Source organism: Pinus tabuliformis, chromosome 2_1 (assembly GCF_031772625.1).
Source record: "Pinus tabuliformis cultivar Carrire ecotype Pingquan chromosome 2_1, CPIR1, whole genome shotgun sequence".
NCBI classification, from domain to species: domain Eukaryota; kingdom Viridiplantae; phylum Streptophyta; class Pinopsida; order Pinales; family Pinaceae; genus Pinus; species Pinus tabuliformis.
In genome coordinates this window covers 813182905-813254993 of record NC_142299.1, presented here as the reverse complement: position 1 = coordinate 813254993, position 72089 = coordinate 813182905, and the positions used below count along the sequence as shown (strand labels likewise).

At 35.8% G+C, this 72089-nt stretch overlaps 1 protein-coding gene across 2 annotated transcripts; it reads right to left on the bottom strand.

Annotated features, from left to right (window-relative positions):
- Window positions 1-20399: 20399 nt before the first annotated feature.
- On the bottom strand, window positions 20400-70608 carry LOC149203084 (protein TIFY 9-like). 2 transcript variants are annotated; one of them, XM_089400103.1, is made up of 6 exons: window positions 70354-70608; window positions 70003-70198; window positions 69788-69887; window positions 69497-69653; window positions 69318-69375; window positions 20400-20661 (listed from the first exon to the last, which is right to left on the bottom strand). In XM_089400103.1, exons 1-6 carry the CDS (start codon window positions 70484-70486, stop codon window positions 20556-20558), a joined length of 750 nt encoding a protein of 249 aa, XP_089256229.1. In that variant the 5' UTR covers window positions 70487-70608; the 3' UTR covers window positions 20400-20555. The 2 variants fall into 2 exon arrangements, with proteins under 2 accessions (XP_089256229.1, XP_089256228.1); XM_089400102.1 differs by lacking the exon at window positions 20400-20661 and adding an exon at window positions 68758-69151.
- Between the last annotated feature and the right edge of the window lie 1481 nt (window positions 70609-72089).

Below are 72089 nucleotides of genomic sequence, written 5' to 3'. Positions count from 1 at the left end.
ATTAATTATGATGATAGGGATGATGAAAATTATAATTACGATGATAATGGTAGTGATGATGATGATCATCTCTAAAAAATAAAGTTGTTATTTCTCTTGCATATATCATGTGTCCCAAAAACCCTTTTCGGGCACTCGTAATTTTTTTTGGGTTGATGATATTTCTTATGACACCTATAATTATGAATAATTGACAACAATGTCCATAATCATGATGATGATGATGAGAACATGAATGGCGATTACAATGACAATGCAATGATGACAATAATGATGGCGATGATGGTGGTGATGATGATGATAATGAAGATGATGACACTCCTTGTAAACTAGGGAGGTACTCATAATGAGGCAAAAAAGTACTCTCAAGTTGAAATATTCATATAAGAAGGGATCTAGATTGATAAGCATCAATGACTATTTACATCATCATAGGCAACATTGTCAAAATAGTAGGGCCTTGACTAACAAGTTCTATCTCTCCATTAGATCAGAGCACAATGTTGGGAGGCATAAATTTGGACACCACTACCTTTCTAGGCACTTACCCCACTAAGATGTTCACCAGGTATGTCCTCACATGATCATTTCCTAATCCACTATCATAATATTTGACATTAGGAAATGTCTATCCTCATGACTATTCTTATATTGGATTAATGTACTTGACTTATGGTGGTTATTCCTAATCAAAGTACGAATTCTCAAAGAATATTGGTCCCATATGTTTATCCAATCCACCATTCTCCCTAATGGTGTCTTTACTAGGCTTATGACTATTAGTCCTAGCCATAGTACATGACATGTGGATAATATGGTGTCCACCCTCACTTCCTCTCAACCAGGGAGGAGACATCCACAAGCATAAAATTTCTCAAGAATACCCATCATTTTCATAGAGAATAACATTATTATTTTTTTTTTTCATCATATGACGCCTTTATGATTAAGAATTCATAGATTTGTGGCAAAATATATCCCCCTTTTCCATTTGTGATGAAAGTAAATAAAAAAGTGAAAGACAAAATCATTAAAGATACACTATAATCATTTATCTAAGTCTAAACTCTAAGGTTGAAGTGAAAATTCATGTAAATGTTACATATATGAGTTGTGCCAAACTTATGAAAACCTTATTCCCTAAGTCCTATATATAAGAAAAATAAATATAAGGCCTAATGAATGGTAGCTAATGTATTCACTCCCTCTTTGGAAAACATATGAATATATACACTCCTAGTCACACTTGATCACATGTTTGTGATGGTAAAATCATGAAGTCCTTTTTCCCCTTGCATTTTCACTTCATCATTTAAGCACCTAATTGAGGATCTAGGGAATGTTTGATGCCTAAGGGTTTCGTGTATAGTCTTAGTTTACTTATGTCACACTATAGTCAATTTACGTGACGGAGTGAAATACTTAAGTTTGTGGAGTTATTAAAACAATGTATTATGTTAGTCACCACACACACATGTATTATATCTCATTTATCCACATGTGTGGGTTGGATACTCATTGCTTGAGAACTTTAATGGAGACTACTTTAGGGCTTTGATGGTATAGCTTACAAAATCTCTTGGTAAACATTGTGATTCATCCTTTCTTTTCCTCAAGAGACTTGATAATATTGAAGTCACTCCCAATAATCCATGGAGATGAGGAGTATAAATTACTTGTGCTGGAAATAGAATTTAGAAATAGAGGTTTTCCATTTGCAATATTGGATTCATAGACATTGGATACATGGTAGTAGTCCTCGATGTCAATTAACTAATATTGTATTATCATAATGTGAAAAGAGGTAAAAATATTGGTAACCTTGATGTCTCGATCATTCCAAATAATAGACATTCCTCCCAAGTATCTCTAAGCATCAATCACTACTACATGGAAATTCCTCCCCCATTTGCTAATTATATGAGGTAGAACCTCACTTGATATTTTTGTTTCTTATATCAACATTATTGGTGGGTGCTTTGCGTGCCATTTTTGTTTTAGTCTTTGTTTTCCATTACTATTGAGGCCCCTCATGTTCCATGAGACTATTTTCATGGATAATTTACACGGAAAGGAAGTATAATGTGACTAAAAAAAACATGTTTCAAGATTTAAGTGCTTGGACAATGACATTTCATGACTCCTATATTTCCTTAACCTGGGACAGAATCGTGAACTTGATGGCCTTAAGGGAAATTGACCAATGAAAATCTCAAAAAGAGGTGACTTTTGAATTTATCACATACAAGTTAATATACTAAAAAAAATATCCATAACAATTTCATCAATCAATGAATCATTAAAAAAAACAAGCCAAAACAATTTCGTCAAGTGATGAATCATTACATTATAAAATACAATCTATAAACCTTTTGGGAATTTTTTGCTAAACCATGCTCAAAACCAACATATTTGATATTAATATTTAACAATAATATGGACAATAACACATTTTAATAAGTTAGATAACATGTTATCAAGCTAAGAAATGTCACTAACAGAAAACTAAAAAGCATGCAACTAATGGGAGTGACCACTCAAGGCCACCATAAGAGAATTAATCTATTAAGACCAAGATAAATGGGGATAAAGATCTACAAAGGGCAAAGGAAAACCTATTTTAACTTTATTGTTTTATTAGGTGCAAGTTGAACATCTCAAGATATAATGAAGAGCAGAATTAATTTTATTGCATTAAGAAAACCCAAGCACATTCTATAACTTAGCAAGGAAGATATGTATAATACCCATCTAAGCGACACAACACATGGTATTAAGTTACATTTTTATATATAATTTAAACTTCTATCATAAAATCACAAATTTAGCATGAATGAAATGTTTAAAATTCATTTTGATAAAAACAAAATATAATTTTTTATATTAAAAAATGCCAAAAATAAATATATTTTTTTAGAAAAAATAAATAAATATATATATATATATATATATATATATATATATAAACTAAAACATAAGCAAATAACTTGTTTTTAATTTAAAATCATTTTTAGAATTTTCTTAAACACTTCCCTCCTTTCTAAGAAGCAAAAATAATAATAGAAATAAGGATGAACAAAAAATATTCCTTTCCCTCATAAATGTTTCCCACCATTCATTCCACTCATTCAAGTTATTTCATAAAATAGAGATAAGTGTTATTTCACACTCTTTTGGCAAACCCTATTGAGCTTTGTCTGTGATATATATATTCCTTGATGGAATCCTTGATATGTTGATCAAGTTTTGATTCCTTGGGATTAATTAGAGCAAAGAAAACATGAGTACTCTTAATTCCAAGTTCAATGCCTTTGATGGTCAACACGAGGCAAGGGAGGGTTTTCTATCATGGTCATAACTCCAAGTTCATTGTCTGTGATGGTGGAAGAGGCAAGGGAGGGGGTTGTAGTTGTGGTTGTGGTCGTGGAGTTTTCTCTTTTACATTATATTTAGCGAGTTCAAAGCAATTTGAATGGAACCATTGTTGTCACTAGGTATAATTGATTAAGTGTGATAATAGATAAAATGAAGTAATTATTTGTGAGAATTTGTTCTTGAACAAATGTTAGGATCCATTTTATCATAGAGAAAAGTACACACATTAAAATCAACTCAATATTTGATGTGAGATTCATATTGTATGCAACTTATTTTTCATTAAAAACAATTTACTTTTTCACGCGACATTATTTTTTTGTTAAAATTTCTCCTATTTCTAATCTAAATTATAATTGTAATTTGAAATAAAGCTTCCAGTAACTCTTAATTTACTAGTCGTGCATGACATCATAAAAAACATTCACAATATAATATGAAGAACAAATGGGTACCTACTTCATATGCATTAAAAAATGCTTCTACTACTTAATGTGAATTACAAGTGTAATCTTACTTGGATCTCCAATATATCTTAAACCATATTTTCGTTGATTTTTTAGTACTATTAACGTTATTATGTCCTACATCATTTTATGGTTAGCATTGTAATAAAAATATGCATTGTGCTATAGAATTAGTACTAACATGTAATATTGATTTTTTTTTCCAGAACGCTACAGGTAATGACCATGAAGATGATGATACAAACTATGTTTAGATTACATCATATATCAGAGACGATGATGATGAGGATGGCGATGACATTGGTGATGATTATGTGGATGATATTATAAGGATGGTGAGGATGATGATCATGGAAATGATCACGAGGATGATCTAGACTATGATTTTCGTGGTGCTAGCTAGCCATGCATTATTTTTTATATTTAGTTGGGATGTCTTAATATGGTAATCATACATTTGAATTTTAGTTGATTCAAATAATGATGATGATACTATCGGTACTATTTTTTTACCTTATGAATATGTTGAAAATTGTTTACATTTTTTTTATGAAGAATTATTGTGTATGATGAGATTCCTATTTTTTTATGGATGTTGTGAATTTACCTTAGAATAATGATATCTATGAAACATTTTTATTTGGTAATCATACATTGACTTTTAGTTGATTTGATTAATAATAATGATGATATTATCATTTTTATCTTGTTATTTTATGTATATATTGAAAATAATCAACATTATTTTGATGGAGAATTATAATGTGTGATGATATTACAATCTTTTGACGGATGTTGTGAATTTACCTCTAATGGTGTTCAGGTAAGATTTTGATTTGATAATCACACATTTGAATCTTAGTTGATTTGATTAAAGATGATGAGGATATTATTATTAGTATCTTGTTACTTTATATATGTGTTGAAAATTGTCAATGTTTTTTGATGGAGAATCATTATGTATGATAATATTACTATTTTTGGATGTAATGTTGTGAATTTACCTTGGAATAATGATATCTACGATAAGTGTTGATTTAGTAGGCATATATGTATAGTGTAAATTGTCAATGATTTTTTTATGGAGAATTTTTATATATGAGGATACTGCTATCTTTTTTATGAATGTTGTCAATTACCCTTAAATTTGTTTACAAATATTAAGTTATCAATTTGAATTGTGATATCTTCTTAAATGTGTTATACATGAAAATACCTCCTCATCATCTTGGAGGAGAATATATGTATATATATTAAAACTAAATATATATTAAAAAAAAACTAAAACATAAGCAAATAATTTGTTTGTAATTTAAAATAAATTTCAGAATTTTTTTAAACACTTTCCTCCTTTTTAAGAAGCAAAAATAATAATAGAAATAAGGACAGACAAAAAATATTCCTTTCCCTGGTAAGTGTTTGCGACCATTCATTCCACTCATTTGAGTTATTTCATAAAACATAGATAAGTGGTATTTCACACTCTTTTGGCAAAGCCTATTGAGCTTCGCATGTGATATATCTATTCCTTAATGGAATCCTTGACATATTGATCAATTTTTTATTCCTTGGAGATTAATTAGAGCAAAGAAAACATGAGTACTCTTAACTCCAAGTTCAATGCCTCTGATGGTGAACACGAGGCAAGGGAGGGGTTTCTATCAGGGTCATAACTGCAATTTCATTGTCTCTGATGGTGGAAGAGGGAAGGGAGGGGGTTGTAGTCGTGGTTGTGTTCGTGGAGTTTTCTCTTTTACATTATATTTAGGGAGTTCAAAGAAATTTGAATGGAATCATTGTCGCCACCAGGTATAATGGATTAAGTGTGATAATGGATAAAATGAAGTATTTATTTGTGAGCATTTGTTCTTGAACGAATATTAGGATTCGTTTTATCATAGAGAAAAGTACATGAATTAAAAAAATATCAATATTTGATGTGATATTCATATTGTATTCGACTTATTTTTCTTTAAAAACAATTTATTTTTTCACGTGACATTAGTTTTTTGTTAAAATTTATTCTATTTCTAATTTGAATTAAAATTATAATTTGAAATAAAGCTTCCAGAAACTCTTAATTTACCAATTATGCATGCAAATCATAAGAAACATTCACAATATAATATGAAGAACAAATGTGTACCTACTTCATATGCATTAAAAAATGCTTCTACTACTTAATGTGAATTAAAAGTGTAATCTTAGTTGGATCTCGAATATATCTTAAACCATATTTTCATTTTATTTTTTAGTACTATTAAACGTTATTATGTCATACCTCATTTTATTGTTAGATTGTCATAAAAATATGCATTGTGCTATAGAATTAGTACTAACATGTAATATTGATTTTTTTTAGAACGCTATAGGTAATGACCACAAAGATGATGATACAGACTATGTTTAAATTACATCATATATCATAGACGATGCTGATGAGGATGGCGATGGCAATGGTGATGATTATGTGGATGATATTATAAGAATGGTGACGATGATGATCATGGAAATGATATTCACTATGATTTTCGTTGTGCTAGCTAGTCATGCGTTATTTTTTATATTTAGTTGGGATGTCTTAATATCGTAATCATACATTTGAATTTTAGTTGATTCAAATAATGATGATGATGCTATCGGTACTAATTTTTTACCTTATGAATATGTTGATAATTATTGACATTTTTTATGAAGAATTATTGTGTATGATGAGATTCCTATTTTTCTATGGATGTTGTGAATTTACCTTAGAATAATGATATCTTTGAAACATCTTTATTTGGTAATCATACATTGACTTTTAGTTGATTTGATTAATAATAATGATGATATTATCTTTTCTATCTTATTATTTTATGTATATATTGAAAATTATCAACATTATTTTGATGGAGAATTATAATGTGCGATGATATTACAATCTTTTGACGGATGTTGTGAATTTACCCTAGAATAATGGTGTTCATGAAATATTTTGATTTGATAATCACACATTTGAATCTTAGTTGATTTGATTAAAGATGATGAGGATATTATTATTAGTATCTTGTTACTTTATGTATGTGTTGAAAATTGTCAATGTTTTTTGATGGAGAATCATTATGTATGATAATATTACTATTTTTGGATGTAATGTTGTGAATTTACCTTGGAATAATGATATCTGCGATAAGTGTTGATTTAGTAGGCATATATGTATATTGTAAATTGTCAATGATTTTTTGATGGAGAATTTTTATATATGAGGATACTGCTATCTTTTTTATGAATGTTGTCAATTACCCTTAAATTTGTTTACAGATATTAAGTTATCAATTTGAATTGTGATATCTTCTTAAATGTGTTATACATGAAAATACCTCCTCATCCTCTTGGAGGAGAATATATGTATATAGATTAAACTAAACATATATTTAAAAAAAAAAAAAACATAAGCAAATAATTTGTTTTTAATTTAAAATAAATTTTAGAATTTTTTTAAACACTTCCCTCCTTTCTAAGAAGCAAAAATAATAATAGAAATAAGGACTCACAAAAAATCTCCCTTTCCCTAGTAAGTGTTTCCCGCCATTCATTCCACTCATTCGAGTTATTTCATAAAACATAGATAAGTGTTATTTCGCACTCTTTTGGCAAAGCCTATTGAGTTTCGCCTGTGATATATCTATTCCTTGATGTAATCCTTGACATATTGATCAAGTTTTGATTCCTTGGAAATTAATTAGAGCAAAGAAAACATGAGTACTCTTAATTCCAAGTTCAATGCCTTCGACGGTGAACACGAGGCAAGGGAGGGGTTTCTATCATGGTCACAGCTCCAAGTTCATTGTCTCTAATGGTGGAAGAGGCAAGGGAGGGGGTTGTAGTCATGGTTGTGTTCGTGGAGTTTTCTCTTTTACATTATATTTAGGGAGTTCAAAGCAATTTGAATGGAATCATTGTCACCACTACGTATAATGGATTAAGTGTGATAATGGATAAAATGAAGTAATTATTTGTGAGCATTTGTTCTTAAACGAATATTAGGATTTGTTTTATCATAGAGAAAAGTACATGCATCAAGAAAATATCATTATTTGATGTGATATTCATATTGTATGTGACTTATTTTTCATTAAAAACATTTTAATTTTTCACGTGACATTATTTTTTTGTTAAAATTTATTCTATTTCTAATCTTAACTACAATTTTAATTTGAAATAAAGCTTCCAGTAACTCTTAATTTACCAATTGTGCATGGAAATCATAAGAAACATTCACAATATAATATGTAGAACAAATGCGTACCTACTTCATATGCATTAAAAAATCCTTCTACTACTTCAAGTGAATTACAAGTGTAATCTTAGTTGGATCTCGAATATATCTTAAACCATATTTTCATTTTATTTTTTAGTACTATTAAACGTTATTATGTCATACCTCATTTTATGGTTAGCATTGTAATAAAAATATGCATTGTGCTATAGAATTAGTACTAACATGTAATATTGTTTTTTTTTCCAGAATGTTATAGATAATGACCACGAACATGATGATACAGACTATGTTTAAATTACATCATATATTAGAGACGATGATGATGAGGATGGAGATCGCATTGGCGATGATTATGTGGATGATATTATAATAATGGTTAGGATGATGATCATGGAAATGATCATGAGGATGATTTTGACTATGATTTTTGTTGTGCTAGCTAGCCATGCGTTATTTTTTATATTTAGTTGGGATGTCGTAATATCGTAATCATACATTTGAATTTTAGATGATTCAAATAATGATGATGATACTATCAGTACTATTTCTTTACCTTATGAATATGTTGAAAATTGTTTACATTTTTTTTATGAAGAATTATTGTGTATGATGAGATTCATATTTTTTTATGGATGTTGTGAATTTACCTTAGAATAATGATATCTATGAAACATTTTTATTTGGTAATCAGACATTGACTTTTAGTTGATTTGATTAATGATAATGATGATATTATCATTTTTATCTTGTTAGTTTATGTATATATTGAAAATTATCAACATTATTTTGATGGAGAATTATAATGTGTGATGATATTACAATTTTTTGACGGATTTTGTGAATTTACCTTAGAATAATGGTGTGCACGAAAGATTTTGATTTGATAATCACACATTTGAATCTTAGTTGATTTGATTAAAGATGATGAGGATATTATTATTAGTATCTTGTTACTTTATATATGTGTTGAAAATTGTCAATGTTTTTTTATGGAGAATCATTATGTATGATAATATTACGATTTTTGGATGTAATGTTGTGAATTTACATTGGAATAATGGTATCTGCGATAAGTGTTCATTTAGTAGGCATATATGTTCATTGTAAATTGTCAATGATTTTTTGATGGAGAATTTTTATATATGAGGATATTGCTATCTTTTTTATGAATGTTGTCAATTACCCTTAAATTTGTTTACAAGTATTAAGTTATGATTTTAAATTGTGATATCTTCTTAAATGTGTTATACATGAAAATACCTCCTCACCATCTTGGAGGAGAATACTGTGTTGTTGGTTGAAATACCCCTTTCTCCTAGACTATATAAGACTATAATACAAGTTACATACCATAAGGACCACGTTGTCCTAGTATATAACAAGTTGTCCCCTTCATCTAACTTTTGTTACCAAAATTCTCACTTAGTCACGAGGAAAAAATCTCGAGTTAACTAGAATGTGACACTCTTGTTCACTTTCAAAAACTCATATGGTGGAATGTGATCTCTTTATCCTCATGCTTAGATTTTTCCTAAAAAAGAAAAGCATACAGAGGTAAGAAAGAACCATAAAGCATGGAGAAGATTTTCCTAAGCACAAAAGCATCTAAAAAGTGGAAAAGACCATTTTTATATGAGGAAACATTATTCACCCAAAACATTTTGCCCAAATTGAACTAATGAGGAATCTAGGAAATCTTCATAGCCTTCACTTTCCTATATATTGGAGGCTTGGCCATTGATAAAAGGATGGGAATTCTTGTATTGTCACGCTGCTAAGATCTATCTTGAGAGGGAGCGTTTTGGAGCTAGGAGTTGGGGGAGGTGTTGTTGCAACTGCATATGATGGTTGTAACTTTCCTCCAACTCCTTTATTAATATAGATCGGTTGTTCTTCCTTCCATATGCTGCTATTGATTCTTTACTTATTCTATTTAACTAACGAATGTATGGGATTTTGGTTTATATATATTTATTCAATAATATTTATATATTTCTAATAGTTTTCATTATCAAGATATTATGTTGTGAAGGTTGCTTTGTTTTCTCTCTTATGTGTAGGACCAAGCTTTGGATCTAGCTAGGAGCGCTTCCCAGCTACACTAAAAACTCCAACAAGACCTACATGCGAGGACTCATAGGAATTCCTTCTCTTTTTCTTATTATATACTCTACATCTCGATCTACTAAGAATCCTGAGACTTTGAACAACCTTTCTCTCAATCAGTTTGTCCTAGGTTTTTGGGATAAACTAAAAGGGTTTTATGTTCATCTAACTGTGCATTAAATCCTACAGAAAAATGATATTTAGAAACTGTAATATATTTAAGTATATAATTGAAATTAGTGAAATGAACCCATAAAGGGGGTCATAAATGGAAATAAAATTAAAAATCTAAACAAGAAGCCAAAAGTGGATGCAGCCGGCAACCCATCAACGAGATCGCTGGCTCTGAGCTCCGACAAGCTCGGATCGGATCTGCGCTGAACCACAGCGTGACCTAGCCCCCGCGCCGCCCCTGTGCTGGTGCCGCGATCGCTCTTGCTGCTGCGGCTCTTGGCAGCCATGCCTAGTGATGGGGAGGCGGATCCTCCCCCCCTCCCTCCAGAAGTCATAGAATTCCAGAAAATTATCGAAGCATGCAACAGACGCCCTCCATCTGCTCAACAACAGAAATTCGTCAAGAAAAAAGATTGCATTCCCTCGGTGGCCCTCCCTGAGGAAGAAACCTGCCGCTCGGCTCTGAATCTAGTTGATAGAGGGCTCATAGGGCAGTTCACCGGCCTCTGGCCATCGCCCAAATCTGTAGAAGACTGGATCAAGAGAAACTGGACCCCTCTGATCAAGGAAGGAATTAAATCTTATTTTGTAGGCAAAGGTTTCTTTGTATTTGTCTTTGAATCAGCAGAAGACCGGAGCCTCATCTTCAGGAACGGGCCATACTTCATGGGGCCACAGGGACTATACTTAAATAAATGGTCTCCAGATTTCGATCCGACCCAGGATGTTCCTTCTGCGGTTCCAGTTTGGGTGCGGCTCCCCCATCTCCCCCTACACTGCTGGAGCCAGAAATCTCTCCAAATCATCGGCAACTCCCTTGGCAAATACATTGATCAGGCCGTAAGGAAAGATCAATACTCCTGCGCCCGAATATGCGTGGAAGTAGATCTGGAAGAAGGACTACCCGAAGCAATAAAACTCACAGTGGCAGGATGGTCCCATATCCAAGAGCTGGATTATGAGCAGATCCCCTTTAAATGCAGACACTGTCATGGCTATGGTCACTTCGCAAAACATTGCAAGAAAAAAACGGAAGAACAGAGCCACCCCCCCAAGGGAGATCAATGGACTACAATCCAGAAAACGGGCCATGCAAAAGCATCAGGGAAAGGAGCCACAAAGGGGAATAATCAAGGAAAACCCAGCAAAGAAAATGAAACCCAACAGAAACTGGATGAGACCCCAATCTCTGAAGAAGCCTCTCCATCAGAACCCCCAGAAACGGATCTGACCAATCCAGCACAGGCCGAAGAACCACAGGCAAATAAAGAGCGAGGCGGAGATGCATCGCTTGGCTCTCCTCAGGGCAGCCCCTCCAGGCCTTCGTATGCAGATATAACAAAGAAGAAAAAATTGCCAGAACCTTCAGACTCCTCAGAGGAAGAGACCTATGAGAGACCCTCGAAGAAAGCAGGCAGGAAGACCCACAAAGCAGCCAGGGAGGAGGAGGCAGAGTGCCTTAAAATGCAAGGCAGCCAGTCCACAATAGAGATGACTATAGGAAGAAATACTAGAGGAAGATCCACCAAGGGAGGAATCCCAAATCCCTCGCCAGGTAAATAATGCGTATAGTCTCTTGGAACTGTAGAGGCCTGGGGACCCAACCAAAAATTGAAGCCGTCAAAGATCTGATGAAAATAGAACCCTCAGACATCCTCTTGCTCCAAGAGACCAAAATCGAAGGGCAAGCCCTCAAGGATATCAGCAAATCTAAATGGAAGAAGAACGAAGGCATAGCAGTCAGCTCAAGGGGAACCTCGGGAGGCGTTGCAACTCTCTGGTCGGAAGATCAGTTCCACCTGTCAAACTCCCATGAGACCCAACACTGGATCTTCACGGAGCTCAAGCATCTAGAAAGTAAGTTAACTATAGCCTTATTCAATTTATATGTTCCTGTTAACTATGTAGAAAAAAGAGACTGTTGGAATACTCTCTCGGCCTTCTTAGATCAACACTCCCTAAATAACATTGTCCTGGGAGGAGATCTCAACTTAGTCATGAAGCCAAAAGAAAAAAGGGGGGGAAACAACAACAGAGATCAGTTGCTCCCTTTGGTAGAGGAAATAATGCAGCAGAGGGATCTTCTAGATTTTGCCCCGGTGAGAGGCAAATATACTTGGACCAATAACAGAACTGGGCCTGACCACATTGCTGCCCGGCTGGACAGATTTCTAATTCAAAGTTCCCTGCTGATGGAAAACCTCCTCATATCAACAAAAATTCTCCCCAAGCTATCCTCGGATCACAAGCCAATTCAACTCCTTTTGGCCCCTGAAGAAGATCTTGGTCCCATTCCCTTTAAATTCAGCCCACTTTGGATCGAAAAAGCAGGGTTCATGGACACTATCCAATCAGCTTGGGATATCCCCATCAACGGATCCCCAAGTTTTGTGTGGGAGCAAAAATTAAAAGCCACCAAAAAAGCTCTAAAAGAGTGGCTAAGGAAACTCCATAACCCCACCACCCATCAGAGAAAAATCGATGTCCAGCAGCTGGAAACCTTGCAAATTGGTATGGAAGGGCTTCACATTACCCCGGAAATTTTAAATAAAGAAGCAGCCATTCAAAGAAACATCCATCAATCTTTCAGAAGGGAAGAAGAGCACTGGAGACTTAAATCTCGCAGCCTCTGGTTAAAGGCAGGAGACCGAAACACTTCCTTTTTCCACCGACAATACAAAGCCCGCCTATCTCGGAATCATATCACTGAGATAAAAAATGATGAAGGGCAGATCTGTAATAAATTTGACCAAATAAAAATTGCAGCTGAAAATCATTTCAAAGATCTATATGGCACAAGGCATGAAGGAAGCAAAGAAGACATTGAAGACCTACTCTCTCATATTCCTCACCTCATCACCCATGAGGACAATCAGGCTTTACTGAAACCAGTATCTGAAGAAGAAATCATCAAGGTTATTTGGGCAATGGAACCAGATAAGGCCCCTGGGCCAGACGGCTTCACAATACACTTCTTCAAAGTCTGCTGGGACATCATCAAAATAGACTTGCTGAAAATGATACAAGGTTTCTTTGGGAAAGCCAAGATTGGGGGAGGCATCAACTCCACCTTTCTTGCTCTAATACCAAAAGAGGCCAATCCGGAAACATTCGGCAGGTTTAGGCCCATCTCCCTATGCAATGCCTCCTATAAAATACTGTCTAAAATTATGGCAAATAGAATTAAACCCCTTCTTGACAAACTAATATCCAATGCCCAAGGGGGGTTCGTCAAAGGCAGACACATCTTGGACAATATCATTCAAGTGCAGGAAGCTATCCATTCCAGCAAACAGAGGAAAGAGAAGGGGATGCTGATCAAGCTTGATATGGCTAACGCATTCGACAGAGTCAACCATTCTTTTCTACTCCAAGTCCTTCGATCCTTTGGCTTTCCTCCTCAGTTCATCAATCTTATCAAAGCTTGCATCTCATGCCCCTGGATTGCCCCCATGGTCAACGGTCGCCCAACATCCTTCTTTCAAGCTCATCGCGGATTAAGGCAAGGTTGTCCTCTCTCACCTTTCTTGTACATTCTCATGGCCGATTCTCTTAGCAGGAAGCTGGCTGCGGAAATGAACACAGGTGATCTCCCAGGAATCCGAATCGCAAATGCTCTAAACCCAATAAATCATGCTCTCTTTGCAGATGACTCCATTCTTCTAGGAGGAGCCTCTACTAGAATAGCTGTCAATTTTGATGCTGTTTTAAAAAGTTATTGTAGAGCTTCAGGAGCTGTGATAAATGATAGAAAGAGTTCGATCTTCGGATGGAATGTGAGCCAACATAACCTCAATAATATAGCCCAGATCCTAGGATTTGAGTGCTTCGCACAATGGGACAGCATCAAATATCTCGGCTTACCCCTCACATCTGGAGTCAATAACAGATCTCTGTGGCATGGCATCATTAGCAAAATTAAAGACAAGATCACTTCCTGGGGAGGATATTGGCTAACCAAGGGAGGGAAAATTATCCTTCTTAAATCCGTCTTATCTGCTCTTCCCATTTATCAAGCCTCCTTTCTTCTGGCCCCGAAACACATTATGGAACAGATCTCTTGTCTTCTAAGAGACTTTCTCTGGAAAGGAGGCAGAGGCAATCACAATAAAATTCATTTGGCAAACTGGGATCTAGTCAAGCGGCCAATTCTGGACGGTGGGCTTCAGATCAGAGATCCTGCTCTTTCTAACCTGTCACTTGGATGCAAGCTTCTGTGGAAAATATATTCAGATCCTACACACCAGGTCAGTGAAACGTTCATCTCAAAATATGCGCAGGGGATCTCCCTCAGGCACCTGTCAGCAAACAATACAACAGCAGGCACACACACCTGGAATCTCTGCAGGAAAAGCATAAGCAGCTTTAGTAAACATCTATACCGCATCCCGGGCAATGGGGAGAAGACCCTTCTCTGGAAAGACCGCATCATGAACAGTCCTCCACTCAACTCCCACGCAGAAATCCGGGACATCAGAAACTGGCTCCACGATGCAGGAATAAGAAAGTTGAACGATATCTCTGAGTGGGACAACAGAGGAAATTGGATCGAATGGGCGATCCCTCCTGTGCCAGCGCAGTTTCAATATCAAATCGAAATTCTCAAATCACTGCTCTTAAATGCAGCGCCGGTACACCGCAACATCGCAGACAGATGGGGGTGGGGTGAAACTGGGTTTTATACGCCATCTTTGGGTTACTCTGCCCTGCAGATTAAAAAAGACAGACTGAGAACGCCATCGTTCTGGAAACAGGTATGGAGTGCCAAGGGACTTCCCAAAGTTAATTTCTTCTTTTGGATCCTCATGCAGAATAAACAGCTCACAGGGGACAACTTGTCAAAACGAAACTTTGTTGGGCCTCATAGATGCGCAATGTGCAGAAACTCAGGAGAAACAGCCTCCCACCTGTTTATCGACTGCGTTTTTGCCAAAGAAGTTTGGTCATTAACTCTTCTTGGACTGCCCGCCTCCCCGCCCCATCACAGCTCCATTGCAGACCTTTTTTCTGAATGGCTTCAATACTACCCTCAACCCATCCCAAATAAATCCTTGTGGTTTCACATATGGCTTTCCATTCCCAAATTTGTATGCTGGGAAATTTGGCTTGCCCGGAATGACTTAATTTTCAATAATTCCTCCCGCTCTCCTGCTAAATCCGCCTCAATTGCTAAAGCCCTTCTTATTGAATCTGTCCTCCAGCATTCCCAAATCTCTGACTCCTCCCTTCTCCCCTCTGAAAAGGCTTGGCTGAACCTCCACAGCCCTCATCCCACTAGCAAAGTTCGTTCCCTTCCCCCTCCCCTCCCCTCTCCTTCTTGGAAAATCAGAGAATCTGAAGCTGCCTTTCAAAACTGGTGGAAGATCCAAAACACAACTTCAATCTTCTTTGACGGTGCCTCCAAAGGAAATCCGGGGGCTGCGGGAGCTGGAGGAGTCATATACTTCGCAGACAATCTCAGAAAGGTCCATTTCTGTTGGGGGCTCGGCATTTCCACAAACAATCAGGCAGAGCTTCTTGCCCTCACAAAAGCCTGCCAAATAGTTCAGGATAAAGGCATCAAAGAATGCCAAGCATTCGGAGACTCCGAAATCCTCATTAGGAAGATCAATTCAGATGACCAGTTCAACAATGCAATCCTCAACAAGTCTCTGAATAGATTAAAGCTAATCCTGCAAGATTTCACCTCCTTCAAAATATACCATATCCTCAGAAGTTTGAATAGGGAGGCAGACGAAATGGCAAACAAAGGCTGCCTCTTAGCACCGGGAACTCTCAACTACAATGGCAACAGCGCTAATTCATATTGCATACCTTAGCTCAAGGGTAGATCAGAATAAGAAGCAGGAAGCATGGATCATAACACACTGAACATGTACGAGAGGAATATGACTGTTATTTTCGGCATATCAACTGTAACAGGGCACAGCAAGATGTGTACAGGTAAATCTGGGGAACTTTCTCCATCTCAAACTCTATCACACAGGGAAGTAGCAGCTAGATAAAGATGGAGGCCTGCAAATGCTTATTCAAGGAGATCGGAACAGAGGAGTCTCTCTCTGTAAATGCCAAGTCTTTCCTCCATCGATTCTGAAGGCGGCATATGCACCTCACCTCGACAATCATATGGATTTTGCCGACACCCACTATGTTGACGTTTCTGCATTCAGAAAGGGACCGGATGGAGGACTATGTAAAAGAATACTGTTGGACAGTTCTTTGCCGACGCCATTGGGTTCGGTTGGAGGGCTCCACAACTGATAGCAATGGCCTGATACCGAAAACAATCGTCTACAGTGGACAGCAACCCAAAATGTGCCAGAATTTTCAGTGGTTTTCAGCTAAAGCCACTGCAAACCTTGTCTTTATGTCGGAAAATGAGCAGAGCCCTGAGAGGTTTCCAGGCATTTCTCAGGCTTGCAGAATCTCCTAAGGCGGGAAAAATGAAAGGAAAGCTATGTAAAATTGGTTGAATAGGCCTTGGTCCAACCAGATTTCTTAATAAATTATATCCGTTACAGTTAAAAAAAAAAAAAGTGGATGCAGCCATGCATGCAAAATTGGGAGTAGAATTGGATGCTAAACTAGCCATCAAAACAAGATGCAAACAATGACACAGAAAGGGTTTTAAAGTAGAATTAAAAAAGGGTGCAACACTAGACATAAAGAAGGGAACAAAATAGGGCATACAAAAGGATACCAAATTCAGCGCAAACAAGGATTCAAAAATGGACACCAAAATGACGATGCAAAGAATGGTGTAAAATTAAGATGCAAAATTGGGTGCAAAAAGGATGTAAGAAAATACACAAAAAAATATGTAAAATGGGACTAAAAAAAGGTGAAACCAAGGATGCCAAAAATGATGCATAAATAGATGAAAATTCAAACTAAAATCTAGGTGTGAAATGAGATGCAAATGTGGACACAAAATGTGGCAGAAAAAATGGTGAAAATTTGGATTCCAAAAAGGATGCAAAATTTGGCACTAAATCAGATTCAACATATGGTTCAAAATTGGATGCAAAAAATGGTGTAAAAAAAGGCAGAAAAATTGGCGCAAAAATAGATGTAAAAATAAGTGCAAAATTAGAAGCAAAAAATGGCATAAAACTAGATGCAAAAACTAGCACAAAATGGATGCATAAAAGGCACTAAATCAGATGCAAAAGATGGTGTAAAATTTGATGAAAATTACGACGCAAAACTAGAAGAAAAAAATGGCACAAAACAAGAAGCAAAAAATGATGAAAAAAATGGCACAAAACTAGAAGCCAAACCTATTGTAAAACCAAATGCAAATCTTGGTGCAAAATATGATGCAAATTTTTGCTTAGAAAAGATGAAAAATTTGGTACAAAAAAAGATGCTTTAAAAATTGTACAATAGAGCCAGATTTAGCACCAGGTTGTTCATCCAACTTGAGAAAAAAATGCACTAAAATCTGGTGCTAAATCTAGCGCAAATTGCCTGTTTTGTTGTAGTGTCTCTTCAGAATATTCTTTTGTCTTATACATAATTGGACATATGTAATTAGGGATTTCTAAAAAGTTTTTTAGTTACAAAATTTATAGCAATTGCGTTTCTTCCACCTCCATTGACTCACATCCTCCATCACCCATCCTAGCCATGTTACAAATTTGAATCATTCTTTGTGTTTTGAATTGATTAGTATAGACATTTATGATTATATTGATGGAGGAATTTCAGTGTTCTTGCCAAACAATGGCATGCAAGCATCGAGTTGACGTGAAGTTGAACCAAAATAAATTAGGTTTGTGGGGGAATACATAGCTATGAGAAATATTACAGTGACTTTCACTGTGACTGCACCTTTAACATGGAGGTCATGAGTTCCATTTATGTTTTGAGGAGTGGGTTGCATGATCACATTTATTGTTTTTTATTTTATCATTCCACTAGAACGTGGGAGCAAAGAGTGAAGGTCCTATGTCCTTGCATATGAATATATATTTCTGCAAAGCAAAGAATGACGGTGCAAAGAAGAGAATGGAATACTACCATCCTTGTCATTCTTCTTATTTTGAGCTCGACAAGTGATACCATGCTATGCAGCAAAACAGGGAGTTGCAAGAACCAATCATAAAGAAGTTCTTGGTGGTCAACTCTTGGATGCCAAAATGGTTGTTGGACAAAATAATCTAGATTGCTTTGCCTGTATTCTCATAGAGGCCTTGCTATGCCATGACATTTTGGTAAACCCTATGGCAAGAATCTCGATGATATTCTTGAGAATAACAGAGGAAGATGCTACCAGATTCCATTTTTGTAATACCCTATTTCTCTTCTTCTTGCTCACTGTATAAATATGTATACATATTATTTGTATTGATGAAATTACTTGTGTTCTAATCTTATTTCTTTTTATATATCGCTAATATTTTTGTATTCAAACAAAGAGAAAACTATTGATGCATGGTAAACTATAATAAAATATTGTTATAAGGGGTTCCTAGGCTTCAAAATCGACCTAAAAATATTCCAACGACCTCTTGGACGACATAACTTAGGTAACCTTATTGGTATTATGAATCCTAGCAATGTAGTTTTCAATGTCCACACATAGTAAATAACCCAAAAAAAATAAATGAAATGGGAATGGAGGCAATGGCCATAATTATTCCAGTAAAAAATTTAGAGAATAAAATATTAGAGGTCTATTAAATTTTGGCAATTCACTTAAAATATTTTATTCTTTAGTTGATTATATATATATATATATATATAAATGGTGATTTAAAAGTGTTATATATATATATATATATATATATGGTGATATATATATCATTTGATATGAATGGTGATTTTAAAGTGTTTTAGAAAATTTAGGAGTAATAAAATTCTCGACATTTCATAACTATGATTTTAAAAAATTTATATCAAATTTTAAATAAAATTAACTACAAAAAGATTTAAATGATTTTAATATTATCATATTAAAAATTTTATTTAGTGTAATATGAAGTATTAATAATATCCACTTATATACAAAGTATTAATAATATACGAGCATATCAACTATAAATACTAGTATAGTTGTACTAATTATAATAAAGTGTACAAATTATATAATCATCTTTATTTCAATGAAATATGTTCAATACATAATTATTAAAAATTATGAGCTTATAACAGGTTTTGTTCATCCCATCTCTTTTCTAGTGAAACATTTCCTCTCTTAAAAAAATAGGTAAACTTACTTGATAATAGGATTTATTAATCTCCTTAAATTTTAGCGTGAATCGCGTGAATCGCCAACCCAGAAAAGAATGAACACCCAATATGTCTGTTTTATAATTTATTTGGCAATCAGTTAAATGGCCTCGCATTGGATATGATAGTGACGGTAATAACGTGAGGCATTTCTTTACAAACATGTAATGTGTAAATTATAAGCTGGTAAGAAAGCCCATTAATAAACATTTAGTGCAAAGTATTTTTTTGTTATGAATTTTATGTTATTAACTTTAAAATTAATTATTAAATGTTCCTACATAGATTGTTAGATTGTCATTCGTTTGCCAGTAACACACACCATTTGAAGGGTTATGAAATTATATTACATTGCCTTTGAAACATACGTAACATCAATGTGTGCACCCCATCATTCCAAGAACATGTGAGTTTAACATATTTTTTTTTAAATCAACAAAATTGTGAAATAATATATTTTATTTTGGTGATGTAGCGTGAAGTGGATCCTGATGATAAAAGTAGTCGCTGAATCCATTGTCGACCGACTTGAAATAACTTTGATAAATATTTTAACTTTAGAAAGATTTAAACATATTACAATATAAAATATAATACATCTCTAGTGGCGGTGCAGGGTAGGATTTGAATTAATATTCGCTGCATGCCTGCTGTGGTGCAATCAAGAAATTGCTTTGCAATTTCATGCCACTTGCAACGAAGCTACCTTGACGTTGCACTTGCGCTTTCCTCTATCGCCCATGCCCGGTGAGCTTCACCTGTCACACTCTACTCACGGTCCACAATACGGAAAACGCGTTGTCGTTGTCGGCCGTACAAAAGCGCGTTCCTTCCCTCCATTAGAAGGGCGAAAATAACAGATCATTTAAGGGAAAATAGTTCCTGCTCGATGCCATTAAAGGTCAATAGCATCCACCCACATTTTTAATTTGCTGTCACCGACAACCCAACGACAGTATGATCTTGTCATTGGAATCCTTCGGTGCTTTCGAAGGCAATGTCGTCGTCTCCACCATGCTGTAAGGAGCCGCGCTGTTCAATCTGAGCTCACAAAAAAAAACCACTGCTTCAATACAAATTTGCTTATTTAATCATCTCAATTTAAACTAAAAATAATCGATAAACGATCTATTCGATTCATTTCCTATTGAATCATCTAAATACACAGAGGGGAAATTGTAGATTAGCTAGTGTTTGATTACCTCTCCTTGCGCTTTTGGAGGAAGCGTTGCAGAGATAATTTCTTCACTATTACTACTTCCATGCCTACACGCGGAACAAGAAACCATGTTAAAACAATTTATACCAAAAAAAACCTTCATTTACCCTTTCACATTTTATCCAACCCTTATTAAAAATAACATATGTGCGATATGCGCCTTACCTACTGCCACTTTTTGAGGGTGATTTTCATTGACAGCGTTCAATGCAGATTTGGAAGGCTGCTGTCCCGATATCTCTTCAATTTTGCCGCTGGTAATCTTAGAGATTCTTTTGTTGCTCGAGCTATTGGAGCTGACAAGCTTCATAATGTCTTCAATCTGTTAAGCTCCATTAAGTTCTTTACCAACTGCTGCCTACAATTTTGAAGTCAACTGCAATCTTTCTTTAATTTCTGGAAACCAACTACAGTAATTTCCTTAAATTAAGGAAATCAACTGCAGTTAATTAATTTTCTTGTTGGGAGCCTCTGAAGTGGTCCATTACTCCATCTGGAGTTCTCTACCTTGATCTGTGGAACACCTGACACATAGCCATAAGAAGCTTGATGGAAGCTTGGCTATAAATTTATCTGTTTGGTCCCCAAGTTTGCATCTCAATCTCCTTCAGTTTTACACCATCAAGTTGAAAGAGCAGAGCTTGGAAGTGCCTTCAGATTTTCTGTATTCTTTTCTTTCTGCTTGTGTGAAGATTGTGTTACGTTATTTTTACCACTGCTGCTTTCAGCTGTCTTGATCAGTCGCTTGGTTTTAAGAGCGAAGAGTGAAGCCCTCAGTTTGTTTCTTTGCCGCGATGGAAGAAACTTATTAGACGCATCACTAATCTTCAGTGTTTGGTTATATGCGTGAAGTGTAAGAATTTTAAATTGTTGACGAGGAGCTCATAGCAGGAGTTTAAATCACAGAGGTGCAAAATCCGGTGAATAAATCATTACTTTTGGTGCTACGCAAGTGAATACCATGCCTTTAAAGCAATTGGAACAGTTGCTTTGACAACATATTTTGTATACGTTTTGAAAGAGAGAAACTTTGCGCAAGGGTTAATTGAACCGCTGAAGGCATTTCGTTCTTGCAAAAGCTCTTGGCTCCAGCGTTTTGAGATTTCTTAGATCTTCTTCAAATTGCTTGTTTGATTGAGAATGAACAACAGTGCAAATTCATCTCGCTGGTGGAGGTTCACATAATCCAGAATTATTATCATCAATCGCTGGAGGTAATTCTTTTTTACCGGACATAAAAGTTCATTCCAGTTTTTATAATTAATAAGTTTTTATGTTTTGAGATTTCTTAGATCTTCTTCAAATTGCTGGTTTGATTGAGAACGAACAACAGTGCAAATTCATCTGGCTGGTGGAGGTTCACAAAATCCAGAATTATTATCATCAATAGCTGGAGGTAATTCGTTTTTACTGGACATAAAAGTTCATTCCAGTTTTTATAATTAATAAGTTTTTATGATTTCCTTAAGTTCTGTTTCCGCATATAGAATCGCTGTTGAAATTTTAATTTATCATTTGGTATCGGAGCGGCTATTTATCTCTGCCTTGGTGCGTAGCCCTCGATAATAAGTTTGGGATAGGTTATGGTTATAACCATATACTTATATATATCCATCACGTAATTTGAACCTTTACCACATATGTTGCCATGGGATAAGGTTTATGGGCCCCTTTCTTTTTGGTTTATGTGCGGTGTGGGTTGGCACCATATATGGTGTATACATATATATACCCTTTAACCATATTCGTTGAACCAATTTTTAGGTTTATATATATACCCTTTAACCATATTCGTTGAACCAATTTTTAGGTTTATGGGCCCCTTTCTTTTTGGTTTATGTGCGGTGTGGGTTGGCACCTTATAGGGTGTATACATATATATACCCTTCAACCATATTCGTTGAACCAATTTTTATGGGATATATATATATATAATAACTTTTTTAATTAGTGCATATTTTAATTATATGGTTTTCATTAAAAAGGAATTTAAGGTTTATTTATTTTAGAAAGAAATTCCTGTTGTCATTTGAAGTAATACTAATATTTATCGCAGTTTTTACTCATATAGTTTTCTTGTATGAAGTTTATTTAAAATGTCATTTTGACATATTCATTTTACTGAACATTTTTTACTCTGGTTAAAGAAATGTTTATAATTTTGTAAGATTTTTTTTTTTTTTAAGAGTTTGATTAGTGCGGTAATTGTTTCCGCCTTCCATATATATATATTTTTGTTTATGCAATTTATAATGGATAATGTCTAGTGATCCATATAATTTTAATTAATTAAAGAATAGCCACAACATCTTTAATTAAATAAAATTATATATTATGATTGGTTAGATCACATAAAGATTATTTAGACATTAAATTGTAATTAATTAGACTAAATATAATAAATTTTATCCCACAGAAATTTTTATTATATTTATGTAATTAATTAGGATAAAATTTCATAATTGAATCTGTTTGAATTGAAAATTTAGCCCACAGGCAATTTTTATGTCATTAGATTCAATTTTGAGCATGATTTACATTGGTAAAACATGAAATTTTATCTAAGCCTCAATTTTAACATAAGCATGTAATTTTTAATTTTGATGCAGTTGTACAACCTGCAAATTTCTCTAAAATTCGTTGTGACATTCCTGAACTTAAGGGAGATAACTATAAGATTTGGAAGGAGAGGATTCTCCTTCATTTGGGGTGGATGGACATAGATTATGCTATTAGGAAAGATGAACCACCGGCACTCACTAATACCAGCACTACAACGGACATCACGCTTTATGAACGATGGGAGCGATCCAATCGTCTAAGCATGATGTTCATTAAGACTAAAATTTCAGCTGGTATTCGTGGTTCCGTTGATCAGCATGAAAAGGTCCGAGACTTGTTGAAGGCCATTGATGATCAATTCGTCACTTCAGACAAGGCACTAGCAAGCACCATAATCATGAAGTTCTCATCCCTAAGGCTCACCAGTGTGAAAGGTGTGCGCGAGCACATCATGCAGATGAGGGACATTGTGGCTTAATTGAAGAAACTCGAGGTTGATATATCGGAGTCCTTCCAAGTGCACTACATCCTGAACACACTTCCGCACCAATATGGACCTTTCAAAATCTCATATAACACACATAAGGATAAATTGTCAATTAATGAACTCATGACCATGTGTGTTCAAAAGGAAGAAAGACTGGTGATGGAACTGGGAGAGAGTGCAATGCTGGCAACGCGTGGAAAGGGAAAATTCCAAGCCAATTGGAAAGGGAAAGGTAAAATACCTCCCCAAGCCGATATCAAAAAGGATTCCAAGTGTTTCTTCTGTAAAAAGAAGGGACACATGAAGAATGAATGCGCCAAATTTAAAAAATGGCTTGCAGACAAAGGTAATTTAATCTCGTTTGTTTGTTATGAATCTAATATGGTTAACGTTAATATTAACACATGGTGGATTGATTCTGGATCAACAATTCACATTTCGAATTCCTTGCAGGGTTTGCAAAACCTAAGGAAGCCAGTGGGAAGTGAGCAAAGTATCTTATCGGGAAACAAGATGGACTCGCATGTGGAAGCTATAGGAACATTATTTAACTTTAAGTAGTGGCTTTGTTTTAGAATTAGAAAAGACCTTCTATGTTCCAAGTTTTTCTAGAAACTTGATTTCAGTTTCAAGGCTTGTACCTTTTGGATATTCCTTAAACTTTTCATAAAAATCTTTCAGTCTATTCTTAAATCTGATTATGTTGGGAATAGTATTTTGTCTAATGGTCTTTACTGCATTAATTTACAAAACAATGTCACTTATGATTCAATGCATGTTTACACTGGCACTAAAAGATGTGTTATTAATGAAGATTCCTCTAAATTATGGCACCGGAGACTAGGTCATATCTCCATAGAAAGAATTAAAAGATTGGTAAATGAAGGGGTACTTAATACTCTAGATTTTACTGATTTTGAGACTTGTGTGGACTGCATAAAGGGAAAGCAGACCAACAAGTCAAAGAAAGGTGCCAATAGGAGTTCGAACATATTAGAGATCATACATACTGATATATGTAGTCCAGACATGGACTCACATGGTCAGAGATACTTCATCTCCTCTATAGATGATTACTCACGATATATGTATCTCTACATGCTTCATACAAAGAGCGAAGCATTAAATGCCTTTAAGATCTTTAAGGCTGAAGTAGAGAAACAATGCGGCAAGCAAATTAAGATCGTGAGATCAGATAGAGATGGAGAATATTATGGTAGATACATAGAAGATGGACAAGCACCTGGGCCATTTGCTAAATTTCTTCAAGAGCATGGGATTGTTGCCCAATACACCATGCCTGGTTCACCCGACCAGAATGGTGTAGCAGAAAGAAGAAATCGAACATTATTGGACATGGTGCGGAGTATGCTTAGCAGCTCCAATCTTCCTAAATCCTTGTGAACTGAAGCTCTTAAGACGACAGTGTATATATTAAACCGAGTTCCAACCAAGGCGGTTCCTAAAACGCCATTTGAATTATGGAAATGTTGGAAACCGAGTTTGCGACATATGCGCGTTTGGGGATGCCCGTCTGAAGTGAGAATTTATAATCCACAAGAGAAGAAGCTGGACCCAAGGACCATTAGTGGGTATTTCATTGGATATGCTGAAAGGTCTAAAGGTTGCAGATTTTATTATCCATCTCACAGCACTAGGATTGTGGAATGAAGAAATGCAAAGTTTCTTGAAAATGACTTGATTAGTGGGAGCGATCAAACCAGAAACATAGTTTCTGAGAAGGATCATTCAGAATCTCAACCTTCCACTTCAAGTGATAGATTGGTTATTGTTCATAGCACCCCTCAAGTACAAACTGGTGTTGAACAACTAATTGTTGAAGTTCCACAAGCCGCTGACGACATTCCAGTAGATCAAGGAGTTCAAGAGTTGCCAAGAACTTTTGAACAACAAGTTGAACCACATACTTCTTAGGAAGATGATGGTACAACATTAAGAAGATCTACTAGACCAAAGAGATCAGCAATTCCTAATGATTATGTTGTGTATCTACAAGAATCTGACTACAACATTGGAGCCGAAAATGATCCCGAGTCATTTTCACAAGCCATGAGTTGCAAAGAATCAGAACTATGGTACAATGCCATGAAGGAAGAGATGAATTCCATAAAGAGTAACGAAGTCTGGGATCTTGTTGAGTTGCGTAATGGTGCAAAAGCCATTGGATGTAAATGGGTCTTTAAGACAAAGAAAGACTCATTGGGCAACATTGAGAGATACAAGGCAAGACTTGTTGCTAAGGGATTCACTCAGAAAGAAGGAATCGACTACACGGAGACTTTTTCTCCTGTATCTAAGAAAGATTCCTTGCACGTTATTATGGCATTAATAGCCCATTTTTACTTGGAGTTGCAACAAATTGATGTGAAAACGGCTTTTCTTAATGGAGATCTAGAGGAGGAGGTTTACATGAAACAACCTGAAGGATTCCCCTCTAGTGATGGTGAGCAATTGGTTTGCAAGGCTCTCAAGAAGTCATTATATGGTTTAAAACAAGCATCCCGCCAATGGTATGTGAAATTCCATAATGTAATTTCTTCTTTTGGTTTTGTAGAAAACATTATGGATCAATGTATATACCTGAAAGTTAGTGGGAGTAAAATTTGTTTTCTTGTTTTATGTGTGGATGACATTTTGCTAGCAACCAATGATAAGGGTTTGCTACATGAGGTGAAACAATTCCTCTCTAAAAATTTTGATATGAAGGATATAGGTGAGGCATCTTATGTCATTGGCATTAAGATCCATAGAGAGATTTCGAGGCATCTTGGGTCTGTCACAGAAAACCTATATTAATAAAATTTTAGAGAGATTTCGGATGAAGGCTTGTTCACCAAGTGTAGCTCCCATTGTGAAGGGTGATAGGTTCAATTTTAACCAATGCCCGAAGAACGACTATGAAAGGGAACAAATGAAGAACATTCCATATGCTTCCGCTGTTGGAAGCCTAATGTATGCTCAAGTCTGCACAAGACCTGACATTGCATTTGTTGTGGGAATGTTGGGACGATATGAGAGTGATCCAGGTTTAGACCACTGGAGAGCTACAAAGAAAGTAATGAGGTACCTTCAAGGAACCAAAGACTGCATGCTTATGTATAGACGGACGGACAACTTGGAAGTAATTGGCTACTCAGATTCTGACTTTGTTGGATGTGTTGATTCACGTAAATCAACATTAGGTTACATTTTTATGATGGCCGGTGGAGCTGTATCATGGAGGAGTGCCAAACAGACCTTGATTGCCACTTCCACTATGGAAGCCGAGTTCGTCTCCTGTTTTGAGGCTACTTTACATGGTGTATGGCTTAAGAGTTTCATTTCTAGGCTTAGAATTATGGATTCTATATCTAAGCCATTGAGAATATATTGTGATAATTCAGCTGCTGTTTTTATGGCTAAAAACAACAAAAGTGGGAGTCAAAAATAAACACATCGACATTAAGTATTTAGCTATAAGGGAACGTGTTAAAGAAAAGAAAGTGGTCATTGAGCACGTCAGCACTGAGTTAATGATCGTTGATCTTTTGACTAAGGGCATGCCACCATTTAAATTCAAGGATCATGTAATGAATATGGGACTTGGTTCCATTATGTAGTTTCTCATTGTATGGACAATGTTATTTTAATGAAATTCTTAATTATTGTGATGTTTTTTCTCATATTTATGTGCACCTTAAGTTGATTTGAGAAAATTCATTTAATAAGCACCAAGAATAAACATAAGGTTTATTCATTAAGAAATTGTTGCCACATAAATTATAATAAGAATAAATACATAGTAATACATGGAAGACAATACTCGTCTTTAGAGGACTTATCGCCATGATTCATGTATCTATTACTTAATACAGATTATCAATGGGTTTTAAGTTGAGCCATTAAATTTGGAAGTATGGACCAAGTGGGAGAATGTTAAGCTCCGTTAAGTTCTTTACCAACTGCTGCCTACAATTGTGGAAGCCAACTGCAGTCTTTCCTTAATTTCTGGAAACCAACTGCAGTAATTTCCTTAAATTAAGGAAATCAACTGCAGTTAATTAATTTTCTTGTTGGGAGCTTCTGAAGTGGTCCATTACTCCATCTGGAGTTCTCTACCTTGATCTGTGGAACACCTGACACATAGCCATCAGAAGCTTGATGGAAGCTTGGCTATAAATTTATCTGTTTGGTCCCCAAGCTTGCATCTCAATCTCCTTCAGTTTTACACCATCAAGTTGAGAGAGCAGAGCTTGGAAGTGCCTTCAGATTTTCTGTATTCTTTTCTTTCTGCTTGTGTGAAGATTGTGTTACGTTATTTTTACCGTTGCTGCTTTCAGCTGTCTTGATCAGTCGCTTGGTTTTAAGAGCGAAGAGTGAAGCCCTCAGTTTGTTTCTTTGCCACGATGGAAGAAACTTATTAGACGCGTCACTAATCTTTGGTGTTTGGTTATATGCATGAAGTGCAAGAATTTTAAATTGTTGACGAGGAGCTCGTAGCAGGAGTTTAAATCACAGAGGTGCAAAATCCGGTGAATAAATCATTACTTTTGGTGCTACGCAAGTGAATACCATGCCTTTAAAGCAATTGGAACAGTTGCTTTGACAACATATTTTGTATACGTTTTGAAAGAGAGAAACTCTGCGCAAGGGTTAATTGAACCGCTGAAGGCATTTCGTTCTTGCAAAAGCTCTTGGCTCCAGCGTTCTGAGATTTCTTAGATCTTCTTCAAATTGCTGGTTTGATTGAGAACGAACAACGGTGCAAATTCATCTGGCTGGTGGAGGTTCACATAATCCAGAATTATTATCATCAATGGCTGGAGGTAATTCGTTTTTACTGGACATAAAAGTTCATTCCAGTTTTTATAATTAATAAGTTTTTATGTTTTGAGATTTCTTAGATCTTCTTCAAATTGCTGGTTTGATTGAGAACGAACAACAGTGCAAATTCATCTGGCTGGTGGAGGTTCACATAATCCAGAATTATTATCATCAATGGCTGGAGGTAATTCGTTTTTACTGGGCATAAAAGTTCATTCCAGTTTTTATAATTAATAAGTTTTTATGATTTCCTTAAGTTCTGTTTCCACATATAGAATCGCTGTTGAAATTTTAATTTATCACAACCTGCCAAGAAAATGGCAAAGTACTCAGTCGGAAATAAAGTAAAAGGCAGAAAGATGACAGAATCATGTCGTTTTATTAAAATTTACACAAATTTTCTTGATGTATTATATGAGTTGCTGGGATCAAAATAAGACCTTGTCAAACATTCACCACTCCGTTATAAAAAATAGTGAATTGAGATGTGGATAGTTTCTCTGGCACTTCTGCTACAACACAGTTCAGATTAGTGAAGCCGATTTCCGAAGGCAAGCTTATATTTGATTCTGTAACTCTTGGGTTTGAACCGAAACCGGTGCTTAATGGAAACAATTCCATAATTTCAACCTTCTTGCCCTCTGACTGTTCGTTGGATGAAAGCAACTTTAGCATCATCTGCGGTTTTATCCGCGACAGATGTTGCATGACTGTTTCATTCCATGAAAAATAGATACAATATATCAGCAAAAACATTCCTTCAAAATACAAATGGAAGATAAATTTATTGAGAGAAGGCATATTGCACTGATCAATCCGAAAACATAGCAGCAAGAAAGATTGAGGGTGTTTGCAAAAGAAAGCATACATCTCGTCCTGGCTTGGTGTTTTCCAGGACCGAATTCCATACTATATTTACCGTCCTTCATTACTCTTCCGTTTGCTTCAGGGGCGTTCTGAACGTGTAGATCCTCGAAAGCCACAGATGCACCTGGCGACATAGCTTGCTAACTCAAATATTGTTCCGATAAATCACCAAAGTTCCACTGCAATCTACCCTTTTCCTGAAACTATACTCCTTCAGGAGATCTATCAAAGTGCCGAATAAATATAGACAATAAGAATTCAGCGGCACGATAAAGCTGATAAACAGCATGTGGAAGTATTATTGCTTTAATGAATGGAAATGGATCGCAACTTCAGCCCGGTGTCCCTTTAGCCTAACCACGTGAATCACGTGCTCTGTTTTCCGTCAGACCAAAAGAGAGAGACTTTGTAACGTGTCATTATCGCGTTATGCATATTCCCCAAAGTTTCCACGGGTTTGATGTCATGAATCCTTTTGGCTCATTTCCAGCACGGGGAAAACATGGAATGAATTGTGGGTTGCTTATTGGTACGTTAGATCTGATTTGATATCTCTTAGAGCGTTAGAAGTTGGAGTCCGAAGGAAGGATTTTACTAAATTGCAATTTGAAATCCAAAATGTTTAATTAAAAAAAAAGATGATATTTAAATATTATGAAAAATGGTCTGAAAATATTTTTTAAATGTGACGTGTCGTAAATAATATGCATTTTATAATAATGTTTTAAATGTTGTATGGCATATATTTTTGGATTCATAGGTAGATTTTTATTGTATTTAATGTACTATTAAGAAGTTTATATTGTTTATGTATATTCAATTTAGATGAAGTTGAGTTATTTTATATTTTTAATTTTTTTTATAAATCAAAATTTTGGTTAGATTATAATTTATTATTACTATTTAAAAGTTATAATTTTTTTTATTATTTAAATTATATTTCTAATTATATAAATAAATTTAATATTTTACCAAATATTTTAAACACTTGAATTACAAAATATATATATATATATATATATTTATTGTAACGCCAAATTTAACCAATTTCAACACATCTAAAAAACAACCAACCTTAACACATAACTTTAAACTTTGACATTAGAATCATTATCATCGGACACTACATACATGTCACCATGTGGATTAAAAAAAACAAGGGCTTGAGTGTCTAATCACTAGGTCTTGCTCTCATAAGAAGTGTGGGAAGAAACGCAAACAAAAACTGGTCTTCTGCCTCCCGTCACTTCATTTTCTCTCCATGTATGTTGGTTTTAATATCCATATCACACTTATATATATATATAATATGGATTATTAGATTGATAAATTGAAATATAAATGAAGAGAAAGAATGAATTTTATTTTATTAAAATATATAATATTAAATTTAAGTTAAAACTAAATATATATATATATATATATATATATATAATATTTTCAATAAAACAATTTTCACTCAAAGTGCAAAAAAAAATTATAATAAACTCGAAGCAACTTAAACATAATGTAAACAAAATCACATCTTTTTCTATTTTTATGATACAAATCCTAAATCTATTTTAAATGAATAAAACAAAAATATTATGTTCTACTTAATAGATTTAATGAAAGAAAAGAAAGGCACTGATATACTAATACTAATTCAATATTGTTTTGAATAAGTTACAAATTAAACAATTCTTGGAATGATAAGAAGAGTGATGGCATCCTAAATCACTTTTTCATAAGTTTCATATCCACATGAATGCAAGTTATAACCCTTAATCACTTGTGATGGAGACTTTCTTGTGTTCTTAAGGCTTCTTGCAAGGTTTTCCATGAATAACATGTCTGAATTTTACCATTTTTCTCGAATAAGTTAGTTTGAGCTAGAATAATAGTAGTTCAATAGTAAATTTAGACAAATTTGTTCCGCAGATGCCTACAATGATATATGAAATTCACCATTTGTTTTCAAGGTGGAGTAGCTCCAAAAATAAAAAGGCTATTTTTTATTAAGATAGAGCAACTTGATCGAATAACCTATCTCTTTAACTTGAAACTTATATTTTTTTTTAAGTTTTTTAATAACAATTAATGTTAAATAAAAAAATTATTCAGATTTCAACATCATATTAAATTTTTAAATAAATACTTAAAAAATAAAAATAAATTATATTTATTTTTTAGAATAGCTATAAACTCCTAATATATTTAAACAAATCATCATATCCATCTACAAACTATAAGAACTATATATTATTTAAAGTATTCAAAGCCATATTGAATATTTGAATAAATGTTTAAATGAGTGAAGAAAGAAATGTGGTGTCTTTTTTGAGTTTTTTTTCCTGCTTCTTTTCTTTAAATACATCCTTTTATTTATTTATTTATTTTTCCCATGGAAAAAAGTCGTAATTTCTATTGATATAAAGAAATTACATTTTGTAGATGCAAGTGCATATGCATATGGAGGCAGAGATGCCTGGCAAGTTCATAAACTTTTGACCAAAAAAGAGAAAATAAGTTGTTATGTCTCCACGCAGGGAGTCTGCTGTCTACTGTACTGTGTCTATGCTTGCTTGCTAACATAGAGTGAGCAAGATCAAAATTATATCCGTCTCTTCGCAGAGAGAGAAAAACTTTAAGTATCAAAATCTAGTTTGAACCCAAAGTCCTATTTGTGTACCAAGTAAGTAAATATGTACATTATATACAAGAATATTCAGAATAGATATAGGGCTTATCGCCCATTGACTCTGGGATCCACAAAAGGTCTGTGGTAATACTGGTAGTAGGTCCCATCATTCTCTTCCTGTATCAACCAGTCGTTTCCTTGTCTAAGCGCTGCCTCTTTGGATAGGTGATCTGCCCCTGTATTTTTCTCCCTGTAAATGTGTCGACAGACAAAGGAGTCAAAAGATGTTATCAATATTTTTGCTTCTTCTAAAATATGCCTCAATGAAAATGCATTGCAGTGTGATGCATCATTCAACCAATTGCAAACGATTTTAGAATCACCAAACAACTGTAGATGTCTGCAATGTTTTTCCAATGCAAAATGTATAATATGTTTAGCTGTGCATAGTTCAGCAAAATTATTAGTTCCCCTGCCTAAATTAATTTGGATCTTGTAGCAATGTTTTTCATTAAGGTGTAGAATGGCTCCGCCCCCACACCCTGCCTCCTGCGCAGAGCCGTCAAAGTATGCCCAAGGCTTAGACTTGTCAATGATTTCAGGTATGATGGTGCGGGGAGGGGAAGTGGAATCCTCCTCAGGAAGAAGATCGAAATCAGCAATGGTATGGAGCAAGATGGCAAGCCAATGGGGGGATTTGTGATTGAAAATAGACTGGTTTCTGGCAATCCATATTGACCAACAAACAAGAAGAGGCATGTTCCAGGATTTTCCATTTTGATTTTAACTCCATGTACTCCAAGCATCCATAATACTATGCCCTTGCCAGTTATTTAAGGTAGGATAATGAGAAATGATGGATTTCCAATATTCCTTAGCAGTAGGACAATTTAGAAAAAGATGTTCAGTACTTTCTTCATCATTGTGGCACAGGTGACACCAGAAGGGGCCATGAAAAGATCTTTTCATCAGATTTGTCCCTGTAGGGATCTTGTCAAAAAGGATGTTCCACATCAGTAAGCGGGTGCGGGGGGCCGCCTTAAGCTTCCAGAGCAATTTCCAAGTCGGAAGTATGTTCTGAGGCTTGTGAGGTTCCATTAGTCTAATATATCCCTGTTTCGGAGAGTATACACCATGTCTGGCAAAAGCCCAAATGATCTCGTCCGGTCCTTCAGTGAGACGGATGTGTGCCTAAGTAAGAGCATCCGTGAATTCCTGCCAATCCTGCTGCCACTGTACAGGGATGTCCAATTCTCGAGCCGATTTCCATGCCTGCTGAAGAAAGGAGGAGTTGTTATTGTCACCTATGTGATTGATGTGGGTGATACCCCTGCTGTGTAAATGCCTTATTAAGTCTGCTGGTAGTCTATGTGCATTACCACATCCTACCCATGGGTCCAAACCGATACGAACAGCATTGCCCTCCTTGATACGCCACGTAATGCCTTCACGCAGGAGAGGTAGTGTACTGATGACTGCTTTCCATATATTGGATATGTTATTACTCATTCCATGTTGCTGTCTAAACCAGTCCATCAGGTTCATGGGCCAGATATACTTCACTTGAGCAACCCGGGACCAGAGGCTGTTAGTGGTAATAAGCTGCCAGCCAAGCTTTGCCACCAGTGCTTTGGAAAATAGATCAAGTCTTTTGATGCCCCATCCTCCCCATCTCTTGGGTTTCGCGATAGTGTCCCATTTGACCCAGGCGAAAGGTTTGCCCGGTTGATTGCCCTTCCATAAGAATCTGCAGCATATACTTTGTAGTCTGTTCAAAATACCTTTCGGTATCCAAGCCAGGGTCATCCAGTAGACTGGAGTGGCTTCAATCACAGCTTTAATGAGGATCAACCTACCTGCACGAGATAGATATTTGTGGTACCATACCTGTAGGCGCTTTTCCACTTTCGCAATGAGCCATGTCCAGTCCGCTATCCTGTAACCGAGAGGCTTTAATCTAAATCCCAGGTATTTTAGACCGTCTGCCAGATTCAGAGAGGTGAAGGGGAAGCGTTGTGATGTATATATAATCTCATGCTGTGTGCAACCAAATGTAGTAATCGTGGATTTACTATCATTTATTAACATCCCAGTAGCCTGTTGAAAAAGATTGAAGATGTTCTGGAGGACCGTGGTGTCCCCAATACTACCATTTAAAAAAATGAGAATGTCATCAACAAACAATAGATGAGTGAGGAAAAAATTCTCAGATATCTTGATGCCTGTCAGTTGATTTCTGTCGCGAGCAGAGATAATAGTCCTACTTAATCCTTCCATGATAAGTAAGAAAAGTAAGGGTGAGAGCGGACATCCCTGCCTGAGTCCTCTCTCCGAGCTGAAGAAAGATGTAGCTTCCCCATTTAGTAACACACTGTATGATACATCAATTATACAGCTCATGATCCATTTAATATATGCATAAGGAAAACCTAGGTGGGTCAGCAACAGTCTGATGTAGAGCCAGTTAGCTCTATCAAAGGCCTTTGAGAGGTCCACCTTCAGAATCATGCCTTTCTGCTTCTTCATCTGCATAGTGTGGAGGAGTTCCTGCGCAGTGGCTATGGCTTCATGGATCTGTCTGTGATGAAGGAAAGCAAACTGTTCAGAAGATATGTGTCAAGAGAGGATAGGCTTCAGGCGATTAGCGATGATCTTTGCAATAATCTTGTACAGACAGTTACAGAGAGAAATGGGACGGAAATCGTTGAAAGAGGAGGGATTGTCAGTTTTCGAAATAAGGGCAATGAAGGTGGATTTGATGGTCGGGGATATTCTGCCACTCCTTCTGCAATCCTCCACAATCTTGAGTAAGTCATCCCCCAGGATTTCAAAAAAAGCTATGTAGAATTCAATGGTCCACCCATCTGGACCAGGGCTCTTGTCTTTCTTGAACCATTTTATAGTTGCCTCAAGCTCTTCCTTTGACACTTCCATCAACAGGTCCTCTGTGTCTTCCTGATGTACAAATCTGGGGAAGTGTTCTGCAACCCGCATGATTTCCATGATGTTCACAGCTCTAGGCACCTTATAGATGTTTTTGAAATGCTCAATGGCTAATCTAGCCAGATCCCTCTGAGATGATACTAAGTGTCCCTGATCATCGCACAATTCCCAAATAGTGTTAATGGCTTTTCTTCCGTTGGAAAATTTATGAAAGAACTTGGTGTTGTCATCTCCTTCGGTGAGCCATATTGCTCTGCTCCTGAGCCTCCAGCTTTCTTCCCTTTCCTTCAGAATCTGGGAGCGCTTCTTGATGTGGGAGGTGTAGAGTTCTTTACTCTCAGGTGTAGGGAAGGTGCCATTAGAGGTGTCCTCATGTGCTGCAATGGCCATCTCTGCCTCCCTCAGAGTGTTGTCATCATTCATTCGCTTCTGGTGAGCCCAAATTTTTGAGATCCTCTTTAGTTCAGTCAATTTCCTGATAAAACCTTCAGTATGATCCTCACTATCTAGTATAGGATTGGTATGCCAGTAGTTAGAGACCATCTGTATATAAGAAGGATCCTTAAGCCAAGAGGCATTGAATTTGAAGGGGCTCCTGATCTTCTGGTTCGCATCGGCCAATTCCAAAAAAATTGGTCGATGATCTGAGATGCCTCCAGTACCAACCCATTGACGAATGCGGGGAAGACTGCTTAGGAAAGCTTCCTTGATGAGAAATCTGTCAAGTCTTCTGGCAAGACTATGGTCACCACTGTGATTATTTGTCCAAGTAAATTGAATCCTGGCAGATGGAATGTCCACCCACTGATGTTCCTCAAGTAGGGTGGAGATAGTATCAGATAAGCTGTCTACTTGGGCCGAGTGTCCCCAAGATTCACTGAATCCCAAAGAAAAGTTTAAGTCCCCTCCTAGAATGATGTTGTCTACTTGAAGAAGGTCTGAGTCCAGGAAAGTTCTCCAAAAGTTTGCCCTGTCTACACAAGGACCATAGACATTCATAATACAGATTTCCATTTCCAGTGGGTGGGAAAAAATATCCATGCCGATGAAGCCTCTACCTCCCCAAATGTTCCTGATCTCCAAAGCTTTGTTGCATATACCAATAGCAGAACCCCCAGATCTCCCAGACGCGTCCAGAGCGTGGAAGGTCCAATTAGGCAGCCAGGATTTTAGAGTGTAAATAAGAGGTTCAGCCGAACAGAGAGTTTCTTGTAAAAATATAATGTCCATCTGAGACGAAGTGAGCAGTCTTCTGAGCGCTAGTTTTTTGGGCTGACTAGCAAACCCTCTGCAATTGAATGATAGGATCTTCATGTAGGGTGAGACTGCGGGCCTTTCCTAGCTCTAAGGGCCCTGAAAATGGTTTGTTGTCACCCGAGGGCAACTTCTTCTCCCGCTGTGTGTCTGGCTTTAGTGAGACGAGAGGGTCGGCCCCTTGAGGGCTTATGGGAGGCAGGGGTAGCCTCAGGGTCCAGACCAATCGCATCAAGGCCTCTCTCCTTCGATCTGGAACGGAGTGAGTACCAGGGGGATACGGAGGGGGAGGGGATGGAAGGAGAGGGAAGGGAGGAAGATGACAGGGATGGGATGCAGGGGGAGGTGGAGGGTGAGGGGAGGGGAAGGGGGCAGATAAGGGAGGAGGGGGGAGCAAGACCCTGGGTTCTAATTAAACCCGAAGAGATCATGGGCGAAGAAAGAGGGGGAGATGTGCAATTGAATGAATGAGATGCAAAAACATCAGATATGCCAGTCACAGGAGAAGTGTGAGAGGAGGATGAAAATAACATACCTGGCATCGAGTTGACCTCCTGTGCAGGACCGGTACACGCTGGAGGCGATGAAGGGTTAGGAGCAGAGGGACCCTTGACCACGCCCGCTTTATCAGGTGTTCCCCGGGAGTCCTCTACAGCCTTGTCACGCTCCTCTGGTTCAATATCTTTGCCTTGCTGAGAAGGGTTTCCCATGGGATGCTCGGTCTCCAAGCCCTGTGTTGATTCCCTGTTCTTATGTAGGAGGGGGCAATCCTTGTATAAATGCCCCACTTTGTGGCATCTGCGACAGCGATACGGTATGCCTTCATAGTCGATGATCTGTTTGCGGGATGTGTCCCTCCATTGGATAGTGATGTACTCCTGTAAGCCACCCTGGGTGTCCAGATTGATGAGGATCCGAGCATATGCCATCATGCCTGTGAGCTGATAAGACTTGTCATAATCCATATAGGAGCCTATCGCATTGCCAATCCGCCGGAAGATGTCTTCAGACCAGTATTGTAGGGGAAGGCCGGGGAGCCGAATCCAAACTGGTCCGATGCCTATCTGCTCAGTCTCGGGATCGAAAAGGGGCGTCCATCGCTTGAGGAGAACCGGGGCATGCTCAAAATGCCAGTAAGAGGACAACACCCAATTGGTATGGTCGGCACGAGCGAATCTCAAAGCGAACCATCCCCTCACAAAAGTTTGCACGAAGGGAATGTCAACCAGATGGTGACCCCAAACCTCAGTTGCCCAGGTCTTCAAGTGGGTGGCCGTGTAATTCCGTCCTCTGATGCGCCCAACCAAGACTTTGTCAGCGAAGTCCATAGTCTCTCCCCACTGTATGTCCTCTTCTAATCTGAGGAAGATATCGTCTGCCTTGGACTTGTAACACTTGTACTTCTTCTTAGATCCCTGTGGAGGTGGCTGGGAATGAACCCGACTCGGAGGAGGGTCAGAAATAGTTGGGGGAGGGTAAGGGTTAGTCGAGGGAGGGTTAGGGTTTCCCCCGGAGACAGGGAAAGAACTGGCAAGCGGTGGAACGACGGTGAAGCTGCCCGACGGAGGAGCAATGGAGACTAGTGTGGTAAAACCGGCAGAAACAATGGGTACCAATGGGGGGAAAAACGGTCGGGACAGTGCTCCAGTCACAGGGAGGTCCAAACCAGGGTTAGGGTTCAAACAGCCGGAGACGAAACCAAGGGTTGCCGGAGAGTGTGGGGGGGTGGAAAGCGATGGCCAGGTGGGTGGGTCATCCGGGAGGACCACAGGTTGAGTCCGTGACGGTTCCGCGAAAGAATATGAAGAATAACTCCCAGTGAGGCCAGAGCTGTACAAACCTTCCGATGTGGAGAAAGAGGAGCGCCAGATGGATACCCCCTCCAGCAGGTCTTCAGAGTAATCAACGGCTTCAAGTTCTTCCATAACGACAGCTGCTTCTTGGAACGGCGGACACCTCGGATAGCTGGAATAACGGAGAGTAAAACAATGCACAGCAAAACGGACAGTCTGCAGCAGGGGAAACACAAACCGTCGACGGGTAGATGACCGGGAGATAAAGGAACAGTAATAACCCTCCCGAGGTCCCGGCAGGTCAACCAGTGCGTAGAAAGGAGAAAGGTAAAGGACGGAGCACTGCAGCAAGCGGTGAGCGGCAAAGGTTACAGGTTACCGGTGGCCTTCCATGGTTACTGTAACCTACAGTGAACAAAAGCCCTAACCCAAACCCTCGCGAGCCATCCTCGACTTCATCCTTTTATTTTTTAGAATAGCTATAAACTCCTAATATATTTAAACAAATCATCATATCCATCTACAAACTATAAGAAATATATATTATTTAAAGTATTCAAAGCCATATTGAATATTTGAATAAATGTTTAAATTAGTGAAGAAAGAAATGTGGTGTCTTTTTTAGAGTTTTTTTCCTGCTTCTTTTCTTTAAATACATCTTTTTATTTTCTAGAATAGCTATAAACTCCTAATATATTTAAACAAATCATCATACCCATCTACAAACTATAAGAACTATATATTATTTAAAGTATTCAAAGCCATATTGAATATTTGAATAAATGTTTAAATGAGTGAAGAAAGAATTGTGGTGTCTTTCTTAGAGTTTTTTTCTTGTTTCTTTTCTTCAAATACATCCTTTCTTATTTGTATATTTTTTTGGATATTATTCTTATGTTTTTATGTTATTAGATGTATTTATTTTGGAATATAGTTTATAAAATTTTAATTTAATTATTGATAATTATTAAATAGTTGGTAGAGATTTGATTTTTATGGAATATTTAAAAATGTTTTTTTTAGTAATATTTGTAAATTAAAGATTGAGATTTATTTTCAAAGTAATTATGTTTTTTCCTCATTTTAATTTCAATTGATTAATTGAAAGAATTGTCATATGAAATGAGTTATAATTTTTGGGCATATGGTATTGATAAACTATGGTATTATAATAAAATTTATTTACACATTAAAAAACCCAATGGTAAAATAGGTGGTACTAAATTGGCATGGTTAAAAAGTGTTTGTTGGAAGGAGAAATTTTCATGTGAGCATAGAAGTGCATAGTTATGAAAGAAACTACATGTTCAGTGGACGAATAGTCTTGTTTAGATAGTGAAGGTGCATCATGTGATTTAATTTTTATAGCATAAAGTTGTATGATTTTTTTTGTTTTGTTAGGTAATGTGAGTTTTGAGGTGACTAGCATATTTAATAGGTGATTTGAGTAGTTTTGACCTAGGGTCATCTAAGTTGTCATGTCGTCAAAATTGTCACACCAACCCTTAGCATGGATGGATTTTTACCTCTGAAATTTCGAACTAGTAACCTTTTCACAACAAAATACCTTAACAAAACACCCTACACATCTAAGTCGTCATGTCTTGAAAATCATCTAGGCATCCCTGGGTTATACCAACCCTTAACATAGCGATCCCTAGATTATACCAACCCTTAACATAGCCAAAAAATTCCATATGAAATTTCAAACTAATAACCTTTTTATCATATAATATCTTAACAAAACACACTATCACCCTGTAAACTTAAAATCTTATAATCTTTTTATAAATACATATCCACACAAAATATATATAAACCAATTCTTTAATATTTAAACTTTAAACTATTTCACACGTTTATTACAAATGAATACTCACTCGTACTCCCTTTTATGTTTAATTTAACAATCATTTATATAGCCTCTCATTGGACATGGACATAAACACCATTAAAATTAGCATACACAAGTATCAAAGTATACTATATTTTGTCGAACCAATATTAATGTGTATATTATATAACTTGGAAAAAAATAATTTAAAAATTAATAATTTTAAATTTAATAGAAGGAAAATATTAAGTTTCATGTTATAAATTAATAATTAATTTATTGTTGTTTACAGGGTGTAGAATTTATGATAATGGGTGGGCTGTACTAAATCACTCTGTAAAGTAAATGTCACCCATTTAAAACTCCATAATGGTCTAAATTAATATTATCTTTAAATAATTTTAATTGCTTAAATGTCTAATAATAATTTCTCAAACCAAAAATTAAACCAAACCCAAAGAAAATTAATGCTTCTGGCTTTATAATATAAAATTAAATGCAATAAAAATAATAATAGATCCATCTATTTGCACATATATCTATGCAGTGGTAAAGCAGGAATGCTGCCCAATTATCAAATTGCTTTGCACTTTAATGCTCACTTGCAATGAAGATACCTTACTCTGGCAAGTTGCACATGTCACCTGTCACGGTATAATCTAGTCATACGAATCCTTCGTAGCTTTCCAAGGCAATGTCACTGCCTCCTCCGTCGTGTAACTAGAATTAAACAAATTGAAATACCTTTAATGATTCATATTAAATATCTATAATATTTTTAAATAATATTCAAAATTATTAATTATATATTTATTACAAATAAAATGTCATATTAAAACATCAAACACTAAATCTCTGTTGGGCTAAACAGGTTAACGGCCCAAGACCTATGGCAGGAGAGAAACTCTGCTCCCTTACTAACCACGAGCAGGTTATTCCAGGTGGCGTGGTTTTCCTTGATAATAGTGATGCGTCGACCAACATTCGTGGATAGCAATCAGAGATGGTTGTCCTCACTGTTGATTTGAAAACTGAGTTTGATAGGTTTTTCCACCAACAAAAAAAACAAACAAACAAACAAATAAACACTAAACTAATTGAAAAATTATAAAGAAATAAACATACTATTTTTATATTCCATTCAATAATATATCTTAATATAATTAAACAATGTTTTATAATAATAAATTAAAAAATATATATTTTGAAATTTCTATAAATATATTACTTATATAATTTAAATATTTAAAATATAATTAAAAAAAATTAAATTAATCATTTTTATTTTGAAATTTATATAAATAAATTATATATAATTTAAATATTTAAAATTTATTTGTATTATGTAATAATAATATTTAAACAAAACACAAATAACTTAAAATTGTAAATATATAAAACAAAATAAACTAATAATAATATTTTTAGATAGTTAAAAAATAGCAATTAATTTTACCAATATTAAATTATTTTTACACTATAATGAAGATTAAAAAATTTGTTCAACATCATTTCAAATAAGGTAAGGGAATCCAGTATTATTTAAAAATAATTTAAGTTATTCATTATTTAATTTAAAGAGTCATATAAGATATGAAAACAATTTTTTTAATGCGTAAACTCAAAAGCATTTTTACTTTAAAAAAATTGAGATTTTTTAATTTCCATCTTATTTACTACACACAAATAAGTAATTAAATAATTTTTTATTTTCTAAAACATTTGTTGAAGTACAATATTAAATCATTTCTTAATTTGTGTACATAAGTGGATTAAAGTTTATTTCATGTTTTTTTTTTTAAAAAGCTATGAAACATATGGAAGGAGAGGATCAATCATATTTTTAATAACCAATCATCAGAAAAGGATGTAATATGGAAAAAACATTGTAGATTGTTTGAAATAGTACTACACCACCCTTGGTCATTATTATATAGTGTAGTTGGAGGTTTTGATGCCACAATTTTATATAATATCTAATTATTTCCATCTCCTTCTATCGATCATTTTCCTCCGAGAAACCCATGTTCTATCCCTCTAGCCTCTTGGAGCCCATCTCCCCTTGGATTCCTTAAATTTAATTTTAACAAAGAATTTAAAGGAAATGTAGGTTTTGTTGGTCTTGGAGGAACCTCTTGGAGCCCATCTCCCCTTGGATTCCTTAAACTTAATTTTAACTGAGAATTTAAAGGAAATGTAGGTTTTGTTGGTCTTGGAGGAATCTTCTGTGACAATCATGGGAAACAAGTTTTTATGTTTGTAGATTTCATGGGACATTCAAGTAAAAAAAAATAATCAAATTTGTAGCTCTAGAGATTGGCCTTATTATTGCATTACTGCAAGGCTTCTCTAGCTGATTATGGAGGGTGATTCTCTATTGGTCATCTTAAGAATAAAGAAATTGATCAATCAAGCTTCTCCAACAAAAAAATAAAAAATAAAAAAATTCCACAACTTGAGATTGGAAAAATATATCACCCATATTAACCATCTAATACATATGATTCCAATCATTATTTTCTCTCACATTAGGAGAATAAGAAATAAGGTAGCGAACCTTCTAGCCAAATTGGAATGCAATAACATTCACCTTCAAGCTGGAACAATCACTTATGGAAGGACACTTATGGAAGGACTAGAGACCTGAACTTATTTAAAGTATGAAAAAAGATGAAGAAACCCTATTGGAGGTGGAAGAACATGAAGGACTAGCAAGAAATGAGGAGCAACTATGCAACAAACCAAATCTTGTACCTTCAATTAATCCATCCATTCCTGACGCTACTGTTATTTTCATGTCCTCTTCAGTTAAATTATTATTTTTCTACTTCACTTGGAATTTACAAATACAATGGCATAATGAAGTTGTGGTCAATAGAATTTTTATACGTATGTGGTTAGTATATGGATGTATAGGATAAAAGACATTAGCTTTTGTCATTGGTGTGGTTTCAGTTAAATTTTTATTTTTCTACTTCACTTGGAATTGACCAATATAATGGGATAATGAAGTTGTGGTCAATAGATTTTTTATATGTATGTGGTTAGTATATGGATGTATAGGATAAAAGACATTAGCTTTTGTCATTGGTCTGGTTTCAATATGGTAGAACACGTTAAAGTGATGTTTATATTATGTAATTTGGTATTAGTTTAGTACAAAAACAAATATTTTCTAGAAAAATATTAGATATTTTTAAGTTTGCCCCCTAAATTTGATGATAAATTTTTTGGCCAAATCACGAATTTTAATTTTAAACAAAGTCTTTCCATAGAAATCACATAAGGCTTAAATAGAACGGACCATGGAAAAGGCTTAAATAGAGAGCAATGTAGAGACATAATTTCAAGTAACGACTATATTTGGAGAATAATATTTAAATTATAATATTAATCTATTAATATATTAAAAACAAATATTATTAACTAACGACTATATTAAAGAGCTAGTTTTTGAAAACAATATTTAAATAATGATATTATTTTGTTAATTTATTGAAAATATTAATAGGTAACGGCTATATTAAACGGTTAGTTTTTGAAAAATAATATTTAAATTAATTTATTAACACCAAATATTACTAGTTTTTGAAAAATAATATTTAAACTAATTTTAAAAAAAAGTCAAACTTTAAAGGAGGGAAGTAAAAAATTATAAAAACGATTAAAGACCCTAATCAAGACAAGATCATTTGATAAATAAAATAATTAATGGAAATAAAATAAAATAAAATAAAAATAATTAATGGAATAAAATAAAAATAATTAATAAAATAAAATAAAACAAAAACGTACATAAGTCAAAAGATATATATATATATATATATATATATATATATATATATATATATATATATATATATATATATATATATATATATTATTCCTTCTTAACTTCTTTCAGTATTTTTGTTATTTGTTTAATGTGCATGAGCCCCATATTTTATTGTTGACCCCGTTTTATTTATTGATTATTTTTCTTTGGATATATATATAATTTTTATTTATTTATTTATTTATATATTTCTTTTGACTTGTTTATGTTTTTGTTTTATTTTATTTATTTTTCCATTAACTATTTTTTATTTATTTTATTTTATTTCTATTAATTATTTTATTTATCAAATGATCTTGTCTCGATTAGTGTCTTCACTGGTTTTTATAATTTTTTACTCCCCTCTTTTAAAGTTTAACTTTATTTTTTTTATTTAGTTTAAATATTATTTCTCAAAAACTAGTTGTTTAATATAGCGGTTACTTATTAATATTTGTTTTTTAATAAATTAATAAACTAATATCACAATTTAAATATTATTTTTCAAAAAACTAACAGTTTAACATAGCGGTTACATATTAATTTTTTTAATAAATTAATAAACTAATATCATTATTTAAATATTATTATTAATATTTGTTTTTTAATAAATTAATAAACTAATATCACAATTTAAATATTACTTTTCAAAAAACTAACCGTTTAATATAGCCATTACATATTAATTTTTTTAATAAATTAATAATCTAATATCATTATTTAAATATTATTTTTCAAAAACTATTTGTTTTTAATATATTAATAAATTAATATTATAATTTAAATATTATTATCCAAATATAGTCGTTACTTGAAATTATGTCGAGCTACATTGTTCTCTATTTAAGCCCTTTGTCATAGTCTGCCTCTTCATCTAGCCCTGATGATGAACCACACTTGTTGGTTCAAAACGCGTGAGCCAAAAAAAAAATTCTCTTATGTGATTTCTACCGAAAGACTTTTCTTAATTCATTATGGACCACAGAAGCTTGAATACAAAAAATTTAATTTCTTTAAATGTTTTTTTAAATCGATTTATGTAGATTACATAATTGAAACATAAAATTCCAAAATTTCAACCAGTTTTAAGAAAAATATGTAAATTCATGGCATGTTTTCAACCTGAAGTAATAACCAAACATTAAAAAAATATATCTCATTAAAATTTCCATATCCTACAAATTACACCACAAAAATTTAAGATACCAAAATTTTAGCCAAATTTAAGAAAAATATGTATAAAGAAACAAAAAAAAAAACTAACAATCACACAACTACATATTTTTAACATAATGTCATAACAATTTTCACCACACTTGAATTCAATGTCATGCTTTCAGCGTAAAGTAATAACCAAAAGTTTAAGAAAGATACCCACTTAATTTTCCACATCCTTTGTGTTATTATGTGGGCACTGTTAGCTCTGCTACTCAGCGATCATTTTCTGAGGTCAGGATTAGGTTGGGTCTACTTGATTATGCGCAGAAGGACTCCACACAGGTCACTATCTCCTTCCTTCCCCTATCCCGCTTATCCTCCTTCAGTTCTATTCCCTCTGTTTTTCCTATAAACTCTGTAAAATCGCCTTTTCAAACCTTCAGCCCCGGACACTTAACCCATGAACCCGTACCCATACAACCCTCCACGATCACACTACCTCGCGCTTCCGCAACCCTTCGTCGTCCTTTGATCACAGCCGTTGATCATCCTGATCCAATGGTCCCCGTCGGCAAAATATTATCCCCCCTGCACATTAAACCCTGTTTATTTTCCCCACCATCCGATCGTCCATCACACGATCCCACAGTGTTCGCTCCTCTCGATCCCGCGAAGCGCCCGCGCGGTAACTCGCAGGGAAAACGGTATTGCTCCAGTCCCATCTGCCACATGTCAAGCGCTGATTGTGATCACGCACCCGTGTACGATTATCGCCCGACCCCCGTAAGCGATGTGATACATACCACTTACCACTCGTCTCACCCGCCCCCGCGCTACTCTTCCACCCGATAACCGTCAGATCTGTCCGCCTGCAATCTGACGGCTCACATTTGTCTGCTCCCGTTTTTCCCGATACCCTCTGCAAATCGTTTCCCGCCGTCGATCCACGCGATTCAACGGTTGATCTTTCTCCACCATGCCTCCACCATACTGTCCGTGTCCATAGCCTGTCCCGTGTACCCGAAGGAAGAAGGAGGCCAGAATCCAGTACCCATTGCATTAGATCCTCAACGACCGCATTTAACATGAAGAATGGCCGAAGAACAAGAAGGACAAGCCTCGAGCAGTTAAACGCATTTATCAGTTATGGAATGTCTTCCATATTGCACTTCACCTGCCCGAGGAGTACAACAGAGCATCTGAAAAGATCAAATCTGTCCACTGAAGCAGCAGACTGCACCAAAAGACTCCATCAAACAGTTAAAGCGGTTGGTGGTCCGTTTTGACCCCTCCACGCATAGAATAGTAGAATATCTTTGTAATGAAACTCTATATATACCTAGAACACAGATGTAATCAGGGGAGGGTTGATGGTTGTATTTTTGATGTAAGGTTCAACTTCTGGAGACTGTAACTACTTTGATACTTGCAGCGTCTGGTCTTCATTTTCAGTTAATACAAGCTTCTTTTGATGTTAATTGCTCACTTTCCATTTCTACTCTGTTCTAGGCTATGCCTGTTATGCATCTGTTCATGTGCTCTTGATATTTAGCATTAGAGGGGCTATCATCCCACCTCTGTGTTGAAGTCTAGTATGTATCATTGAATGTGTTATGCAGGTTTCTGTTTACTTAGTGCCAAAGAGCTGTGATCCTATCTTGCATTAGGAAATAGATTTGCAGATCTCTTTACTGGTTGCAGCTGGCCATCACATGGTCTTGTGCTTCTGCTGGTATGGTCAGTATTCTCCATGTACACCTAATCCTAAAACTATGAGTAATTGGTGGTCTAAAGCCTTGTAGTCTGGGGGTGTTCACCCATCTCTGGAGTTAAGCATAGTAGAAGTGGTTATTTGCCTTGAATAAGCAACATTCCTTCCATTCATCGATTTCCAACAGTTTGTTGAGTTTGTAATGTTCCCGAGCATCTCTGAGATACAACCTAGGAGAGTTTCTTGGGGTGATAACATTAATTGGCGCCGTTGCCAGGGAGAGGAGATTGAAGCTCAGCTTCCCTGGGAGACGACACAGTTCCAGATTTTGATGATAGACAAAGTATGGGCACATTTTTGGTTGTAATCATCTATCTAGAAACTCCACTGGAGGAAGACCAACCTTTGGCGACTCCACATTGCAGTTCTGGCTCCGTTTTTTAGACATGCTCGAAGAAATCTTCAGAAATCACTAGCTGTTCCAGTGCCTGACCCTGAGAAGATCGTTAAGCAGAAGAAAACTTCACAGAAAGGAGCATCAAGATCAGGTAAGCCCAAAAAATCCCACGTATCTCTGCTAGTGAAGAAATCACCTTCAGAGATGCATAAAGCTCCTGTTCATTCATTTCCCTTTCGGATTTCAGCCCAAAGAAAGCATCCCATGTTGTCCATCATATTCCTCTGTCTCTGTTATCCATTTCATTGATCCATACTACTCAATCTACCAGTGTCCTTCCACCCACCTTAGTCATGGCAGGTCAGCAAGCTCCCACAAAGATAGAAAGAATCGTTGCTGCTAGGTAGGGAGCTTTGGTCTTGCCCATCCTTTTAAATTCCATGCCTACAGGAGATTATCAAGAATATATGCCTAAGTTTACCAGTACAGAAGGAGTAACAGTTGAAGAGCACCTTGAGTCTTTTTATAGCTATGCTGATAACCTGGATATAAATGAAGAGGATGTGTGGATGAGGGTCTTTGTCCAAAGCCTAGAGGAAGAGGCTAGAAAATGGTTCATAGAATTACCCCCTAGGTCTATAGCAGACATTGAGGCCTTAGATGATGTGTTCTTAAAGCGTTGGGGCAATAAGAAGGATCTGCTCTATTATCATACTGAATTCGGGAACTTGCAGAGGGAGAGTGGTGAGCTCCTGTCTGATTTCAACACCAGATTCAACCATGTGTACAGTAGAATACCAGCTGAAGTAAAACCTACACATACTTCTACTATGCTCACTTATGCTAATGCCTTCGATTCTCAGTTCTGCCTGCTGTTAAGAGAAAGAAGATGTGCTTCTTTGGCTGATATGCAAGATGTAGCCTTTGAAGTAGAATCAAACATCATCGCTACAGAGAGACTTGAAGGTGATGCTGATAGGAGAAGACAGGGAGGAGAGCTCTCATCATCCTCAGATCTTAAGATCGATATATTGGCCAGGATGATAGAATCATTAACCTCTGAAGTTTCTAGATTAGAAGCTGAGAAGTATTCTGAGGAAGCAAGACAAGCTCCTTATACCTTTGCAAATCCAAAGAAAAATCCATATAAAGGGGCAAAGGAGCAGTTGCAGATTTTGCAGAGAAATAAAGATGCAAACAAAGATCAACGGGTGAGAACCATTTTTCAGAATAAATTCATGGAAGAAGAGCAGATTAAAGAATAGGAGGAGGTCCATGGTCTGGAAGATAAGGGCAATGCCCCTTTCTTAACAAGAGCTACCTATGAAAGGTCATTATCCAGAGGAACTGCTCGTGAGTTTGTTGTACCTGTAGAACAACAAGCTTATCAGCAAAAGCAACCAGCAGCAGGTCCTCCCATCCTTAAAGAACCTGAGCTTGAAGCCAACCCATCTTCTCATGACTATGCAGATCTGCAAATTGGTCAACCTATTGATATCCCCAGCCCAATGATCAAAGAGGATGAAATCAACTCCCCATCATCTTATGCTTCTTTGTCTGTTCAAGTGACAATCCCTCTTAGTTTCCTCCTGAGCTCTAAGGCACACCATGATTCAAAGCCCACGGCTGATACTAATCATCTCAGTCTTGATATTCTGATGCCTGCTCAGGTGGCCTCCACACAGATTGAAAAGGCAGCTTTCCAGATGACAGAGGAAGAAGGTGCACAGTTTTGGGATTCCTCCTTAGATGTGGATTGTTCTAAGAAAAATGAAGGAGTAAATGATATCTCTGTGTCCCCCGCACAATAATATATTGGTTCACCATTCATATTAGTTGTGCAGGCCACAGATGACACAAAGAAGTACACAGCAACCATGGTTATTCAATAGGTGTACAAAGGCTCCCATGAAGAACATCCGAGGATGAGAGTATACAGAAAGGGGATGAAATTTGATCCATATCTACCAGATAAGGTCAAATGCCCTAAACTCTTTGAGGTAGAGGATCAAATAAACCCAATTTTGCAGATCTATGATGAACCAGCCGAGAGGCGGAGAAACAGTTTTGATGGCCCAACAGATGGCCAGTTTTTGAATATTTATGTTGTTTAAGGTTCTCCCGCCTTAATGATTGTAAGCATTTTCTTTTACAGGCTTTAGCATAGACTTAATTAGACTCCTTGCCTAATGGAATACTAGGCAGGGTTTTTAAGCTTGATTTGTATGAAGGCATTGGTCTACAGTTCTTGAGACCTCACAGGGAGGATCTCATCCCTAGAAGGAGCCAGTGTTAGCTCTACTACTCAGCGATAAATTTCTGAGGTCAAAAACAGGCTGGGTCTGCTTGATTATGCGCAAAAGGACTCCACACAGGTTGCTATCTCCTTCCTTCCCCTATCTCGTTTATCCTCCTTCAGTTCTGTTCCCTCTATTTTTCCTATAAACTCTGTAAAATCACCCTTTCAAACCTTAAGCCCTGGGCGCTTAACCCATGAACCCGCGCCCATACGACCCTCCATGATCACACTACCCGCGCTTCCGCAACCCTTCGTTTTCCTTTGATCGCAGTCGTTGATCGTCCTGATCCAACGGTCCCCGCTGCCAAAATCTTTTTGCCCCTGCGCGTTAAACCCCGTTTATTTTTCCCGCTGTCCGATCGTCCGTTGTGTGATCCCATGGCGTTCGCTCCTCCCGATCCTATGAACCACCTGCACGTTAACTCGCGGGGAAAACGGTATTCCTCCGGTCCCATCTGCCAAGTGACGAGTGCTAATTGTGATCGCGCGCCCGCGTACGATTACCGCTCGACCCCTGTAAGCGGGGTGATACATACCACTTACCGCCCGTCTCACCCGTCCCCATGCTACTCTTCAGCCTAATAGCCGTCAGATCTATCCGCCCCTGATCTGACGGCTCACGTTTGTCCGCTCCCACTTTTGCTAATACCCTCTGCAAATCGTTTCCCGCCGTCGATCCATGCGATTCAATAATTGATCTTTCTCCACCATGCCTCTGCCATACTGTCTGTGTCCATAGCCTAACCCGTGTACCCGAAGGAAGAAAGAGGCCAGAATCCAGTACCCGACGCATTAGATCCTCAACGACCGCATTTAACATGAAGATTGGCCGAAGAACGAGAAGGACAATCCTCGAGCAGTTAAACGCATTTATCAGTTATGGAATGTCTTCCATATTGCACTCCACCTACTCGAGGAGTACAACAGAGCATCTAAAAAGATCAAATCCGTCCACTGAAGCAGCAGACTAAACCAAAAGACTCCATCAGACAATTAAAGCGGTTGATGGTCCATTGTGACTCCTCCACGCATAGAATAGCAGAATATCTTTGTAATGAAACTCTATATATACCCAGAACACAGATGTAATCAGGGGAGGGTTGATGTTGTAGTTTTGATGTAAGGTTCAACTTTTGGTGACTGTAACTACTTTGATACTTGCAGCGTCTGGTCTTCATTTTCAGCTAATACAAGCTTCTTTTGCTGTCAATTGCTCACTTTCCATTTCTACTCTCTTCTAGGTTGTGCCTGTTATGCATCTGTTCATGTGCTCTTGATATTTAGCATTAGAGGGGCTGTCATCCCACATCTCTGTTGAAGTCTAGTATGTATCATTGAATGTGTTATGCAGGTTTCTGTTTACTTAGTGCCAGAGAGCTATCATCATGTCTGTGCATTAGGAAATAGATTTGCAGAACTCTTTATTGGTTGCAGCTGGCCATCACATGGTCTTGTGCATCTGTTGGTGTGGTCAATATTCTCCTTGTACACCTAATCCTCAAACTGTGAGTAATTGGTGGTCTAAAGCCTTGTAGTCTGGGGCTGTTCACCCATGTCTGGATTTAAGCATAATAAAAGTGGTTATCTGGCTTGAACAAGCATCAGTCCTTCCATTCATCCATTTCCAACATTTTGTTGAGTTTGTAATGTTCTCGAGCATCTCTGAGATACAACCTAGGAGAGTTTCTTGGGGTGATAACAGGCACCTCCTTTTTGTTCTTATTTTTCTCAATTGAGCCATCTTCTTTTCCTCTCTATAGCAAGGTGATCATTCTCAAATAATTCGATTCATTTATTTAGATATTGTTGGCTTGCTTAGTCCTTTTGAGGATTCACATGAGATTCATTTTTATTTTTTTTTCATGTTTCTATGGTTTGAAGTAAGATTAAAACTTTTAGGAATAGTTTTTAATGATGAGAAGCTTGAGAAAAACCAAATGGTTAATCATTAAATTGAAGTTAGAAGAGCAACAATTATAAATAAACACACAAATAAACTATATACATATTATTTAGTCTAAAAATCTTTAATTTATGAAAAAAATTTAACAATAGCTTTATTATTTTTTATTGTATCCAATTTAACCATCACTTTCGTCATAGCAAAGTGTTTAAATATGGCAAATTACAATGTGAAATTCTTAAGAATTTTAAAGATTTATGACATGTAATATCATCGCTTGATATTACATGTCACGAATACCATGTGCCATAAACTATTATTGTTAATCTAACAATCTTGATTCTTTCACTAGGTCATACTTATTTAACAATTCCCCTTTTAAATTTTTCTAGGGAATTTTTTTCATATTTAATATATCATGTTTCTCTCTAATCCGGGTGGCTCCAGGTAGGCTTAGAAATAAAAAAGGGCTCAAGAAAGGCTCAAAAATCAAAGTTTATGGATCGTAGTGAAACTAGGTTCAAATAAAATATCTAGTTGTAGTATTTCTAACGATCCAAACAACACCTCAATCTGACATCGCATATGAAGTTATGACCAGTCAAAGTTTTAGTCAAACCAGGCTCCCTCGCTAAAGTTAGCAGATCGCAAACTAAATTTGGAGCTTGGATAAATCTTGCAAAGCTGCTAAACTTGGTGGAAATTAATGAGGAAACAAATTGAAACTTTGCGGTGACGGTTTCTGGTGGTCGAAATTGGAGAAATTGTCGTCTACTTAATTTGTCTAGCTAGCCCAAAAAATCAGTCGAATGCTTTAAACCAATTGTTTTAATATATATATATATATATATGACCGAGCCACTAAGTTTGGGGGCCTTGCGAGATTTGAACTCCCTGGTCAAGTGGTCGGCCTCCATTGGCTGGCCCCATTACCAATTACCACTATATTTAATAAATAAAATGTGCCAAGAAGTGGTATGGGGGAGGCTCGCAGGTTTCACCCCAAGACCTCCGCCCTCCAAATTTAGCACCTAACCACCCAACATATCGACTATACATTGTAAACTTCACCCTATAATTTATAAAACCCATCATTTTACCTCATGTGAACTAAGAAATGAGAGTGTTGAGCATGAATTCTAATGCAAGTGTAACCTTGAGTGGCACAAAAACTGATTGGAACCTTGACACATGGAATATGCAAGGAATTTGAAATATTCCCTAGAGGCCAATTTTTTAAGGTGACAAAACTAGGCCAAATATATACTCATACTTCTCAGTTTTTTGCAGCGAAATTGATGGTGTAATCAATTTCCTCATCTGAGAAACGGAATTTTAGTCAACGTGTAGAAAAAAAATCTTTTTGGAATCTTAAGGAATCTTTAAGATTCCCTGGAGCCCTGAAATTGACAGTTTCAGAACCAAGATGCATATATACTCATTTTTCTTAGTTTTTTGCCAGGAATGCGATGATGTGAACAGATTCTTCATATGAACAACTGAATATCATCTGACCCACAAGAACGAATCTTTATGGAATCTATGAGATTCCCAAGGGACCAAATTTGAACAGAAGCAAAAAGGGGTCAAGTTTACAGTCATTTTTCATGATTTTTCATGAGTAATTCAATGTTGTAGTCCATTTCTTCAACAAAGGTTTACATATTTAGGCCATCCCCATAACTGGTGGTATAAGGTATTTTTTATTCATGCATGTAACTTGCTTTCATTGAAGATTAATGAAATAGGTCTCCCCACATTGAGCAGGGCCCACAGACATAACCCACACTAGATGAACTCCGTTATCAACCTATTGTGTCTTTTCTTCTCATGGTCGTCATTTATTTCTGCTTCTTTTATGTGTATGCATCTTATGGTTACATACCATTTTAAATGCAACTATGTATGTATCTTTGAAGTGAAAAGATCCAGATCAAGCTTGGTATTAGAGCGGGTCTTTTGTTGATGTGAAGTGCAAGTGTATGATAACTAGGGAAAATCCCCAAGTAGGTGAAGGAATGAACAAACTTGGGCACAAGTAGCCTGAATTATCACTGGTAAGTGGTTGAGCCTACATCAAAGTGGTATTAGAGCTTTCAAAGCTTTGAACCTAGAACAAAAGTGGATGAGGAAAGAACAAAAGGCTAAAATTAGGAAGATTGGATTGACAGAAGACTTCCATAGTGAGGAAAAATCAATGAGATTGGAGCTTTTGGAGATATAGAAAGATAAGTAGTATCTATACATCAATGAAGCTATAATCTCTAGTGACAAAGAGAAAATAAACAACCAATTTATGTTTTGCATCAAACATTAGTTTGATAGTCAACAATGTTTTTAAAGAAGAGGGAACAAGTAGGGTCTCAGGAGAAAAACAAATTGTGACAGAATCCAACAATAGATTTAAATTACTACAAGATTGAGCAAGAAAAATCGCATCATTTGTTAATGTACTACAACATAATTTTTCCATTTCATGAAGAAATCCTCCATTTCTTTGAACAACAATTCACATGGCACATCAAAATTAGAGATGATGAAAATATACAAATATAGAGGAAATTCCATCTCTAATTACCTTTGTCGAGTATAGTGGTTGGTCATCCAAGAGTATCTGAGTCATGCCATTTTGTTCATTTATCTATAAATGGTTTCCTCACATCAACAACTTTAAAACATTAACGATTTCCCACTAAGATGGTCTTAACCCAAGAAAGGTAATCTTAAAAACAAAAGAATTGTGCCCAACTTTTATTTTTAAGGCAAGGGGAATTACAACAAATGTTAAGTAAAAATAAGTGGACACATTACAATCCATGGCGAAAGAGAACAAGGAAATAAAATTTCTTATGTAGTGAACAATGAGCATAGGAAAGAATAAAGTAGATGGTTGGATAAATATGCATAACAAATACTACCAATGTCAACAAGAAATGAATACGCCCTAAGTATCTGTGGACCGTAATAAAAATATATTAGACTTTATCAAAAATCACCTATAAAAAGAGCATCTAGGAAAATGGATAATACAAATATAGAAAACTAGTCAATTGAATGTGAATATAATGTTCACTTACCCTTCTTTAAAAAAACGTCAAACATTACTATTACATATGATATTTGTTGTTGTTTATGTAACCATTTAAAATATGTTTAAAGGTAAGGTTAATTCTTTTATGTTAATTCTTCAACTTTCATTCATTTATAATTCAATTATATATAGAAAAAAAATTTACTATCATGGCCTGCCACAAGGGAAAGCAGACCAACAATAGTAAAAATATTGTGAAGTTCTTATGTCTAACAAAATCACCCATACCCAACCTACTTCAGAGTTATATCCATGCCATGATAAAAGTTTGGCAATGTTATAATACAATTCACATAATAACATTTGGATGTAAATAACATTCCACCACTGTAAAACATAGGAAACTTCAAAACTGGATTCAAATAACATAAATATAATACCAAGGTGTACCTGGGTTGTACCATCCCTGGTGAAAGTTCCATGTAAAATATATATAAATACCACGGATGATGGGACACGTATTCCAAGCTGAATGGTGGGCAGGACATCCTAGTGGGTGTTCATTTGGTTGTTTATGGTTAAGGAAATTGGAAAAGGCAATGGATAAGGCATTAAAGAGGCAAAACATTATTTTGGTACATTTATTTATGAAAATAATGGAAATTAGGAGAAAAAGGAGGTGAAAGGTCACAAGTTGCATGTGAGGAGGAAAATGAATGAAAATAATGGAAAGTGAAGAAAATAGAGTCCTCATTAATAAAAAGGCTTCTAAGGATCGGCTGGCAAGCTTCTTCCTTTCAGAGCGAACCTTTTGTCAGTTCATTTTTGTAGCTCTCTCATTTCTCTCTCTCTCTCATACCCTTGGAGACTTAGATTTTTCTTGGAGCACTCTTGGTGGGTGTGGCATACTTGTATTCTTGGAGCAAGAAAGCAAAGGAAGAGAAGGAAAGTGCAAGAAGGCATCAGCATCAACAACTACATCAGATTCGCTTGCAGGTACCAAGTTGCATGTAACATTTCTTAACTAGTTTTGGGAATGCATAGCATATGCATGTTGTTTCTTGGTTGTGATCTGTCATTGGCATGGAGGATTGCCTGGATCGACAGTGGATTGCCTAGGCTTGCCATTTACAGGATAACCATGGTGATTTTGGATATACTTTCATTGTGTTGTTTTGGTTGGTTCTCATGTTTCCTAAGCTTTGGGTTAAGTTACTAGCCCTGGAAGCCCTAGTTGGACAAACGCTCTGGAAGCCTTTGGTAAGTTGAGTTACTAGTCCTGGAAGCCTTGCTTTGGAAAACGCTCTAGAAGCCCTGTATAAGTTGTGGGTGGAGTTACTAGTTCTGGAAGCCTTGGTTGGACAAATTCTCTGGAAGCCCTGGAAGGCTTGGATGGAGACCAATCCAATGATGGTAGTTTTGGTGATGTCCGACTGTGAGGTTGAATCACTTTTTGATGGGTTGAGGTGGATGGCCTATGGAAGCCCTGGATGAGTTTTGATTGATGTGTTTTATTCCCATATTCATACTTGGATTATGGCATGAGGGTGAATGGATGAAGAGATATTTTGCTCAACCATTCTACAGTTGAGTGGAACGTGGTAGTCCCATCTCTAGTTGGTTCATTACATTCATTAATGATAAATCAATTCCCTTGATTTTCAAGTGTAATGGTACTGATGTATTTATGGATTTGATGGTTGATATGTTTATTGTATTCATGTTCCTATTATGCTGGTTATATGCACATTTTATGATAGCAACTATATATGTCTCTCAGCATGTTTTTACTTATATGTGAATGGATAATGTGTCTATGACTTGATGGAGGATAATGCATCAAATGGCATGAGGGAACAATGGTTCATTGTGATTCTCAGGTAATTATGACATCACTACACTTAGTATTGTTTTTTACACTCGTCGATTACATATTGATGATATGTTTGACGAAACACCTGTCATGGCTAATGGGGTTCTGGTTATGATCATGTTCAGTTTATTGCTTTTCCAATTCCATTTTCTTAAAGTCACCAAGGAGGTTGAATCTTATCCATGGGGGACTCTCATTGCATGTTTACCCCTGGTTGGCCGATTACTTGGGTAGATATGGGAGGAGGGTGTTATAGAGTGGTATCAGAGCTTCCAGGTTTAAACACTTGGACTGAATGGGTTCTATCATAGGTGAAATGAAGAACAACGGTTTATATTTTAGAGCTTTATTTCATATATTTTATAAATTTTCTTCTATGGCATATTAGAAGTTGAAATTTTTTTAATATTGATGGTAAATACCACTTATAATGTGCTCAAAATTTTAGATATTGGTTCACAATACTTTAGGAATTATGATTTAAGGAAGATGACCTTCCTGAATGCACCTTTAAATAGGTCATGTTGGAATTTCTGAAATAACTTGTCTTCTGTAGGCTTTCAAAAGCTAAAACATTATCCACATTTAGGGGACATACCACTGATTATGTGGTAGAAATTTCAGATATTGGGTCGCAATATTTTAGGATATATGAGTAGAGGGAGTCGAGCCTTCTGAATGCTCCTAAAATCAGGCCTCAAATAGGTGACGTTGAACATTTTGTCATAACGTTTCTTCTGGGCACTCCTAAGAGCTGAAATTTTTCCCACAATGAGGGGAAATCCCACTGATATGGTGATAAAAATTTCAGACATTTATTCAATATATTTTAGGATATATGACGAGTGGAAGTCGTTCTGGATACTCCTAGAATTGTGCACCGAATAGGATTGTGTTGGTATTTTTGTTATAAATTTTCATTTATGAAATCTCAGAAGTTGAAACTTGAACCATAGTGAGGGAAAATACCACTGATCATATGGTTCAGTTTCCATAACTTGTACTATTATGTTTTAGGATATATGCATTGAATCATTCGCTATATTAGTTCGCATGCAAAGTGTTTAATGAAATGCTTAAATGGTTCAATGATTAATTGCATACAAACTGTTTGATAAAATGCCCCAATGAGTTTGTTGTTTGTGGTTGGGGATAGTATTGATGTATAATAGTATTGTTGTAGTCAATATATGCTGACTTTTATGCAAATAGTTTGCTATATTAGTTGCATGTAAAGTGTTTGAAGAAATGCTTACATGCAAATGTAATAGTATAGTAGTTGTTTGAAGAAAATGTAAAAGTATGGTAATTGTTTGAAGAAAATGTTTTTTTTAAATGGGATAGTATTGTAGTATGATAATATGGATGTAGTTGATCTATGCCTATTTTCATGCAAATAATTTGAAGAGCTGCATGCAAGGAATTTTAAAGGTTGCATGTAAGGAATTTGAAAAGTTGCATGTAATGGAAAAGTGGCATGTTTTTAGTTATTATTTTACAAGTGGAATAAGTGTAATGTTTTGACTTAATCTCATACAAAATGTATGAGAAATGAAAATCACTTTCTTTTCAAGTGTGGTTAAATTTAATAGAGCTTTGGAGATCCCATTTCCATAATTGGACATTGGATATTGGACCATTATAATAGCTTCCTCCTTCTACCTTAGTGTGGACCATGGATAGTAAGGGGGTATGTTTATAGCTTGTTTGAATGCTTGACTAGGTGCATGATATGTGTTTGTGCTTATAAAATTGTATGAAGGAATGATCTTGTTTTAATATGGTTGTACTAACGCAATATGTGTTGAGATCACTGATATGCACTTGCATGCAAGTGGGTGTTAGTTTTAATATTATGACTATGATTGTGAGTTTTTGATTGCCGATTATGACATGATTGTTAGTATTGGTGAAGGTTGATTTCAAATTAATAGACACGATGTCTTGATTTTTGGAACATGTGACTAACATGTGTGATCAGTTGTAGGGCAACGTGTTTGGTATTATCTTGACAAGGTAATAGTTTATTTGTTTATATAACTAACACCTTGGTGAATGTGATAGCACATAATAAGACTCAATTGCGGCAAGGTGAAAACGTAAAATAAAGGAATTGGGTGAGAATTCCTTTGGCTATTTTTGGAAACTATAATTCCAAATGAGTGAGTGCTTTGCATGAATACAAAAAGTTTTCTTAACCTTAATTTTGACTGACATTATGTGGATATGTGTTATATTCATGAATATGTATTTGATAAGTTTTTATCTTAAGGTTGATATTTGAGATAATAGGTTGAGTTCTAATATTTTAAAGGCACAAATAAAAGCATGAGTTAATGTTGCGCGATGTAGGGAATCAAATGACAAAAGAGACTGTCATAGATCTTGAAGAAGGCTCGAGCTGAGGTTTTTCTCAGGAATTCTTGGAAGTATTAGGAAATCATAGGGGTTGAGTCATGGTGTTTTTTGGAAGTCTTTTGCTTTCAATGTTTTACGATTTGTTTATGCTTGATTTGCGGTTTTGATTATGTATGGTTCATGGCCATGCCATTTCATTTTTGGTGTTGTATTGTTGTTGGTTTTCAATGATCTTCTTATTATTTGTCTCTTGACTTTCCTTTTATTGTTTTGAGTATTGGGAATTGGTTGGGAAAGAGGAAATTTAATGGATCTCAAGGAGAGTTGTGTAGTACCTGATAGGTAATGTAAGTAATGCAAGACCTGGATGAAGCTCAGTGTATGAGTAAGCGCAGCGGAAGGTAAGACTATGACAATTAGATTAGATTGGGTTCAGTCCATTGGTGTAAATGGGCAATGGTAGTATAGTCATGATAAAGGTAACCAAAAAAGCTAAAGTAAATGGACCTGAGGCATCAGATGCCTTGGCTATGCTGGGAATTATTATTCTCAATATCGTGCATGTTGTGCATGAATAAAGGAAGTTCTCCTAACCTTGACCTTATGATATTTGGTAATTATTTTATGATCATGATTATGTTTTTATTTATATATGTATACATGTATGTATGTATGTATGTATGTATGTCATATTTGACAGGGTGATCATGAATCGTGATTATTTTATGTTAATGTTTATATGTATATATGTATCTATGTATGACGCTGACTGACGAGATCATTATTATTTTATGGGGTATGTGTGTGTACATGTATCTATGTCACTATCTGACAGGGTCATCAAGAATCATTCTTGTGGAGGAATGATTGCTTATGTAGGTGAATGGCATGAAGAGGTTCCTGGTCTCGCAAGGAATCAAGTGGAAGAGTAGTCATGAAAAATATATGAGGTCAGTGTCATGTGAATATGAATTTATATGCTTGTATTATGCCTATGTTTACATTATGACAGGTAACGATAAAGGATACCCCAATGGAATGAAAGCAACGTGGTCCGCAACGTGCTTAAACAAGCATGGATAAAACACGGGAAGAAAGGTTTCTTGGTAAGGACAATGTGGTTTTGGATGTGTGGTACTACTATTGTGTATATACTATATATGTTGTACATGTTTCATATATGATGTGTGCACATGCAGTGTTGCGTATATATAGTGTGTGTACATGTTGTTTATGCAGTGTTATGTACAGGATGGTATAGATAGTGTCGTATGAATTTTGCATATTCATTGCTGGGTATAGATGGTTTTATGTACATGTTGGATATGATGTGTTGTGTGTATATTGTACTGTGTGCATGATGGATATGCAATGTTCTATGTGTATAGTGCTCTTCACGTGTTGGATATGCGGTGTTGTGTAGAGATGATGCTATGTACATGTTGGATATGCAGTGTTATGTACATGTGGTGTTGAGTGCATGTTGTACATGTGGTGCTAGGTACATATGGTGTGGTGTGCATGGTTGTACAAGTGGTGTTGTGTGTGTGTGGTGTTGTCTACATGTTGTACAATTGGTGATGTGTGCATGTGTTTCTATGTACATGTTGTGCATGTGGTGTTGTGTACATGTGGTGTCATGTACATGTCGTGTGTGTGGTACTATGTACATGTGGTATTGTGTACACGTTGTACAATTGTGTAGTGTACATGTGGTGTTGTGTACACATTGTGCAGTTGGCACCGTGTAAATGAGATGTTGTGCGCACGTTGTGTAGGTGGTGCGGTGTGCAGGTGGTATTGTATACATGTTGTAAATATGGTATTGGTGCACGTGTGGTATTGTGTGCATGACATACATGTTGTTTTGAGGGAATGTGGTACTATGTATGTGCATTGTGTTGGTGGATGTATTGTGTTATGCACTAGGTGTAGAAGTGTGTGTTGCGTTGTACATCAGGTATAGGTGTACGAGTTTTGTTGTATACTAGGTGTATGTGTATACGTACATATACTGGGTGTAAGTGTATGTGTTGCATGTCATGTATAGGTGCATGCGCATCATGATGTTGTATGGCGTGTGTGGTTGTATGTGTGTGATTCACACTATAGGTATGTGCACCTGGTGGAGGAGTAGGCACGGGGTGTGGAAACCAATCCAGCGTGTGTACAAAAGAACAAAGGAAAAAGTAAGGATTGATGAAGGATAAGTATCAGTATATTATTTCAGTTTTACTATGCATATGATTTATGATTCTGATATATGATGACTATATGTGATCTATAATTCTGGTTTATGATGGTTACATGTGATTTATGATGTTGATCTATGATGGTTGTGTTTTGAGCTAACCATATGTGATATGTTTATACATGATGTTGTGATAAAACAATTAGTTTGACTTGTTGTGACAGGAATTAAACGTGATTGCAAATGTACCTTATTGACGAGAAACCAATGAGCTATGATTTGAATTTATTTTCAATCTAATGGAAGTAATGCGCTTGGTATAGGAAGCATGGAAATGCCTGGTTGGGTGGTTAAAATCAACTGCAATAATTGGCTGAAACAACAAAAGAAAATGGAACATGCAGCAGCATGTTGGTAAAGTATTCAGGAGCAGGGCCATTGTGGGAAACTGGTACCCAATAGTGTCCATTGATTTCCATGAGCATGTTATGACTGGAATTATGGTTTTAAGGCAGGGATATGCCTTGGTTGTTGTATCTTCCGATGTGAGGAAGCCTTGCTGAGGGATGGACTGCCCAGGATGGGGGTGCTAGCAGAACTTGGAAGGTGAGTGACTCCACAGAACGGGTGACTGGATTCCCAAGGGACTGTGTAGCAGAGAAGGGAAGGTCACAGATGGATTCACTTTGGTCATTAGCATTGCCAGATGGAACCATATGCACATTGGGAGTTCACCTTGGAACAATGAGTTAGTAATTGTTCACTGAGAGGACAAGTGGCGCAGGATTGTAGCACTTGACATCAGATGCAGATTTGACTTTGCAGTGGATTCCAAACTTCCTTGGAAGGAGGTGAATCCTAGTACTACTTTGATGGTAGAGGTGCGATCCTTTGGATTCCCTTGTTGATTGATACGAGCATCGTATCCTTTATTTGTTGGTTAAGAAAATGTGTATATGTGTATATCGTTGTAAATAACGTAATGAGTTGTGTTATAAAGCTCCAATATGTGGTATGGTTTTTATTTGGTCATGCTTTCATGATGTTTTGCTTTTGAGCGAGTCATTCATTGCAAATATTGCAATGAGTTGTGTTATAAAGCTCCATGGGCAGTCTGTTTTGTTTTCAACAATCATGTTGGTTATAGGTGTCATTGAACACCGAGGATGGCATTCCCCCAAGGGTGAGGGTTTTGTAACAGTGATGGTGAAAATTCCATGTAAAAATATATAAATACCATGGATGATGGGACACATATTCCAAGCTTAATGGTGGGCAAGACATCCTGGTGGTTGTTTATTTGGTTGTTGATGGTTAAGGAAATTGTTAAAGGCAATGGCTAAGGCATTAAAGAGGTAAAAAGATATTTTGGCACATTTATTTATGAAAATAATGGAAATTAGGAGAAAAATGAGGTGAAAGGTCACAGGGTGCATGTGAGGAGGAAAATTAAGGAAAATAATGGAAATTGGGAGAAAAAGGAGGTGAAAGGTCACAGTTTGCATGCGAGGAGGAAAATGAAGGAAAATAATGGAAAATGAAGAAAATAGAGGCCTCATTAATAAAAATTCTTCTAAGGATCAGTTGGAAAACTTCTTCCTTTCAGAGTGAACCTTTTGTCAGTTCATTTTTGGAGCTCTCTCATTATTCTCTCTCTCTCTCATACTCATGGAGACTTAGAGTTTTCTTGGAGCACTCTTAGTGGGTGTGGCATACTTGGATTCTTGGAGGAAGAAGGCAAATGATGAGAAGGAAAGTGCAAGAAGGCATCTACATCAGCAACTACATCAGATTCGTTTGCAGGTACCGAGTTGCATGTATGATTTATTCACTAGTTTTGGACATGCATGGCATATGCATGTGGTTTCTTGGTTGTGATCTGTCATTGGCATGGAGGATTGCCTAGATTGATAGTGGATTGCCTAGCCTTGCCATTTCCAGGATATCCATGGTGATTGTGGATCTAATTTCATTATTTCGTTTTGGTTGGTTCTCATGTTTCCTAAGCTATGGGTTGAGCTACTAGTCCTAGAATCCCTGGTTGGACAAATGCTCTGGAATCCCTTGGTGGGTTGAGTTACTAGTCCTGGAAGCCTTGGTTAGACAAATGCTCTAGAAGCCCTGTATAAGTTGTGGGTTGAGTTACTAGTTTTGGAAGCCTTGGTTGGACAAACACTCTGGAAGCCCTAGAAGGCTTAGATGGAGACCAACCTAATGATGGTTTTTTTGTTGATGTCTGATCGTGAGGTGGAATCATTGTTTGATGGGTTGAGGTGGATGGCCTCTAGAAGCCCTAGATGAGTTTTGATTGATGTGTTCTATGAGATCCACATTCATGCTTGGAATATGGCACGAGGGTGAATGGATGAAGAGAGATTTGGCTTAGCCATTCTACGGTTGGGTGGAACATGGTAGTCCCATCTCTGGTTGGTTCATTGCATTGATTAATGAGAAAGACATTCCCTTGATTTTCATGTATAAAGGTACTGATGTATTTATGGATTTGGTGGTTGATATGTTTATTGTATTGATATTCCTATTATGCTCGTTATATGCACATTTTATGATAGAAACTATGTATGGCTCTTAGCATGTTTTTACTTGTATGTGAATGGATAATGTGTCTTGGACTTAATGGAGGATAATGCAGCAAATGGAATGAGGGAACAATGGTTCATAGTGATTCTTAGATAAGTATGAGATCCTGCACTTAATTCTATTGTTTACACCTGTAGATTACATATAGATGATATGTTTGACAAAACACATGTCATGGCTAATGGGGTTCTGGTTATGATATTATTTAGTTTATTTCTTTTCCGATTCCATTTACTTAAATTCAAAAAGGATGTTGAATCTTATCCATAGAGGCCTCTCATCACATGTTTACTCCTTGTTGGTCGGTTGCTTGGGTAGAGGAGGGTGTTACATGGGCTAGCATCCTTCCTTAGAAGAAGTTGAAGAGGGCATATCCCGGATCCCGTTTTCTTGGACTTAGTGTGGACTACTTCTCATAACATAAATGCATCTATATGTGGGCTAGCCAAGCATGTAGGAAAACTAAACAAGAGCACATATCCTTTTGGATCAAATAGATGTTGTTGAGGTGAGCAACGATTCATTCTTTTCTTCTTGCTTCTCTTGAATGAAATGACACAACATGGACTTCATCTATCAATACAAGGTTATGGATTGAAAGTATTGATTCCTACAACCCATGGTGTGTATATGGTCTGGAATGTAGTCTGAAACAATATGAATTCATGAATCAGAGTGAGCAATCTTTTCGTTAACTTCCTAAGCCTGAAGTATATGGATTTCATATTGAGCTTCTCGAGGAATGAATGAATGAATGATATACATTATTGACTAAGCATAAGACTAGCCTTGAGATTTTCTATCGGGACCGCAACCATCAAATCCCCATCACGAGTGGATACATTTTCATGACATGGTGATGGGGAGAAGAAGGGTCGCAACAAGAGTAGCATGAGAGGTAGGAGAAGGGAAAGAGACTAGAGGACTAGGGAAAACCAATACAGAGTGTGCAGGGTTATGAAATTTAGAAATAGGGTTGGAGTATAGAGCGAGATCCAAGTGAAGCATAGAGAGGAATAGGAACCAAAACAATAAAATATAGACCCCTCCTTGAGAGGCACAAAGGTTGTGAAGCCTCCACAGATGATGTAATAGGTTGCATTAACTAACCATAGGAACAAAACCATCCACCTAAACTCGATAATAAGAGGCACAACAATGAAATTAAAACACTAATTACAAAGGTAGTAAGGAAGAGAATTTACCAACAATATTAAAAGAGACAAATTCCAGCGAAACCCAGAAGAAATTTGGAGCATGCCATTATGCCTTTAAAGGAAAAAAATCCACTTTCTCCATAAATGAGAATTGAGTGTTATAACATAAAACCAACAAGAAAGAATGGAAATGAAAGGCCATGCTGAGAGGGCCTAGACCTTCCTCAATCAACTTGCAACAATTTTGAGCAAAAGCGAAGGAAATATCCTACAAGTGGTTTGAAGACATAACAAAGACTCGATATAAATGCAAAGAGTCACTAGCTAAACCAAGAAGATGAAGTGGAAGATAAGTCTCTAAGTTTATTGCTTTGGGGTGTCATTACTCTTACTATTATTTGAATGCATGGGGTTGTTTGACTACGACACCCCCTATTTAATGTACGAGGTGGCGATGGGCTTTCCAGCTTCTCCCATCCCTCAACATGAAATTTAACATACCCATAAAGGATTATTGATATGAAGTGATGAGGACGTTTAAATGGTCACACTGCTCTTTTCATACTTCATTGCTTTGAGGGGAATCAACATTAATTTTTTAGTTCGTATATCCCAAGTTCGCAAGATATTCAACCACTTTATTTCCATATTGACAATAGTGTGAGGGAAGGAGGACATGAAATGAGGGAATCAAATCATTACTATGAGAGATGAAGTTTTCAAGTGTTTGGATTTGATAGATATTTTCTGGAAAAGATCTATTAATAAGAGTCTTCTAGTATTAATAGCCATTTGTGACTCTCCTTCGAATTGAAGCTTTATAAAGCCATTGATAATAGCTAAGAAACAACATGATTCCAAAGAAAAGAATTCCACTAAATTATTGTTTTTTACTTCACAACTACTCGTAAACAAAAAAAGTCTTTACTATCATATTTTCTGTAGATACCTTTGAAGCTAGCCATCCTTGATTTCCTTTTGAAGCACCATCAAAATTTAATTTGATTCCCTACTCAAGGGATAAATATTTCAGGTGACCCAACTCTAAGATGTAAGGAAACATGGTCCAAATGGGGATAGGTAGTAGGGGAGAGCTCAAGTCTGGGTAAAAGAGCTAATCATGTGGGCTTGCTTCCCAATCTTGTTGATTCTAGTGGGAGGATAGAATTGTTTCTTGAACACTATGTAGGATGATTTTCCAGACCATAAAATTTATAGAGTGAGCTTAAGGTTATGTTCTTCCCTTATGAGTCATAGGAGGAATTCTGGCTCCATAACCAAAACTCTGTTAAAGATCAAATTATTGAAGATTCCATGATAATATTGATAAAAAAATAGTTATGAGGCTGGCATATTTTCTATCAAAATGCCTAAATAGAAGCAAAAATCAATCCCATATGTTCTTTGAAAAGTTGCAAGAGTTAAGGAGGTGCTCCATGTCTTCCTTGTTGGCTCTACAAAAGAAAAGAAAATTGAAGGACCCTCAAACCCTTTTCTTCTAATTCTATTCTAGGAGAGATCTCAACAGCAGTGAGACTTTAAGCCAAAGATGTTGAAGCCAAATTATGCTCATGATAAACCATTTCATTTTGTCACAAGAGCTAAATATAAATTTCCAAATCAAAACACCTAATTAAATAATTCCATACACATAAATATTGTACTAATGCATAGATATAAAAGAAATTAAATGTTCGATGGATATATATTCTTGTTTACAATTGAAGTCAAAAATTGTATGATCATTTCTATTTCAATGGATAATTTTCAATATTTTAATGGAAAAACGTGTGGACTTATTAAGCTGACAGGCGTAGTCTATATTGGAATTGAGGTTGAAGAATTTTTATTTATTAAATGAATCACTAAAATTTCCTCTCTTGAGAATATTCTTTTGTCTTGTATATAATTGGACAGATGTAATTAGGGATTTCTAAAAGGTTTCTCAGTTGCAAAATTCATAAGAATTGTGTGTCTTCCATCTCTATTAACTCACGTCCTCCATCACCCATCCAAGCCACGTTACAAATTTGAATAATCTTTTGTGTTTTGAATTCATTAGTATAGGCATTTCCAATTATATTCATAGAGGAATTTCATCTTTCTTGCCGAACAATGGCATGAAAGTATCAAGTTGACCTGAAATTGAACCAAAATAAATTAGGTTTGTGGGAGAATGCATAGATATGGGAAGTATTGCAGTGACTTTCAGTGTGATTGTACATTCAACAAGGAGGTCACCAGCTCCATTTCTATTTTTGGGAGTGGGTTGCATGATCACATTTATTGTCTTTTATTTTATCATTCCATCATAACGTGGGAGTAGAGAGTGAAGGCCCTATGGTCTTGAATATGAATATGTATTTGTGCAGAGAAAAGAATGGTGGTGCACAGAATAGAAGGGAATCTTGCCATCCTCGCCATTCTTCTTATTTTGAGCTCAACAAGTGATATCATGATACGCAACGAAACAGGTAATTTCAAGAACCCATCATAAAGAATTTCTTGATGGCTACCTCTTGGATGCCAAAATGGTTGTTGGATAGAATAATGTAGAGTATTTTGCCTGTATTCTCATGGAGGCCATGTTGTGCCATGACATTTTGGTAAACCCTATGGCAAGAATCTAGATGATAGTCATGAGAAGAACTGAGGAAGATGCCACCATATTCCATTTTTGTAATACCCTATTGGTCTTCTTCTTGCTTACTGAATAAATATGTATATAATTAAATTATTTGTGTGCTTATCTTATATGTTTTTTATATCCCTAATATTTTTTTTTATTGAAAAAGAAAGAAGGTTATTGGTGCATGGTAAACCATAATAAAGTATTGTCAAAGGGGATTCCTAGAATGCAAAATGGAACTAAAAATATTCCAATGACGTGTTGGGCATAAGTTTTGTAACCTTATTGGTATTATGAACCCTAACAAGGCGGTGTTAAATGTCTGCCCACAGTAAATAACCCAAAAATAAATAACTTCAGTAACTTTATTGGTATTATGAACCCTAGCAAGGCAATTTTAAATATTTTCACATAATAAATAACTCAAAAATAAAATGAAAAGGGAATGGAGGCACTGGCCACAATTATTTCAATAAAGAGATTAGAGAATGAAACATTGTAAGTCTATTAAATTTTGGAAATTCACTTCATATATTTTATTTTTTAGTTGATAGTATATATTTTTTTAATTTTTAAGGATGGTGATTTAAAACCTATTCCAACAAAAAGATTAGAGAATGAAACATTGTAAGCCTATTAAATTTTGGGAATTCACTTCATATATTTTATTTATTTTTTAGTTGATAGTATATATATTTTTTTATTTTCATTTGATAGAGATGGTGATTTACAAACATTTTAGAAGATCTAAAAGTAATAAAATTTTCTAAATTTCATAATTATAATAAAAAGTTCACCTATCATATAATCTCTATTCTAATACAGCGTTTTCAATATTTAATAAATAAATAAAAAACAAAACCCGTAACAAGTTTCTTTTCCCATTTCTATTCTAGTGAAACAGTTTCTAAATTTTCAATTTTTATTTAAATTTGGACTTATTTTAGCGTGAAGTTTTAGCGTGAAACCCACCAGGAAAAAATGAACACCCGATATATCTGTTTTATAATTAACAGGTTTCGTTAAATCTGTTCATCTCATCTATATTCTAGTGAAACATTTTCTAAGATTTCATTTCCAAAAAAAGATGTGTGAACTTATTTTACGGTGAATCGCCCACTAGGAAAAAATGAACACCCAATATGTCTGTTTTATAATTTATTTGGCAATCAATTAAATGGCCTCCCATTGGATATAATAGTGAGGATAATAATATGAGATATTTCTTTATAATAACCTGGTAACAAAGCCCATTAATAAACATCGACCGCGAAGTATTTCTTGTTATGAATTTTATGTTATTAAGTTTAAAATTAATTATTACATGTTCTTCCCTAGATTGTTTCTTGTTTGCCAGTAACACACGCCATTCGAAGGATTATCAAATTATATTACATCATCAATGTGTGCACCCCATAATTCCAAGAATATGTGGGTTTAATAATAAAAAAAAAATCAACAAAATTGTGAAATATTTTTTTTGTGATGTAGCGTGAAGTGGAATCCTGTGATGATAGAAATAGTCGCGGAAATAACCTTAGTAAATATTTTAACTTTAGAAAGATTTAAACATATTCCAATATAGAATATAATACATCTCTAGTGGTGGTGGAGGATAGGATTTGTACAAAATTAATATACGCATGCCTGCTGTGGTTCAGATGCCACTTGCAACGAAGCTACTTGACGTTGCAATTTGCGCTTTTCTCTGCCCGGTGAGCTTCACCTGTCACAGTCTACTCACCCTCCGCAATACAGAAAACCCGTTGCCGTCATCGGCTGTACAAAAGCACGTTCGTTCCCTCGATTAGAAGGGCGAAAATAACAGATCGTTTAAGGGAAAATAATTCCCACTTGATGCAATTAGAGGTCAATAGCATCCACCGACATTTTAAATTTGCTGTCACCGACAACCCAACGACAGTATGATCTTCTCATCGGAATCCTTCGCTGCTTTCCAAGGCAATGTCGCCGTCTCCACTGTGCTGTAAGGAGCCACGCTGTTCAATCTGAGCTCCCACAAAAAGAAAACCATCGCTTCAATACAAATTTGCGCATTCAATCATCTCATTTCAAAACTAAAAATAATCGATAAATGATCTATTCGTTTCATTTCCTATTCAGTCATCTAAATAGACAGACAAGAAATTGTAGATGATGCTAGAGTTTGATTACCTCTCCTTTCGCTTTTGGAGGAAGCGTTGCAGAGATAATTTCTTCACTATTTCCATGCCTGCACGCGGGACAATAAACCATGTTAAATCAGTTTTATACCTAAAAACCTTCATTTACCCTTTCACATTCTATCTATCCAACCCCTATTCAAAATAACAGATGTGTCATACGCCTCTTACCTGCTGCCACTTTTTGAGGTTGATTTTCATTCACAGCGTTCAATGCAGATTTGGAAGGCTGCTGTCCGGATGTCTCTTCAATTTTGCCGCTGGTAATCTTACAGGTTCTTTTGTTGCTCGAGCTAGTGGAGCTGGCAAGCTTCATAATGTCTTCAACCTGCCAAGAAAATGTCAAAGTACTCAGTCGGAAATAAAGTAAAAGGCAGACAGATGAGGGAATCATGTTGTTTTATCAAAATTTACACAAATGTTCTTGATGTATTATATGAGTTGCTCGGATCAAAATAAGACCTTGTCAGCAGGAATATCGTAAACATTCACCACTCCGTTATAGAAAATAGTGAATTGAGATGTGGATAGTTTCTCCGGCACTTGTGCTTCAACGAACCGGCTGAAAATAGTGCCATAAATATATATAGTTAGCCTTGTGAACGTTTAAATCGCTTTCAATTGAAAGAATTCCTTTAAAAATAATTCAAATGGCAAATATCTGGACAAGAAAATACCTGGAAATTGGATTAGTGAGGCCGATTTCCGAAGGCAGGCTTATATTTGATTCTGTAACTCTTGGGTTTGAACTGAAACCGGTGCTTAATGGAAACAATTCCAAAATTTCAACCTTCTTGCCCTCTGACTGTTGGTTCGATGAAAGCAACTTTAGCATCATCTGCGGTTTTATCCGCGACAGATGTTGCATGACTACTGTTCCATTCATGAAAAATAGATATAATATCAGCAAAAGCATTCCTTCAAAACACAAATGGAAGACAGATATATTGAGAGAAGGCATATTGCACTAATCGATCTGAAAACATAGCGGCAAGAAAGATTGAGGGTGTTTGCAAAAGAAAGCATACATCTGGTCTTGGCTTGGTGTTTTTCAGGACCGAATTCCAAACTATATTTACTGTCCTTCATTACTCTTCCGTTAGCTTCAGAGGCGTTCTGAACGTGTAGAGTCTCGAAAGCCACAGATGCACCTGGCGACATAGCTTGCAAACTCAAATATTGTTCCGATAAATCACCAAAGTTCCACTGCAATCGACCCTTTTCCTGAAGCTATACGCCTTCGGGAGATCTATCAAAGTTCCAAATAAATATAGACAATAAGAAATCAGGAGCACGATAAAGCCTGATAAACACGCATGTGAAGTATTATTGCTTTTAATGAATGGAAATGGATCGCAACTTCAGCGGCTCCTCCGGCACCGGCGTCCCTTTAGCCTAAGCACGTGAACCACGTGCTCTGTTTCCGTCAGAGAACTTTGCAACGTGTCATATAACGGAGCCAGTGCGTGACTCGCATTATGCATATTCCCCAATTTTTCCACGGATTTGACGTGATGAATCCTATCGCGTCATTTCCAGCACGGGAGAAACATGGAAGGAATTGTGGGTTGCTTATTGGTACATTACATCTGATTTGATATATCTTAGAGCGTTTGAAGTTGGCGTATGAAGTTGGAGTGTTTTATAAAAATAAATGGATATTTAAGTATTATGAAAAATCTTATGAAAATATTTTTTAAATGTGATGTATCGTAAATAATATGCATTTTATTATAATGTTTTAAATGTTGTATGATATATATTTTTGGATTCATATGTAGATTTATATGGTATTTAATGCACTATTAAGAAGTTTATATTGTTTACCATTATTTATAGGGTGTATATTCAACTTAGGTAAAGTTGAGCTATTTTACATTTTTTTTATTAAATCATTTATTACCATTCTTGGTAAAATTATTCACGCATTGTTTTCAAGGTGGAATAGCTCCAAAAATAAAAAGGCTATTTTTTTATTAAGATAGAGCAACTTCATCGAATAGCATACAGTGCATACTTCCTTAATTTGATAGTTCTAATTTTTTTAATAATAATTGTTAAATAAAAAACTACTTAATTTTTATTTTTTTAAATTCAACCCCATTTGAATATTTGAATAAATACCAAAAAAATAAAAATTACAAATTGTATTTACCCTTTTAAAATAACTATAAACTCCTAACATATTTAGGCAAATCATCATATCCATCTGCAAACTATAAGAATATTTAAAGTATTCAAAGCCCTATTGAATATTTGAATAATGTTTAAATGAGCGAAGAAAAAAGTGGTGTATCTTTTTGCAAGCTTCGAGGCGGTGCATCTGTTTTTTTCCTGGTTCTCTTTTTTAAATACCGTCCACTTTTTTGGATATTATGTCTATGTTTATTATTTTATTATGTAGTTAGATATTTTAATTTTGGAATATAGTTTATAAAATTTTAATGTTTATTATGTAGTTAGATATATTTATTTTGGAATATAGTTTATAAAATTTTAATTTAATTATTGATAATTATTAAATGGTTGATAGAGATTTATTTTTTATAGAATATTTAAAAAAATTAATAATATTTGTAAATTAAAGATTGAGTAGTTATATTTTTTTTGTCATTTTAATTTAAATTGATTAATTAAAAAAATTGTCATATGAAATGAGTTATAATTTTTGGGCATATGGTATTGTTAAACCATGATATTATAACAAAATCTATTACACATTAAAAATCCTCATGGTAAAATAGATGGTACTAAATCTGTATGG

What these genes read in the sequence shown, in the direction of transcription:
- LOC149203084 (XM_089400103.1), bottom strand. Translation starts at nt 70,486, where the DNA reads ATGTCGCCAGGTGCATCTGTGGCTTTCGAGACTCTACACGTTCAGAAC. An exon ending in ACACCAAGCCAAGACCAGAT is followed by an intron (nt 70,199 to 70,353) that starts GTATGCTTTCTT and finishes TGAATGGAACAG; the next exon opens with TAGTCATGCAACATCTGTCG. An exon ending in ACCTCAAAAAGTGGCAGCAG is followed by an intron (nt 69,376 to 69,496) that starts GTAAGAGGCGTA and finishes TCCCGCGTGCAG; the next exon opens with GCATGGAAATAGTGAAGAAA.